The 61,024-nt window shown below is 31.8% G+C and overlaps 3 protein-coding genes across 8 annotated transcripts; 1 reads left to right on the forward strand and 2 right to left on the reverse strand.

The window, feature by feature from the left end:
* The first annotated feature begins 6,406 nt into the window (after positions 1 to 6,406).
* LOC114169488 (protein argonaute 16) lies at positions 6,407 to 22,424 on the forward strand. Of its 5 annotated transcripts, none has more exons than XM_028054657.1 (23): positions 6,407 to 6,596; positions 7,218 to 7,464; positions 7,539 to 7,744; positions 7,826 to 8,038; positions 8,165 to 8,301; positions 8,385 to 8,482; positions 8,561 to 8,658; positions 8,780 to 8,948; positions 9,072 to 9,188; positions 9,257 to 9,364; positions 9,767 to 9,829; positions 9,924 to 10,037; positions 10,135 to 10,300; positions 10,383 to 10,495; positions 10,601 to 10,732; positions 10,858 to 10,988; positions 18,715 to 18,780; positions 21,143 to 21,206; positions 21,501 to 21,612; positions 21,686 to 21,759; positions 21,866 to 21,960; positions 22,036 to 22,067; positions 22,152 to 22,424. In XM_028054657.1, the coding sequence occupies exons 2-23, from the start codon at positions 7,240 to 7,242 to the stop codon at positions 22,295 to 22,297; spliced, it is 2,679 nt and encodes an 892-aa protein (XP_027910458.1). In that variant the 5' UTR covers positions 6,407 to 6,596; positions 7,218 to 7,239; the 3' UTR covers positions 22,298 to 22,424. The 5 variants fall into 5 exon arrangements, with proteins under 5 accessions (XP_027910458.1, XP_027910457.1, XP_027910460.1 ...); XM_028054656.1 differs by having other exon boundaries at positions 6,407 to 6,592; XM_028054659.1 differs by having other exon boundaries at positions 6,407 to 6,592; positions 7,832 to 8,038.
* Positions 22,425 to 22,880: 456 nt separating this feature from the next.
* Positions 22,881 to 26,046, reverse strand: LOC114169490 (cyclin-dependent kinase A-2-like). Its single transcript, XM_028054664.1, has 8 exons — positions 25,918 to 26,046; positions 25,404 to 25,779; positions 24,867 to 25,037; positions 23,593 to 23,756; positions 23,434 to 23,521; positions 23,305 to 23,358; positions 23,153 to 23,233; positions 22,881 to 23,064 (listed from the first exon to the last, which is right to left on the reverse strand). Exons 1-8 carry the CDS (start codon positions 25,989 to 25,991, stop codon positions 23,011 to 23,013), a joined length of 1,062 nt encoding a protein of 353 aa, XP_027910465.1. The 5' UTR covers positions 25,992 to 26,046; the 3' UTR covers positions 22,881 to 23,010.
* A 1,506-nt stretch (positions 26,047 to 27,552) lies between these two features.
* LOC114169489 (cold-responsive protein kinase 1-like) lies at positions 27,553 to 32,248 on the reverse strand. 2 transcript variants are annotated; one of them, XM_028054662.1, is made up of 7 exons: positions 32,110 to 32,248; positions 31,066 to 31,220; positions 30,829 to 30,944; positions 30,503 to 30,713; positions 30,113 to 30,353; positions 29,206 to 29,356; positions 27,553 to 28,189 (listed from the first exon to the last, which is right to left on the reverse strand). In XM_028054662.1, the coding sequence occupies exons 2-7, from the start codon at positions 31,136 to 31,138 to the stop codon at positions 27,797 to 27,799; spliced, it is 1,185 nt and encodes a 394-aa protein (XP_027910463.1). In that variant the 5' UTR covers positions 31,139 to 31,220; positions 32,110 to 32,248; the 3' UTR covers positions 27,553 to 27,796. The 2 variants fall into 2 exon arrangements, with proteins under 2 accessions (XP_027910463.1, XP_027910464.1); XM_028054663.1 differs by lacking the exon at positions 32,110 to 32,248 and having other exon boundaries at positions 30,503 to 30,746; positions 31,066 to 31,221.
* Positions 32,249 to 61,024: the final 28,776 nt, after the last annotated feature.

Here is a 61,024-nt window from a genome sequence, read left to right on the forward strand (position 1 = left end):
TATGCGTGAGACTAGACATTAATGGGTAGTCTGATAATGGGTAGAATGATATGTCCAACAAATAGAAATCTTGCTAGGGTAGGCTCTAACCCATGACTCTAATATCATATTAAGAAGTTATAAGGTGAGGTTTGCATCCACTTATATACTTTAAACTGACTCTAGTCGATGTGGAACTTCTAATACACACCCCTCATGTGGAGGTATATACTTCTTGTGCGTTAGACTAGACATTAATGGGTGGTCTGATAGCAGGTGGAACAATAAACCCAACAAACATCAAATTTCGCTAGGACATACTATAACTCATGGCTATGATATCATGTTAAGAAGTGGACTTTAAACCTAACTTAACCTTGTAAAATCAGCTTGTAAGGTGAGGTTTGCACACATTTATATACTCTAAATTGGTCTTATCTCTAGTTGATGTGGGACTTCCAACAATTTTCACCTTTTAATACCATTTATCTTATTTCTCATCCCAAGGAGAAAATAAGTGGTTGAAGCATAAAAGTTCATCAATGTGAGAATAATATTATTGGATTATGAAATGAATGTCTTATCTAATGTTGAAATATAGGTTGATATAGCTAGGCACCGAGTTAAGCACTAACAATAAAGTCCTCCAAGCGAGGCACCGAGTTACCAAGAGCAATAACAATAAAGTCCTCCTATCGAGGCATTGAGTTACTGAGAGGAGTAACACTAAATCTCTCCTTGCGAGACACCGAGTTACTAAGAGCAGTAACAATAAAGCCCTATCCCAAAGAGGCACCAAATTACTGAGAGTAGTAACAATATATCCCTCATAGTGAGACACCAAGTTATTGAGAGTAGTAACAATAAAGCCCTCCTAGCAAGACACTGAGTTATTAAGAGCAATAACAATAAAACCCTCATAGCGAGACATCAAATTACTAAGAGTAGTAACATCAAAGTCCTTTTAGCGAGGCATTGAGTTACTTGGAGAAATAACAATAAAGCCCTCCTAGCAAGGCACCAAATTACTAAGAGTGGTAACATCAAAGCCCTCCCAATGAGGCACTAAGTTACCAAGAGTAGTAACATTAAAGTTCTCCACATGACACCTAGTTACTTAGACACGTAACATTAATGAAAAACCTTCCAAGCAAGGCACCAAGTTAATTTAAAGCCCTCTAGACAAGGCACCGAGTTACTTAGACAGTAACATAAGCAAAGCCCTTAGAAGAGGCACTGAGTTATCTAAACGATAACATAAATGAAAGCCCTCAAATGAGGCACCAAATTACTTAGATAGTAACCTAAACAAAACCCTCAAACGCAACACCCATGTTACCTAGATGGTAACATAAATTAAGCCTCACTTCATAACACGTACTAAAGTCTGCCTAAGTTGGAAACATACACTAAAACCTCACCCAACATTCCAACCACACATGTGATCTTATCCACACAACAATTCAAAACACAAGTGATCTTAATGCAAGATATCGGGTCACACAAAGTCATATAATAAACTACTTTCACAATTATTACACTCTCTCATAGAGTGTCCAGTCTTTGACTCTCCATGAACAAAACAAGTATCATGTTTACAACTCCAATTCACACATGTAACTTACTAGTAATTCACTCACCACTAAAGCTAAAAATCCTCATTATTCTCAAAGTCTTATGGATGAAATCCACTCTCTACTGCTCTCCCATATAGACTTACGAGTGAAATTCACTAATTGTACTATTATTTATTTAATTTATTTTATATATTTTATATATTTATAAATATAGATTTTTCTGTCATTATAAAGCAAAATCAATCAGCAGATACCAAAATGCTAATAAAAATACATTCGCATTACCCAAATAAAACCTAGCAAGTGACACACTTAGTTGTAATAGGCTTAATAAAGTAAAAAAAAAGCCCTCCTAGCGAGGCATTGAGTTACTTAGAGAAATAACAATAAAGTCCTCCTAGCGAGGCACCAAATTACTAAGAGTATTAACATCAAAGCTCTCCCAATGAGTCATTAAGTTACCAAGAGTTGTAACATTAAAGTTCTCCACATGACACCTAGTTACTTAGACACGTAACATTAATGAAAAACCTTCCAAGCAAGGCACCAAGTTAATTTAAAGCTCTCTAGACAAGGCACCAAGTTACTTAGACAGTAACATAAGTAAAGCCCTTAGAGGAGGTACTGAGTTATCTAAACGATAACATAAATGAAAGCCCTCAAATGAGGCACCGAATTACTTAAATAGTAACCTAAGAAAAACCCTCAAACGTGACACCCAAGTTCCCTAGACGGTAACATAAATTAAGCCTATCTTCACAACACGTACTAAAGCCCGCCTAAGTTGGCAACACACACTAAAACCTGCTCGGATCCACAATATAAAGCAACATCAGACTTTGTCCAAATCAATGGCCCAAAGCAGCCAATCCACCTACAAGGTCAAAGACGACCACATATAGTCTGGCTAAATGACCTATCCCTCTACAAAATCGTAAAAGCCGACTACAACTAAGCCAAGAGGCCAATTAGTGCCACAACAAGCACACCTTACACACCATTCAAACTCTTAAGACTATGGAGGCTTATGTACCTACCCAACCCAATAGATGATGCTAAGTAATGCAATCCAATAAAGTCCCATTAGCATCATCACCAAAAAGACTACAAAATATTTTAAGATACATCGATATGGACATACATTCACATATTAACAGTAATTATGACAAATCTCGGTAGTTTGATTACATCTTGATATTTCTTGATACTAAATATTTACAAGATATTTGATATATCTGTTAAGGTGTCACATTATTATTATTATTTCTTATTTGAGGTAAGTCGTTATTTTATTGATATTGATTTAGATTACATTACCTGTTTAATTACATGGATCTAAGGTTCAAAAGGTCCTATAAATACATCACTCTCATATATATTCATTCATTCTTATACAAATTATAAAAAGATCCTTACTCTCTTACTGACTTAAGTATCAGAGAGTCTTTTGCAGGTGGATCTTCCCTTTGTTTCAACTCTTAGGAGCATATATTAGGATTCTCCAATCCACTCAGATCTTGCCACATGTTCGAAGGGTCACCTCAAGATCCCAGTAAGAGTAGGTTGCATGAAAAGAAATAAATGTTGACATCTTTGACCTCTAATGCTTCTCTAGTCTATAACTTTCTCCATAAAGATCCCATCGAATGGATTCTTTTTGCAATGGATTCCTAATTCAATTACCTTTGATTTGAATGCAAGAATGTAACTTTTGAATTTTATAAAACATCAAGCCTTACAATCACAATTCACCACAAAATAATAAGAAACTCACATCAATTGCCTCACCCAACATTCCAACCACACATGTGGTCTTATCCTACCATTCATATCACATGTTGTCCCGCACAACAATTCAAAACACAAGTGATCTTAATGCAACATATCAAGTCACACAAAGTCATCTAATAAACTACTTTCACAATTATTACACTCTCTCATAGAGTGTCCAATCTTTGACTCTCCAAAAACGAAACAAGTATCATGTTTACAACTCCAATTCACACATGTAACTTACTAGTAATTCACTCACCACTAAAGCTAAAAATCCTCATTATTCTCAAAGTCTTATGGACGAAATTCACTCTCTACTACTTTCCATGTAGACTTACGAGTGAAATTCACTAATTGTCCTATCATTTATTTAATTTATTTTATATATTTATAAATATAGATTTTTCTATCATTATAAAGCAAAATCAATCACCAGACCAAAATGCTAATAAAAATACATTCGCATTACTCAAATAAAACCTAGCAAGATTGCATTACCCAAATAAAACCTAGCAAGTGGCATACTCAGTTGTAATAAGCTTAATAAAGTAAAAAAAAAAAAAACTGCACACCTTAAATGCAAATCCACAATTTTTCTAGAAAATGAAAACCGCAATTGCCCAATTACACCAAACTTTAGCTTTTATATTATTTATACAAAAACCCAAATTACGTTTGAAATAAAAAAATACAAGTCGCCCACTAATTTGTAAAACACTAACTATATTACCTAAAATGTTTCTAAATTCTTATAGACAATATATTATTCTATTGTCTTTAACCAAACACACAATAATACCTACCATTTGGTCATTTTACTTATTTTAAAATTATAATTCAAACTTATCTAATCATTTTCATTATTCTACGAAATTAAAATTGTTTAGAGTCTTACAAAAAAAAACTGAATTAATTCTATTCACCATAAAAAAACCATTCTAAAAACACATATAAGCCTTCATAATCATATTCAATCTTCAATTTCTTCAATAAAATCATTAGATTTATCAAATACACCATAACTTCAACAAACTCCCCCGATTTGATGAAGCAACCATCCAATGCAAGGAAGAGAATTGTGTGATATAATAATCGTGTGATTGTGTGTTGATTGGAGTCAAATCCCTACACAAACAAATGACCCTAACCAAAAGCAATATATACCAATATGCAAACACAAATATAGTATTTTTTTTTCTTCCCTTTTGACTTCATCAAATTGGGCTTATACATGAAATGAACAAGTTCAGCATAACAATCACATGAAACAACGAAAGCAACAAACAACCAAACAAGTTTAATAAACAAACAAACAACAAAGTGAAAGATAATACTAATGAATGCAAGAAAATATGCCTAATTATCAAACTGAAGTTCATTAAGCTCATTCTGAATCCCTTCAATCTGGTTGTCCAAATGTCGAAACCTTGCACCATACAACTCATGATGATTTCTTGAATCACCAACTGTTATGAATTTTATTCATAAAAACAAAATTCTCTTTGCTCAATGTAAGTTATAATTACTCCTCCTTAGCTATGACTGCCATGTTATGATAAAAAAAATTGTTAAATATATTCTTGATCCTTCAAGTTTTAGTAAAAATTAAAATTAGTATATTTTGGAAACTTTGAATCAATTTAGTCCCTCATATTTAGAAATGCGTGAATTTAGTCTTTTAAACCATATTTTTTAAAGTTTATTTGACGTTTTAAACACGTTTCTCCATTAACATTGAAGTGAACATGTATCAAACGGGATAAACAAACTAAAATACTATAATGAAATGTGTTTGAAATGTCAAGTAAATTAAAAAAAAATGGTTTAAATGATTAAATCCACACATTTATAAAAATGAGAAGATTAAATTGGTTCAAAGTTTCTAAAAGGGTCTAATTCCAATTTTTAATAAAAATTAAAGGACAAAATCATATTTAACCCAAAAGAAAAGAGTTAATCTTATCTTTCAACGAAAAATCTAAATTTAAGCGAGAAATAACATAAATACGTCCAATTGTATGATTTATAAAAATAAAAATTGGCAAAATTAAGTGACGCATAACTAAAATTTCAAAATAAAATTGTAAAAAATTAATTATTATAAACTTACATAAACTATTATTGTACATAAGCATACAAAAATAAAATAATCTATATTTTTATTTTCAATTATTAATCATACATGAATATTTTTTTTACTTCCATTAAATTTTATCGGTAAAAAAAAAATAGCTTCTTCTTACCTATTTTAAAATAAAAGAATATTTACCCATACTTCTGGATACATTATGTCATTTCTACGTGTTAATTACAGTGGAACGCGTTCAGACCAATAAGTATTGTTTTGCGGTATTTTAAATCATTATTAAAAGCAAATGAACAAAATTAATCCTAACTAATGTAGGTAAAAGTATAAATAATTAATATTTAAAACATTAAAAACAAAATTAAACTTTTATAAAAATAAGAAGCTAGAATGAATCTAGAAAGTAGTATAAAAAATCAAAATTGCATTTCAACCTTTAAAATCTTGAAAAGAAATAGAATCTCCATTTTTGTTTAAAATACAGGAATGAGAAGCAAAAAGTTGCCTAATTACACTATAAAAACGTAAATAAGCCCACATTTGTTTTGCTAGTAATTTCTAAAGTGTATTTTATAAAAAATAGTGAATTGTAATATAAGGTTTATTAGTTTTTTTCTTTAATGTTATTCCACAAATTTATAATTTGGTTATATTTTTTACATTGATGATGGGTTATTAGTTAGTCATATGTCATATCTTATTATTGTAATGCTCTTATTATTAATTTGATATTTGACAAAGTAAATACATTAGTTTATTTTAAAAAAGTGAGATTAAATAAAAAAACGTTTAAAATAATGAGAAAAAATTAAATATATATATATTTTAAAGAAACACTATCAAACCTAATACAAAACTATTGTAAAAATAAATAGATTTATGCTCTGATTACATTTTTAGTGTTAAATTCTTCTGAAAATTAAAAACTTAAAAAATAAAACAAGGGTTTTTCGGAAATTAATTAATTTATCAATAGTTAATGGTATGTTCTGTCAAGAATGGAGGAGTAGAAAGTGTCTCTGTGGTTTCCCTCCTCTCTCACTTCGAGCTCTTTAAACTCAAGGAACACTCATTGGTGCAATTTTCAAATACTCCCCTTCTCCCAAAACCCTACCCTACAACTGTGAACGGTTTGTCTCCTCTGTATTTGGTTGATCGCACCAACTTGATTGAACTTGTAGGTTTGTAATGCATGCATTATCTTTGTTTGTGTGTATCACAACTTAATTTTGCAAAATGCTGGTAACATACAAGATGTTATTGTTCTTCTATAGTGCGTTTTGGAACATATTCTTAATAGTTTTTTTCTCCAAGTTCAGTAATGGGTTATTCACTGTAAATGGTTTGTTTCTCGTTTACAGAATTGGTTCATATTGATATGGATTATGATGCCCTAATTTGGATTTTTTAATGGAAATTTATTAGGAAATTTGGTAGTAAAATTACCGTAAGGATGATTGTAAAAAGCACAGGATGTCCATCAATCAATACTAAATTTGAGCAATATGTTCTTCTCTTTGATTACTTACCCATATTCTAGTGAAATAGTTCTGTTTATGCTACCAGTCAGAGACCAAATAAAGACGTGTTTGGATTAGTTTTCAAGAATGGGTTGCCTTAGAGAACTATCATGTGGTGTTTGTCTCAGATAGCAATTGACTTACTATTAGTCAGAAAAGTTGAAAGCATATTTCTGATAATTGTACAGCTGGAGCACCTCATTGTAATCTCTGGAAATCCTTAAATTGTAACAGAGTATATTGGTACTTCAAATTTTAACATGGTCTATTCGTTTTCTTCAGTGTCATTTTAGCCAAAGAAAGAATGACAGAGGTTGTTCCTGGAACTGAAGAGGCTGCTGAACCTCCAGCATCACCTCAACCATCTCCTGATGTGCCACATAATATGGAAACAGAACAATTTACTCCTACAGAGTACTCTATTATGAGTAGGAATGGAGTTGGGACCGTAGGAGAACAGATATCTTTACTTGTGAATCTCTTTAAAGTTTCTGTTAATGCTCCGGACACACTGTTTTTCCAGTATAGTGTATGTTCTGTATTTCTGCCTCAGCTATTTTGTTGTATCTTATCTTAGACTTTAGCTTATTGAAGCATTTTTAGGTTGCTATTACTTTAGAAGATAAGCGAGCAGTTGAAAGCAAGGTCATTGGGAGAAAAGTGGTTAACAGGCTTTACCAAATATACTCTTCTGAACTTGGTGGCAAAAGGTTTGCCTATGATGGGGGAAAAACTTTGTACACAGCAGGTCCTCTGCCGCTAAATAAGTATGAGTTCAAAGTGCTTTTGGAGGAATCATTTAGAAAACGGTATGCCTTTTGTATAACGATTTTATTTATTTGTGCTGTGTTTTTCTAATTTCCTTTAAGCTTATACTGTTCTAACTCTAGCCGTAGTGCTGGTGCTGATGGAAGCCTTTGCGAGGAAAGTAAAAGGTCAAAACATTCTTCTCAGCTAAAGGCATTCATGGTGGAGATAAGTTTTTCTGCAAAAATACCCATGCAGTCCATTGCTGTTGCTCTCAAAGGGGTTGACTCAGATGCCAATTCTGAAGATGCGTTGAGGGTGCTTGATACTGTACTGAGGCAGCGTGCAGCTGACCGGTACCTATACATCTTCTAAAGATATAATTCAAAGAAATATCTTCATGTCTTTTTTACAGGAATTTAAATTTTAATCATAACCTCTTTGGTCTAACTTATTTGAACCATTTTCTTTTGAATGTGAAGTGGGTGTCTTTTGGTAAGGCAGTCCTTTTTTCATGATGACCCAAGAAATTTCACTGATGTTGGGGCTGGTGTAACAGCAGTCTTGGGTTTTCATTCGAGTTTTCGTTCCACACAGCGAGGATTGACTCTAAATATGGGTAGAACTGTTTTCATACATTTCTTGGAATCTTATTGTTATAAAAATGTATTTTTTTTGATCTTAACACTTTATTTTTTCTAGACGTGTCAACAACTATGATCATAAAACCTGGTCCTGTAATTGATTTTCTGTTATCAAATCAGCAAGTGAGGGAACCCCGTTATATTGACTGGGAAAAGGTGACAAACTTGTCCATATGGTTCAAGAATCAAAATTAGTAGTTACCTAATATTTTTTTAATTCTTGATAATACGTAGGCCAAAAAGGTGCTTAAAAATTTGAGGGTACAAGCAACTCATCGAAACCTGGAATTTAAAATTTCTGGCTTGAGTGAGAAACCATGCAATCAACAACTGTAAGTTCTTGCCTTTTGAAAGTCAAGTGTCTAGTATATTTACATGAAATAAGAAAAAATGGAAACAAAATCTTGGGTTCTCTTGACCACAACAAAGCTTTGAGTCTGTTATCTTCTGCAGTTTTAGTATGAAGGTTAAAAATGACAAAGGCAATAATGAAGGACAGACTGTGGAGATTACTGTATATGAATATTTTGTCAAACATTGTGGCATTGATCTGCCTTCATCTATATATTTTCCATGTCTTGATGTTGGAAAACCAAATCGGCCCAACTATCTTCCTTTGGAGGTTGGTTGATTTTTTTATAGCGGCTAAACCTTGTTTTTGTTTTTTCTTCAACAGTTTATCCCTTTGAACCAATCATATCTGACTAATTTTTTCTTTTCTTTTTCTTTACTTTTGGTGGAGTAGCTATGTTCACTTGTGTCCCTCCAACGGTATACAAAGGCACTCTCTCCAGTGCAAAGAGCATCTTTAGTTGAGAAATCACGCCAAAAGCCTCAAGATAGAATCAAAATTCTGAAAAATGTAAGTTTATAATTATTGATATGTTGTTCCATTTTATCATTAATATGTAAACTCATTAAAATATATAGTCTGTAGGAAAATATTGCTACGATGATGATCCTGTTCTTGCTGCATGTGGCATTTCTGTTGATAAACAATTGGCTCTTGTTGAAGGTCGTGTTCTTGAGGCACCAAAGGTACACAGTTATTCAATATATATTTCACATTTTTTGTGCAGGATATATAAAGTTGAGGAGAGATATGAAAGCGAAATTGGCATAAAAAAGTTGTTTTCTTACAGATCCATTTGTAGTTAATTTGGTGTCTGTTAGTGAGGTAGTAAGTTAGTTTAAGAAATAAGGCATGTTGCCTTTAAATAAATAAGAGGGGTTGAGGGGGGGTATCTAGCGTTTATGTGAAATATAATTGAACTTGGGACAGACCTGGGTATCTTGAATATTCAGGGATTCTTTGTACAGATACACTCAATCAATAAAGAAATTCTATTTTCTTTCATTTTTTTTCTCCATTTTCTGTCATTTCCTTCAATTATTTGAGAACTAAATGCACACATTGATACAATTCTATTTGAGACACAGTTGAAGGTTGGCCAGAATGATGTTTGCATCCCATGTAATGGAAGGTGGAATTTTAATAAGAAGGTATCCTGTTATTCTTTCACAATCCGTTTTTCAGAGTTGTCTAAAATATGGCTGACTAATTCAGAAAAGATGATACAATATTTCCTTTTCATAGACACTTCTACAACCATCGCATATTGATTATTGGGCTGTTGTCAACTTTTCTGCAAGATGTGATACTAGTTACATATCAAGGGAGCTGATCAGATGTGGAATGAGCAAGGGCATTGTATGTCTCTGGGCATTCTAATATCTATGCTATATTTATCTGTTCTCCTGTTTTTAGTTTGATTAGTAATTTCAAATGTACTTAAATATTTGTGCAGAACATTGAACGGCCATATTCTTTGATAGAGGAGGAACCACAGTTGAGAAAATCTAACCCTGTTGCAAGGGTTGAAAGAATGTTTGACCTGCTGAAATCAAAACTAAATAGAGAACCAAAGTTGATTCTTTGCGTCTTACCAGAGAGGAAAAATTGTGATATATATGGTATATCTTTAGGCAAATGTTTCTAGAGTTTCCTTTACATAAAATATTTTGTATTCATGTTTTGATCATTTATCAACTTTAGGGCCTTGGAAAAAGAAGTGTCTGAGTGAAATCGGTGTTGTTACACAGTGCATTTCCCCTGTCAAGATCACTGATCAATACCTTAATAACATACTTCTTAAAATCAATTCTAAGGTAACTGAGTACTTTATTACTCATATCTGTACAAACATAACTCAACTTATTTTAACTCCGTAACTTCATGTACAGTTTAACTGATTTTTTATGACTTCAATACAGCTTGGAGGAATAAATTCTCTGTTGGCAATGGAGCATTCTGGCCATCTTCCCTTAATTAAAGATACCCCAACAATGATTTTGGGGATGGATGTCTCTCACAGAGGTCAATTAGATATTCCATCAGTTGCAGCTGTAAGTCCAGTTTGGTTTTGTGTTTTCCCGTGTCTTCGTTGTTTCAAAAAGCTTCTTGTACCTTTCTATCTGCATTTTTGTTATCTCTGCAGCATATTATTCTGGTGCATATTGTTGAATTGTAGGTTGTTGGATCTCGATGTTGGCCACTGATTTCAAGGTATAGAGCGTCTGTGAGAATGCAGGCATCTAAGGTAGAGATGATTGATGCTCTATACAAGCCACTAGAAAATGGGGGTGACGATGGTATTATCAGGTTAGAGTAAAATTGTATATTGAGCTACTGTTTTTGTATTTTATAAGGAAAACGTACAAAATACCCTCAATTCCATCTCATTTTGAAGTAACCTGATAGGATCCTAAGTATTAATTTTGTAAAAGAAAATGGCCATGGGGTAGTTTAAGGCAAAAAGATTAGTGATAAATTAGTTTAGTGATTATCTTTTAGAGATTTTGAAAGAAGTTGAAGTTAGTTAGTTCCGTTTTTTTTTACAATTAGAATTCCTTTTGGAAAAGAAGCAATTGATTTTATGAGAAGCTGTTTTAAATAGCTTCTGATTATGGACAGTTTGTTTAAGATTAAAAAAGAATTGGTAAAACAATAATTTATGATTATTTTTTAGAGATCTTAGAAAAAACAAAATAACTCGTGTTTGTTTTTACAATAAGAAAAACATAAATTTTTAAGTAATTAATCTTATGAGAAATTGTTTTTAATAGCTTCCTTCTGATTATACTCAGGTTTCTGATTGTTTTCAGATTCTAATTATTATTAAAATCTGTAATAGACATTATTTTTTTTAAATCATGTGATTCTTATTACAATATGATTCAAAGAAATTTGAAGGAGAAAGAAAGGTTTTATTTTAGTACATATTTAGATACTATGACAAAGTGCTTTGCAAGCTAAGGCTACTGTGTTAACTTAGCACTGATGTGACAATTAACAAAACAGTTGTAACTAAGTGAGATACAGCTACTGATATTAGGATCACCTACTAAGAGGCTATTGTACTGGTGTGGACTACACTAAATGACATATACTAACATTCCTTCCACCTCACAAACATAGGATCATTGAAAATAGCCAATGACCTTGAGTTTGTCTCTTACATACAACAACCAAGCCTTGGTAAGAATATCAAGAAGTTTGGTCGCAAGTAGGCACATGAGTGACTAGTAAGGAAGGATTTAGAAACTTCTTTCGAACAAAAAAGAATGTACAAAACAGCATGTTTACTAAAATTCTCATAGTAAATGATTGGGTAGGCACAATTGACATTTAGTTCTCGAAGCAAGGATTGGATCTAGAGAATTTTAGAGGCTAAGATGGCAATACTTTGATATTCTTCCTCACAGTTGACCTCACATATTGGGTCCAAAGAAAATACAAGCATCAGAAGTAGATCTTTGGTATTTGACACTCTAGTTTTGTCAAGAAGATCACAAATATTTTTATATTGTGAGAAAAAGGAGGTGTTTTACTGAGCCTTTCATACCTAAGGAGAGCCTTTTCCAATCCATAAAGAGACTCCAATGTTTTTAAACAAAAGAGGAATATTCTGACTATGACCTAGATAAATGATCCATGTAAACATCCTCTAGAAGCAATCCATTTAATAATGCATTGTAAACATCAACATGTTGAATAGATCAATAATTGGCAAATCCCAAGGTTAGATTCAGTGTAACAGTTTCATTATTTACCATTGGGGAGAAAGCCTTTGATTAGTCACAATCAAATTTCTTACAAAAATCCTTTGGCATTTCTATACTTGTTAATGGTATCATCCAAATCTTCTTTGATCTAAAACACCCATTTACATCCAATGGTAGTTGTCAGGTGGAAGAGAGGTGAGATGCCATGTATTGTTAGTTCATAGGGCATCATACCCAACTTGCATAACTTGCCTTTGAGGTGGACTGGACAAATCCTGCTTGACAGTGGATGCTTATATGATAGTAAGAATTAATATGTGATCAAGATGAGACTAGACAATACTAGATTTAGAACGTGTTTACCTAGGAGGCAGTGGGGAAGGAGAGGAAGGCGTAGAAAAGGAAGAAGAGACTAGGTCAATAGTGTTGGAAGGGAGAGACCAAGAGGAATAGGGTGAATAAGTTGATTTAGGGGTAGCATGGATGGGAGAGTAGGGGAAAGTAGTTCTATGATCAGTAATGGCTAGAGGACTATAAGGATGTTGTTTTGCTTGCATAAGAGGGCATGTCTACGAAGAATTAAAGTTCACTTATTAGTAGTAGGGCATCATGAGTTGGAGTAGATTGAGACAGATAGTTTCATTAGATTACTCTTCGAGGTCCCACATCGACCAGGGATATGACCAAATTATGGTACATAAGTTGATGCAAAGCTCATTTTAGAAGCCATTTTTGTGGGTTGAGTCAGAGTATTAGAGTATATCCTAGCAAGGTTTGTTAGGTCTATCACTTTACCTGCTATTGAACCACTATTAGACTACACACAAATATCTAGTTTCACACTGTGTATATCCAGTTCTCAACATAAAGGAGTGTGTTGGAGATCTTACATCGGCTAGATATATGACCATATTATAGTATATGTAGTGAGTGCAAATCGCATCTTACAAGATAGTTTTGTAAGGTTGAGTTAGGCTTAAAGTCTACCTTCTACGAATTACTTACATTTCTCAATGAGTTTTTTGAGCTACTAATAGATTCAATCTCACCAAATGGGAATTATTTAAGCTTGGTATTGATGAGAGAAACCAAAGATTCATCCTCAAGAGGAATTCCTTTAATGATCACTTCGAGTTGCTCTTATTCATAAACTAGATATCTAATGCAATTAAGAGAATCGAAAATCCTTGATCCTTAAATGAAATTGGTTAGTTATTTGATCTTAGTTCTTTGCATGTTGAAACTCAATTCACATCTAGCACAATCTAGGTTTATTTTGTAAATGGAAGTGTGTTGACTTTATGACTAGTTGAAAGGAATGCTTGCAACCAATTCCTCTGGCTAAAAGTGAAGTAGAGAGAAACGATTGCAACCATGGAAGTACCAATTCATCTTCAATTTCCTAGGCATGAAACTTGGATTCTCAATCCATAAATCATGATTGAAAAGGGTAGAGAAATGGCAATGGAATTGTAGTACATACTACAAACTTTTGGAGGTGGTGTGCTTTTAGCACTGTTCCTACTTGTTACTTCCAAGCTAAGAAAGTCTTATCTATGATTTTTACAATACTGAATAGGAGAGATGATTGGTAATGTGACATGAGTCCGTAAAGTGTGGGGCATTAATGACGGGTCATGAATCATTTGCAAAAGGGGTGGATAGATTGAGACATGTTCTGCATGAAGAGGATCACTTGATAAATTTTTTGTTTTCTTGAAATTGAATTGTGTTGCTTAGTATCAAAAGCCATAAAAGGAGATTTAAAGCCTATTGATATCATATTACTGTTTAATATTCAAAGACATCAAATAGAAAGAAAGATTTTTAATGAGATATCAAATGAAATACATGTTTATAGACATGATATGACATAAAAGTTAATGAAACACTTGTAACAAACCTAGATACAATTACAAAAATTAGGATCACCTGCTTTAGAGACTATTGTAGTAATGTGGACTACACTAACAATTCTTGAGTGGAAAAAGCTAAACAAATGAGATTTATAATCAAATTTCCTATTCTTTATAGCTTTTCCACTAAGGAAACTTCAACAAATGGGCCTTATATTTTGTAAATGGGCCAGTGGAGGAACAATCATAGTTATTGGACTTAGTGTTATTAAAACTCAGTTATGGCGGCGTCATGGTGGAAACTGGTCGCGGTTTTTTAGCCTGCCGCCATAAGAAGGCAGTGGTGATGTGGGTTTCTCATGGTGGCCGCGTTTTGCATAATGGGTGGCAGGTGTGGAATGGCTATTACGAAAAAGTCGGGGTGGGGTGGGGAAGAAGTAGGGGTAGCGACATGCTGAGAATTGTAGAAATAGTTAGTATATCTAGGCAATCATTATGTGTAAGTTAGGAGGTTGAGTGTGGATAACTTCTGCACCTAACACCTAGTTCTAGCCTTTAATGTTTCAACTTCCCTTGTATCTCCTTTATCATCTATATAAATATCAGGAACAGTAAAGGGGTCTGATTATGCCCTTAGGAATATCTTTTTCTATTTTAATCTCAAGTTGGTATCAGAGCGGGTCGATCCCGCTCTGGTTTCCGTCTGGTCCTATCCACTGACATTTGTTGCTGCCGTTCATGCCTGTCCGCCGCCATCTGCCACTGTTCGTTACTGTCTGTAGCTGCCCACTGCTGTTAAAAACTATCCAAAGCTACCAGCTGCCACTATTCACCAAATCGTCGTCGTCTGCCACTGTTCCGTTGCCGTCTGCCACTGTTCGTCGCTGACTGCCGTCTTTGGCCACCTCAGTTTTTGCCGGCAACTATTGGATTTGGAGCGCCTCTCCAAGTGACAACCCCCCCACCGGTGCTGGAACCAGACACCCGTCCACCTGTCGCCACGTGCTACGTCTTTTCTGTTGTGAACAGGCACGTGTAGTCCACGTGCCGCCTTCTGTTGCTCGGAATGTCATGGTGCCACACCTCCGTAGCTCTCGCCGAAGCCTCCTGTACTTGTTCTGACCCTCAAAACTCCATTTTTGTGAGGTCTAGAAGTCACCCTTGCGGAAATCTCCCTAGGGCGTTTAAAAATCTCCATTATTTTTTTGTGTTTCTGCTCTTTGTTTTTGTTCCCTTAATCAGAAATGGCCTCTGGAAGTGCTGGAAGTGCTATTTCATTCTCTGGAAGTCCTTCCATTACTTTCGAGAAGCTAGACGGACAAAATTACCTCTCCTGGTCCGTTGCCGTCGAGATGTGGTTCCTTGGTCAGGGACATCATGACCATCTTGAGAAAGACGAAAGCCATCTGCTTGAAGAAAAAGCCGAACAGTGGAAGCAAGTAGATTTTAGTTGTGTGCCCTGTTGTGGCAATCCGTGGAGCCAAGACTTTTAATGTCTCTTAGGGCCTTCAAGACATGTCACTTGTTTCGGAAGAGGACTCAGAATATATATATGCCAACAATATCCAACACCTATATGATTCGGCGGACAAGTTAGCATCTCTGAAAATGACCAACCATGATATGATCTCCTTCATGAATGAAGCACAATCAGCAGTGGAAGACCTGCGGATGTTTCTAGAAGTCGATGCTTCTGATGCAATGAAGAAGAAGCTGGACGAATACTATATGGTGATGATTTTTCGCGCCATTCGTCCAGATTTCAATCACATCAGAGATCAACTTCTGACCTCTCATGAGGTCCCTTCCATGGACACCTTGATCCAACACATGATTTGTGTCCCAAAAGTCCCACCACATGAAACTCTAGAATCTCCTGCTCGAGTAGAACCATCTGTTATGGCTGCAACTCGAGGAAGAGGAGGACGTGGACCTAGAGGAGGTGGATGTGGAGGCCGCGGGAGTCATCAATGCGCGTATTGCAAAAGGATGGGTCACACTCAGGAAAATTGTTACTCCTTACATGGTTTTCCTTCCAAAACTGCCAATGTCTCTCCGACTGAAACTACTGAGTCCAAGTTCACTGAGGACGAGTATCAAGAGTACCTACGCCTCAAGTCCAACAACTGGACACAGTCATCTCAAGTTCCAAGTACATCAACAACTTGCATCTCTCAATCCATGGAAAGTCACAATTCATGGGTAATTGATTCCGGTGCTTTTGACTACATCTCTGGTAACACCTCCTTGTTCTCAACCATTTCATTTCAAGACAAACCTCATTTTATAACCCTTGCAAATGGCTCTAAAACTTCCTCAAAGGGAGTCAGTCGAGTCATCCTGTCTCCCTCCTTAAATCTAAAATCTGTCATTTTTGTCCCTAATTGCCCTTTCAATTTAATTTCCTTAAGTCAGTTAACCAAAATGTTAAACTGTTCAGTAACCTTCGATAACAAATCTTTTGTTATACAGGAGCGTGGTTCGGGGAGACAAATTGGAGAAGGATATGAAGCAGGAGGATTATATCACTTTGGATCTCGTCCTCAAGTGTCATGTGTTGCAGTCCCTAGTCCTAAAGTGTTACATGATCGGCTTGGTTACCTTCATCTGTCCAAGTTTAAAAAAATGTGTCCTGAACTTAGTGGTCTCTTCTAGACCTTAGAATGTGAGTTATGTCAACTAGGCAAACATGTTAGATCTGCCTTTCCTAAAAGGTCTCAATCACAATGCAAATCTAGTTTTTCTATCATCCATTCCGATATTTGGGGACCTAGTCGTGTTTCGTCTTTTGGTTTTAGGTATTTTGTTACTTTCATTGATGAATTTTCAAGATGTACTTGGGTTTATCTTATGAAATATCGTTCTGAATTGTTATCCATGTTCACATATGCTTTGTCTGCTGTTTTAAGTTCACATGGTATCTTGCATCAGTCCACTTGTCCACATACGCCACAACAAAACGGTATAACAGAAAGAAAAAATTGACACTTGGTTGAAACTGCTCGTACACTTTTGCTTGGTGCCCACATTCCTGTCCATCATTGGGGAGATGCCATCTTAATGGCATGTTTTCTTATTAACTGGATGCCATCCTCCTCTCTCAATCATAAAGTCCCTTTCTCCATCTTGTTTCCAGATACCCCTCTCTTTCACATTTCTCCTTGTGTTTTTTGTTGTGTATGTTTTGTTCACGACATGTCTCCAGGTCTAGATAAGCTTTCTGCTCGTGCTCTCAAATGTGTCTTCTTGGGCTATTCCCGACTCCAAAAAGGGTATCGGTGTTACTCTCCTGAAACCAAAAAATACTACATGTCTGCCAATGTTACATTCTTTGAACTGACCCCTTATTTCTCTTTCTCTGTTCAAGATGCTCATGTCATACAGCAGGTAATCCCTACTTAGGAGGGGGAGCGACATGCTGGGAATAAACCCTACTTGGGAGGGGTAGCGACATGCAGAGAAGAAAGATGCAACTGAGCGTAGTGTAACCCTAATTGTAGGGCTGAATATGTTATCTTTTCTGTTTATTATGTGGGTTATAAGCCCAATTAATTTTTTGTTAAAAATTGGGCCAAGCCCAATATAAACTTCTTTTAACCAAATACCCCACTAACCCTTCCCAAGTTGCCGCCTCCCACTGTCGGTCATTGTCGTCCACTGTTGGTCACCACCTCTCACATTCTTCTAGACATAATATCATTTTTTTTAATTATCTATATCCATATATTATATTTTTTTTAATTCCAATATTTCCACCATAATCCATTATGGTTTCCGCCATAACTTTATAAACGATTTTTAGGGTCTCTGATATTTTCCTTAACCGATATCAATAACACTGATTGGACTGTTCAACAGTAGTCATGTATTTGAGGATATATTCTAGAATGTAGAAAAATGACTTAGAGGGTAGAGATGCTATTGAGCTGGTTGAAGTTTGTTAACGTAGTGGAATAATTCTTGGGGAGGTTAGGGGAACTTAGCTAATTGTGTGAGAAAAAGCGCAGTCATCTATGTACCCAATGCTAAATAGACATGTGCTTCTAGCATCTCCATAATTTTTTCTGGCACCTCCTATTACAGGGAATAACAAAAACGAAAATTTAAAATTCTTACATTTTCAAAAAACACAATTTGGAATTTATTAGAGAAACATATGAATTGCACATTCTAGAATCATTTTGAAAAAAAAAAGTTTATTTCGAAATAAAGATTCTGGAATGTGTAACCAAAATTTAGAAATAAGAACTTTCGGGATGATGCTTTCTGGAAGATAAGAGGTGCGGAAAGAAATTATGGAGGTGGAAGAAGAAATTGTCCTAATGTACCAATTATAATTTATAACTTATATATGGTGTTTATGCTTCGTGATTTTTTGTACAAGATGTAGTGTGGTCACATTGGTATATCTATTTATCATGGCTCGCACCTCAAACTCTTTGTAATGATTAAAATATTTTCTTACAGGGAATTGCTGCTAGATTTCTATGATTCAAGTAACAGCCGCAAGCCAACTCAATTTATTGTCTTCAGGTGTCATTCTATCGCTATTGTATTTGATAGATAATCCAGTCATATATGTTCTTTTGGATAATTTGATTGTAGGTCAAATGTTATTATAAATTAGAAGATACTTATGTTACATATTATAGCACATAAAAATTTGAGTCCATCAGCATTGTTGAGTTGATTATGAGATGGATATTTTTGGATAGTTATTCTTATTTTAGTATCTTGTCACTCTACTGTTTAGTTATGTATCCATTATTATTGGTTGTATGGGATTGGATTGTTCAGATATGTCATTTGATTTTTTTTTTCATCTTTTCTGTAAAGTTATTCCTTGTGTATAAATGCAATGTAGAGATTGCAAGATTCACCATGCCTTGACGATGATGTTTATATGTTCTTTTAGGGTTTTATGTATGCTTGTTAGCTTGTGTGATCAAAAGTATTTTATAGGTTTCATATTTACCATGTAGTTCAATCTTGTCTCAATTTCATGTTCAGTTTTATTTGCACAACGAGTTTAGGCCTAGTGTTAGTGTTACCAAGAGGACATGTGGATCAAGAAGGTGGAGCTATCAGATGTTGTGGCTATTGTTTTGTTTTAAATTTTTATGTCCATTTTCTTTGGGTACTTGTATGTTGTTTATGTCAAGGTCACATCAAAAGTTGTTCATGTGGACTTTGGAGGAAATGAGACCAGTTCCTAAATTGTTTTGAAGACTACTCATTTCATCAACCATTGCTTGTCTCCACTTGGGATGGGATAATGTGTCATCTAAAGAGTTGGGAAATGGTCAAAGAAGAAAGGTAGGTATAGTACATAGAGAATGACAATGATAACCTAGTGTAACATAATGACGAGAAGGGTTAATACTAGGTCAAATACTTTTTATGGAGCAATGGACTATTGAAGGTCGAGGGGTATGTTTGAAGTGATAAATTGTCTAAAACCATGGAAGAATCTAGCATAGATCTACTGTATCTTCATTGGTTGAATCAATGATTAGTGTAGTTCGCGGTTGATGCTGATGTGTCTAAAGAGGTTGCTCTGCCTGTGCTCCTACTTGTGGAACATCTTGGTGTATCAAAGAGTCAGCTTGAGACAGAGGGAAGGGGAATAAGAGAATGTGTACTTATTTAATGAATGTTACAAAGTGCTTAAAACTATAACAAAACACAATACGAGAAGGACCCATGAATTAAGTCGAATGGGGAGGCCACACTTTTATTGACTCTATCAGGAAAGAAATGTCAAGTAAGTTGTCCTAACTAACGCATCTCCCAATGTAAACTAGACAACCTAGACTCAGTAGGATGACTGATTTCTGAGTCTCTTCATTGAGTATAAAATACTTAAGATAGAGAGGGAAACTTCTCCTTTCATAGGACTTGTACCAATGTGATTTTTATCAAGTTCATACTATGTAGAATTTGAAGATTCTTCCTTTCTCCACAACTTCGGCATGTTCTGGGGCATGGACTTTATGCATCTTCAAACTCTAAACACGGGTCCAATTTGGTTTAGTATTCCATGATATGATACCCTCATATAAAGGAAACCTTGTTTTGTATTAAATTTCTTGCTCTCAAGATAGGATGGTTTATTTTTCGAACAGAAACAAACCAATTTACAATCAGGGTATTGGGTTTTCCTTCCAAGATTTAGCCTAAACTATTAGCTCGTTATTCTGGGCCATATTTAGTATTACAGCTGGTAGGTGCAGTAATTTTAGGATCCATTCAGTTTTCCACGTTTCTTTTTGGAAGGGAATTGGGATATAATAATGTTGAACTGGAGTTGCAAAGAGGCTGCAGGGTTCAATGGTTCAATATCATTCTAAACAAATTTTAGGTAGACGCATACTCATAAGAGTTGGCACGAGTCAGTCATAGGTTTAAGTTCAGTAGCAGGATAAGTCACTAGAGGAAGCTACACGGCAAGACATGTCTATTGTTAGTAATCAATTTCCTGATTTCAACCTTGATGACAAGATTGCTTCAACTATTTTTGTTTGGTAGCAGAAAAGAAAAACTGAGTTCTATAGGATTAGGAACTCTGATACCAAGTTGAAAGGGGTACAATGATTTTATTAATTTCTGTCAAATTATTGATCGTCCCTAAAACCGGAAATAAAAAATATGTGAGGAATAAGGAAATACCGTACAACAACAATTTGAATCTTAAACCTAAGATATTTTATTATTTACAAGGCTAGTCAGTCAGCTGACTGAAATCAACAACAAATTTATTTAGTGTCTAATTTTAGGAAACTAATATTCAACAAATTATATATCTAAAATTAGTACAAATTGTACCAATATTTGTTGAGTGGTCTCAATTTCCTTTATCACTTGTTAAAAATCTGAACTGTGTTTTCATGTGCAGGGATGGAGTCAGTGAATCACAATTTCAACAAGTTTTGACTGTGGAGCTTAACCAGATAATAAAGGTTACAGCTTAACTCTTTCCTTGTTCAGTTTGATAATCTGTTTGATTTCTGGAAGAATCTTAGGTAGACATTGTTCTGAGTTCGTGCTTAGATTACACATTTCTCTCTTTAAAGAAAATGGGGAAAAGTTAATATTTTCTGAGCACCTCTTGCTTTTTTGTTCACAACTTTAGTAAATACTGGAAAAAAAAAAATAATTAGGAAAAGCTACTTGAAACATGAAACCAATTAAACGATGCATCTTTGTTGATGCTTTCCTAATTCTAGGATTACGAGAAAGTCTTGTAATTTCAGGCCTATCAACGTCTGGGTGAGGATGATGTTCCCAAATTCACCGTGATAGTGGCGCAGAAAAATCATCATACTAGGCTGTTTCAGTCTAATAGTCCGGAAAATGTTCCTCCAGGTGTGCTACTTGTTTTGTTTACTTGCATACAGGTAACTCACAGGATCATTGTAATAGAAATTTTCCTCTTTAGGGACTGTTGTGGACACAACAATCACGCATCCAAGAAATTATGATTTTTACATGTGTGCTCATGCGGGGATGATGGTAAGTTTACATTATCAGGCTTCCACCATTTTACAAGCATTATAGTAGCACGTGGTTTTAGACAATATTTGATTGCTATTTGTTTTCTGCCTCACCATATAAGCAGGGAACATCTAGGCCTGTACATTATCATGTGCTGCTTGATGAGATTGGTTTCTCGGCAGATGAGTTACAAAATTTGATCCATTCGCTGTCCTATGTGTATGCACACTCTACCTTTTCTTTGTATCTTACCTCTTAATTATCCTACTTAGTTGTTTTGTATACTTATTTCAGGAACCAAAGAAGCACGACTGCAACCTCAGTTGGTAATTTCATCATAATAGTCTTTTTCATCAGAAAAATTGAATAATTTGTTAATAATAATTTTATCCTCATTTTTTACTCTTCAGTGGCACCCATATGCTATGCTCACCATGCTGCGGCTCAGATTGGACGATTTTTGGATGTTAATGATTTATCAGAAACTGGGTTAAGTTCTACTCCAGAGTTTCCAAGATTGCATAAGAATATCAGGAGTTCTATGTTCTTCTGTTGATATGTAGTGTAAATGTACATTTGGTATACGAAGCCCAAATTTTGTTTCATGGGGAAATGGATTCATGGACATCTCTCTAGACATTCGTTGAATGCTAGCAATGGAATAGTTATTTCTGCTTCCTTTTTTTTAAAATGTGATTTTAATTCATGCGCAAGTTAACTAGTGAAAAAATTTAAATTATTTTTATGAATTAATATAATTTGGAGAAAAATCTTGTCTAGAGGTGTTAATCTGGTGCCAACTTAAACGATGACAAAAGAATTTTGGAATACACTTCTATGGTATTCAAAGAAAATATATATATATATATATATATATATATATATATATATATATATATATATATTACAATTAAATGTTAACTATCTAAGATTGTTTATTTCGAAACATTGTATGATAAGATTTATTGTTATGAAATTAATATTTTTGAATAATTTAAGAATTAATATAAAAAGTAAAGATTGTAAATTTTTGAAAAAGTAAGGATTCTAAAATGTCATTAAAATATGAGAGAGCAACGATTGACATGTTCTTCATAAGCATCGCTAATACATAAATAATAAACACAATATTTAAGAGAATACTTTTTTCATTCATTTTGGTATTGTGAAGTGAAAGAGGTGTTTACAGGATGAAAAGAATTGATACAATGATAAGAACGTATTTGATTGAAATGGAGGAGAGTAGTAGTAAGTTCATCACAAAACTAGTCATCGAAAAGGAATGCATCTCGCCGACTCCTCCCATGGCTTTCCATCCCAAAGCTAAACAAAAATAAAACAACCTAATCAATTCAAATAGGAATTTAAAACCATCAGAGCGCTAAAAAAAAGAAGCAGAAAGAAAATATACCCATTCTTCTTCCGTAAAGTAAGGATGATTTAGAGCAGCTGACGCAGAAATCCTTTCATTTGGGTTCAAGCAAAGCATTCTCTGCAAAACCCACCACAATTTTATTTTTTGTTCGTAATTACTTGTCACCACACAATCAAAACAAAACTTACTGATAGAAGATCCTGGCCACTTCGTTCCAGTTCAGGAAACAATGTCCGTATGCCCTGCATAGCAATAGAGAGGCACATAAGTGCGTTGTTGTAACTTTCAAAGATTCTATGAAAAAGAGAATTTAGTACCACTGGCTCATGTCCCTGGTACTTATGGATGTCAGGCATTAATTCAGTGATTCCTGGCCATGTTTCTTCTGTGGGGGTACCTGTCAGTCTTCACAGAAAATGTTTATCGTTTGTTTTAGAAACAAGAATTGAAGGAAAAAGTGAAATGGATATATATACCTGAAAATTGCCTCCAACTCATCCCGCAACTTCCTATTTTGGAATAAAGGTAGTCCAGTTATCATCTCAGCAAATACACAGCCAGCAGCCCACACATCAATTGGAGATGAATATTGATAGTTATCGCACAACATTTCAGGTGCTCTATACGCGGCAGTTCCTAACTGAATACTGTAACAGTCACTTCTCCACTCTATAAATAACACTTTTATCTCTATACCTAATCATTTATGGAACACCATTATTTGCTAATAAAGCTTTTATACCAATCATAGTTTCTGACACAAAGAACAAGTTGAACAACACATGCATGCAAGTTACAACCCTCATCAAACTTTTTCTTTCACTTTTCTCTATTGATAAATCACCTCACAAAAACTAATTTCTACCATATATTTTCTTCATTCCTTTTTCATGTGTACTTTAATAATTTTACCTAAAAAATATAATTAATTATTTTTATGTAAACAAAATAGTTGAAGGTTTCTTTCAGTATTTTTCATTATTAAAATAAATACGCATGCCTAAATTAATTCAAAATTATATAAAATGTAAGATTTCATTCATATTATCTTGAATTCTAAAATGGCTTTCAAGAATTTTATGTAAAATAAAAAATTAATTTAAATAAAATAGTTTTAAGGTTTTTTATTTCATTTTTCATTTCTGCATTACAATAAATAGTAAGGAAAATTACATAAAATTAAAATTTTGTTAATAAAAGACTAATGAATATTATCTCGAGTTCTTAAGATCACATATCAATCAAACATATTTTAAAAATCTCATGATTAAAAATAAATGAAAGAATTAGCATATTTCTTATTTTACATATGGAAGAGGGATAAAGCCAGAAATATTTTCTTACCAGAAAATATTTACATATATTCTGTCTCTATGTGTGTATGCAAATAAAAGGATAAAGCCGGCAAAATTTACAATTCAGAGGAATAAAGAAATACTGGAAGATATGATATATACAATCACGGGAAAAACTTGAAAAAATAACACTCCTCAAAATTTAAAAACTTGAAAAAACATATAATTAACCCAAATATGCCAGAGAGAATCACCCATTTATAAGTTCTAAATTTGCACCTGAAATGAATGTTTTGTCGTTTTTGTATAATATCCAAATTTGGTCGAAACAAAGCATCACAAGAGGAAAAAATGTGCCTAAGAGAAAGCAATGCAACAAATTGTTTCTGTGAAACTTAATGAATGTGAATACTAAATAAATAAATAAAAAAGAATGCTTCTTTTAAGTCATGTACCTGGTCAGTATATAATATGTCATTTCTAAACTCTCTAGCCAAACCAAAATCCGCCAGTTTGACCAGCATGCTAGCTTGATCAATCAGCACATTGCTGGGTTTCAAATCTCTGTGCAGAACCTGACGCGCATGGCAGAATTCCAGAGCAGAGAGTATCTGGTACATGAAACTCTGCAACCAAAAAGAAATTTAACAACAGCTACAAGATTTCAAGAATTTCAGATTCATCTACCTCAATCTTAAAAGTATTTATCATTCTTAATTAACAGTAGTAAATGTGAGGTTACTACTAAGTAAAATTGATGATGAAAAGTTTACCCTAAATTCTATAACAAAATTCCTTTCATTGAAATATCAAAACATAAATCACTTTCTTTAACTAAAATCAATTTAAACCTAGCTCTGCTTTCAGAACTCACATTTAACAAAAATTTTCTTTAAATTCAAAAGATCCTTTGGGAACCCACATGCAACATCGCCTAATGCATCTCTGAACAAATTAAAAATCAATTTCATAAAACAACATAATGCAAGTACCTTTATAGCCAACATATTGCGATGAGTCCTGCGCCTAATATAGTCATGAAGGTCGCACGGAAGACGCTCGAAAACAAGATTGACATATCTGTGTCTTCTGACATAGACTCTAAGCAACCTCACAATGTTGTCATGGCGGAGTTCTTTGAGGAACGCCACTTCGCGAATGATCGCAGACGGAACACCCTGTCTCGAGCCGATTATTACTATCTGTTTCATGGCGACGATTTCACCGGTGGAAGGCTCGAAGCCCTGGTAGACTCGGCCGTAGCCACCGTCCGCCACCACCTCCAGTATCTCCAAGTCCGGTATCCCCGCGTCACTGCCGTCGCTTTTGTCATGTGAGCAGATGCTGCACAGCGCCAACCTCGCCATCCTACTCCACCACAAAATAGCAACCATTGATCACTCAGATGTAAAAATTGCAAGAGAAAAAACACAGAACAACGATAATCATGAATTAGGTTATTGAATCCAAAAATCATGGAGTGACGATGAGTGATAATAATATTACAGAGAATCGCAGTAGCCGATCCAATCGCTTCGTTCACCCTGCAATCTGAGAGAGGGTCTGATACAGAGAGCCATAGGAACTGTAACACAATTTGGACCAAACTAAGAAAGAAAGAAAGTACTCATCAATCACTGAACCCACTCCATTTTTATATGCTTCTTTGGGTTAGAATTCCCCGCGCAAAAATAATAACCAAATTTTCCGTAACCAATAGAGGTCTGCCACGTGTTTTTTTAACCGTTAGTTCGTTGCCGCTAACTAACTGTTACTTAACCGAGCAAAATATTACAATTAACATGTAATTACCTTTTTAGTTAGTTAGCTAATTGATGTTTTATCTATAATAATATAAAAAGAAGATTCTCTGGATTCATATTTCACAATATCAATTATATCTTTTATAATATAATTATTTATTAATTTTTTTAAAATTAATGATTACTTTTATCTATTTTTTATAAAAAAACGATTAATTCTCTCTCCTCATCTCATTTTATTTTTAATAAATATATATTCATTTTATATATTAATTTAATAACATTATATTACACTATTATTACTTATTAATATAATATCATTCATATTTCAAAAATATGTATATACATGTGCGATAATGCATATATGTGTACGCTAGTTTGTTTAATACAAATAATTTAACCAATGTTTGAAATTTATAATTAATTATGTATTATGGTAAAACAAATACTAACTTGAACGGTTATAGGTCGTTATGATTTTTTCATTATTTTCATGTCTTGATTCTTGCACTTTTTTTCTTTATTTTAATCTTTAACAGAGAAATGAAATTATTCTTGAATTTAAAAAAAAAAAATATTTTTTTAATGAGATGAACTTGTGTAAAAAGAATTACAATTTTGTTGGGACGGTAATATTAATATTAAGATTATATTGAAACAAAGTATGTTTTGGGATCAAACCATGAAATAAAGTGTTTTCTAATTTTCACTCACAAAGTTAGGACATTGTTCTTTATTTAGTCACTTTTTACTTAATCTCTCTTTATTTGTTTATAGTCCTTTTATTAAGAGAAAGAAACCATCTTTTAGATTGGAAAAGAAATAAATTTACTGAACAATAAATTATAGAAAACAAGTCAAAGTTCCTTCGAGAAAAAAAAAAAAAACTATCATTTTAATACCTTTTGAAAACAAAAGAAGTTTAGACAAACTATTTTATCAACAACATAAAAAAGCAAAATTTATATAGATATAGGATACCTAAATTTTTTCACCCAATTCAGTAAAGAAAATTATATAGTTGAAATGCAAAATTCTTTAGTTTACATTATTCATTTTCTTTTTATTTCACTAGATATTACCTTTTAATATTTAAATAAAAAACATTTTTTTATTCTTATATTAGATGTACTATTATCAATTGTTTTATAGTTCACAAAGGTTTAGTACATGTAAATGCAAGATATACAATTTTTAAATATAGAGAAAAAAAAAACTAATGATTCTACAATGGTAAAAACTAAATAGATAACTAATCTAATTTTGAAAGTATCTACTTTTTTTTTTGTATTTAAACATCTTTCAAAAACTTATATACATAACCTTGTTTCATAGAAAATCCAAATTATATACTCAATATAAGAATGATGGTAACAAATACACACAAATGCATGATTCATGATTTATAAAGAACAAAGATATTCAGATTCATCGTTTGATTATAACCATGGTCCATATTTACAAGAGAGTGTACATTGGCCAAAACTTCCTAATGTTCAGTAGAATAAAATATTAACACACAAATCTATGGACCCGTAGCAAATTTACAAGTGAAAGGGAGATCTCAGAAAAAATGAAATCAAATAATTTGGAATCACAGTGTCAACCATTGACAAACAATGTTACAAGCTTTGATCATATTTAAGAGTGAAGGTTGCAGTTGTACTTGTACTTGCAGCAAAAGACATGGTGTTACCCTGGCTATCTGAAGCAGAAGATGCATTGTAGGAAGATGAACCCTTGGTTTCAATATCACCATCTTTTTTATCTCCTCTGATTTTAAGGTCCATAAAATCTGAAATCAGGCCTGGCTTTGTTATCTTGCTTTCATCAATATCCATTTCTCCGGCGAGCATCTTGACAACAGAAGACATCGGTGGCCGGAGTTTCGACGTGTCCTGAGTGCAGAAAAGTCCAACTTTCAGAAATGTACAAGCCTCCTCGGCGTCGAAATGCCCGTCTAGGGATGCATCTACAAGCGCTACCAATTCCCTTCGCTGATAAAGCTCCCATGTCTGATAATTGTACGTTAGAGTCTCACATTGTATAAAAATCGATAAAAAAGCAACATATAAGAAGAAAAACATAGAGAGCACAATGAGAAAAGCATCTTAAAGTCATAGAATATGAGTGTGTACTGTTATGTAAATGAAGTGGTCAAGTATGTCAGGCTGAAAAAATTGTGTGATGTTTCAGATTTCAAACAACAAAGATTCTTTAAGATATGATAGTCTTCTGATATTAGTATCAGAACTGTTTGATGGGTTAAGCAAATGTAATGTTAGACTAGAAATAGACTCTCACAACTTATGATTTTTAATTTAAAGCATGACTTCAAAATTTCAATGTCTTTCATGCTAAAGGATCAAAAGAAATTTGAATGTTGAGGTTTCCAATCAGGTATACCTTATAGTGGGGATTATAGCTTTCATAATCAATCACAATTGAATGGAACTTGGATGGAAAACTACATAGAAAGAAGAGAAAGTGGATATAATATAACAAAAAACATTAGTGGAGACTAAAACTTGGACCTGTTTGGACAAGTTTCTTCGTAAGCACTTCTAGGGGAGAAAAATAAGAAAAACTAAACCCAGTTTCTTCAAAAGTTAATTTGTAGAAGCTTTCCATCTAGCTTCTCTAAATTTTTATTTGCACAACCAAATTTTGCTTGTGAAAAATCCAAACAAACCATTTGTCAAAGTGAAAAGAAAACATAACTCAGAAGAGGCTCCATATTTATAGATCAAGGCTTGCAATCATTCTGATGTATAAAAAGTCACCATCTTCTGCAAAGTTTCTATACATACAGGAAACCATGAATAATATTTTAACTTCACAGGTGAAAAGTAGTTAAAATCCACAAAAATTGGGTTTGTTAGAGACACAATAGACTGAAGTATGAACTACCCATCACTGATTAATAGGGAGATGAGCACAATAAACCAAACCAATATATTTTTTCCCTCTGACTATGTATTTGTAAACAGTAAAAGTACAGCAGTAGAACTAAGAAAATAGAATGACATACCGTTTCTAAAAGAAACTGCTCTCCTATCGGTAAGCGTGTATTAGTGTGACATCTTCCACTCACTATCTCCACAAGAAGTACACCAAAGCTGTAAATATCTGCTTTACGTGTCAGGTGCCCTCTTAATGCATACTCTGGTGCCAAATAACCTCTGAAATAAAAGATGCAGCATTAAGTTCCTGACATAAATAATTGGAGTAAAGGAAATCAATAACCAAGAGGACAAGGAAAGCTTTCCCCTTTATCATGTGAGAATTGAAAGGTTATGAACTAATCTCTATTTTGTTGTGATAGATTCTGATAAACTCTAATACTATCTTAGAAGGTGAACTTTAATATATAATAGTTTCACCAAATCTCTAGCTAAAGTGGGATTTCCAACATAGAAGGAAGAGAATTATTCAAACAATTCTATCAATCAGTTTATGTATATTTGAATAATAGAATCCCTGATCTCTATCAAGCACTTCAATGATCTGAGTTGTGTGGTGGTTGATGATGGATTTACAACAAGCAAGATTTCGTGTGTGCTGAATTTAGTGGACTACAAATCTTGCAGAGCAATGGCTCAACCAAGGGAATCCTTGTCAGGAGCAAAATAATAATAGATAATCTGAAGTAAAATGAATACACATTTCATAGTCACCAATTTACAACAAAATGAGTTTATATAAAATATTGAATAGAATCAATGAAGTCAATTGCATTCTAATATTCTCAAATTTTTCAGCATTATGGTATATAACTCTGACCATTAAACACATTATAATAGCGTTGTGTGCCATGTAAAACATGAAGATTATTAGTATAAAGCTAGGATATTGAAGAGATAAAGTCCTACTTTTGGGAAAGAAAAGAAAAACAAAAGTTTCCAATTTATGCAAAGGATGCTTAATAGAATACTTACATTGTTCCGGCCACACGCGTGCTGACATGAGTCATGTATGATGGAATAAGCTTTGCAAGACCAAAATCTGAAATCTTAGGTGTAAGGTTTTCGTCAAGGAGAATATTGCTTGCTTTTATATCCCTATGAACAATATGTGGTCTTACTTCTTCATGCAGATAGGAGAGCCCACGTGCAATCCCAATGCAAATCCTAGATCGTGTTTTCCAATCAAAAAAGATGTTACTACTGTGACCTAAACCTGCAAGTGAGTAGAAAATAAGTCATTCAGAAAGAATTTGGTAGGGAAATTAAAGTAACAAAAACTCCATGATATTCTAAATGATACAATAGAAGTCCTGTTCTCAGACTTTCTCAGAAAACTTTACCACAAAATTACAAAGCATTTACCTAAAAGGGTTTGCGAAAGGCTATTTTTCTCAAGATAATTGTAGACTAGTATTCGGTGATTCCCTTCCACACAACAACCATATAGCTTAACCAAATTTTCATGCTCTATTTCTGAGATCACATTAATCTCTGTCATAAATTCTCTCACCCCTTGAGTTGATTCTGCTGAAAGAACTTTTATAGCAGCTAGTTTCCCATCTTTTAGTAATCCCTGATCATCCACCATAATATTGTTAAGTTTTCACTGATAAGGAAAGGAACAGAAAAATAATGATCAATCAAATGGATATGATGATGCAAACAACATTCAAAAGTTACTTAATTACCTTATAAACAGAACCAAAGCCACCCTGCCCAATTTTATTGGCCTGGCTGAAATTGTCAGATGCAACTCTTAGTTCTTTGTAGGTAAACATTTTTACATTTTGAATGCCTGAGAGTTCTGTTCACAAACATATTCAATCAAAATCAAGCACTGCAAGCAGATTTTTTATCCATTTTATCAAATTTTGCTTAACTCTACAACAATATTCTTGAAGATTAATCTAACATTGTTAAATTACCTTCATCAATATCTGGATCGTGTCTTGCCACAGAGGGCACTTTCCTACCAAATGAGAATGGGAAGCAAGTCATGACTGGAGGATGAAGAATTCGAACACGGCCTATAATGTCAAATGGAATAAGTTTCTTTGAATTAAACCAGTTCCAAGGTTACCTGGAAGAACCACATAGAAAGGCCTATCTTAGAATCATAAAGTAAAAGTACGATGTACAGAAAATGATAACCATAATGCTAAAAATTCAGGTCTTAAAACATGAAAATATACAAACTAGATTCATAGTATGTCAATTACTACATCGGATGAAACATACAAAAAAATTAAGAACCAGTATCATGGTCAAGGCTCCAACATTTTTTTTTTCAATATTCCAAAGATATCAGTTCTATTAAACTGAATTCAGTGCACAAATATCATATTGCAGTTCAAGTAGTCAGATTTCACTGATTCTTACAAATACTTTCCTTCTAAGCAAAACATGTTTGAAAAGTTTACCAAAGACCCAGTTGACAAAAACCTAAGTATATTTGATAGTTCCCAAAGCCATACAACTCAAACAAACAAATGATGCATCTTTAGTTCCCAAAATCATTATTTTTTCACTGCCTTCCAAGAGGGTTTCTGAAAAGATGAGTATTTCTCCAAAATTAACCGAAAACGTCCATTCCTAACACCCAATGAACAACTATTTATCAGTATCTCAACCACTGAATTCATAATTTCCACATGCCTCGTTTCTGGAAAAAGCATAATCTCAAATGAAAACCATTTTTTTAACCTACACCCTATTTTTCATACATTTTGTGAGTATAGGTGTTAAATGCTTCATTTTGAGCTGGTTTTCACAGCTCAAAGAGCATTGAGAATAAAAATGTGAACTGGGTTTCATCAGGTACTAGAATAAACTACAAGAGAGACAAATCAGGAGTCTAATAATAAATTTTAGAGAACAAGTAAAAGAAAGAAAAAAGAACCAAAAGATTATCCATAGTAACAGCAATAACCGAAGAATAATAGCCAGAAACTAAAAGTGCTGAAACGAACCTTAGAAAATGAAGAAAACAAGACAAAAAAATTGAGGCAAAAAGAGAAGCCTTTTGTGATTGATGAGAAGAAAGGGTAAGAGATAGTAGGGTGGGTTTGGTCAACAAGGAGAACAGTGTCAGAAATAATGACGATGATGTTGTGTTGTGGGTTTCTATTCTGTGTGCTGATTATTTATTAATCTTACCACGTGGTGTGAAGAGGAGGCGTAGCAGTGTGAATCTGTTCTCTCTCTATGCATTGACTTGACTTAGACTATTTGAAAATAAATACGCAAACTAATTTTTGATAATTCTGTAAAATAAGTCAAATCATAATTAGCGTCTTCTAATCAATATTAGTTAAACATTTTGCATGTTTTTTATTACACGTATGTGTTCATATATATATTTTACTGTACGGTCTAGTCTCAACAACGGTCAAGTTTGAAATTTTGACTTATCATGCTTAGAAATGTCGACAGTTTATTAAAAGAAATATAAAATATACTAATTTTTATTTAAATAATATTTTTTATTACTTTATAAAAAATTCTAAAATCAAATAAAAACTATGAGAAAAATACTTCAAGCTTAAACAATTAGTAAAAATTTTCTTATTAGAAAAATGGATCAAGAGATTTATCTGTCTTCTTTACCATTAAGTTATCAAGTTGACATGGTAGACATTTAAAAACTAAAACTCAATCACACCCAACACACTGTATTAAAGAGTAAACAAAAAAAAATTGATTTTTTTTTTATAGTGCAACTGTAATGTAGATTAGTTAATTGCTTGATAATGATTTCATGCAAAATAGGTGATATTAAAGTTGAGATTTTTTTTTATATAATAAAATATATTTAAGATAATTTTATATTTAAAACTTGAAGTGAAAATTACTAATTATTATTCACATTATCAATAATAAAGTGGTGAATACGAAAGCTAGAAAATATCATTTAAAGTGTACACGCATGCAATTAGTTGGTTGATATAGGTTGACAATGTTGATATATTATATATACATTATACGATTATTTATACTATATTTTATTTAAAAAGAATATTTATATTTATTACTGTTATGATTATTATTTTAATATAATATTTTATTATCGAAACAGCTGTGAAGTGATTGTTTAAAATAAAGATGAGTGTGAAATGATTATTTTCCTTCTTTTCAACAACTTTAATACTACAACAACTTGCTGAATATTTTAAGCAACTACTCCTAAAAAAGACTCATTATACGAGTTCTTATCACATGAAAAAGAAACTCTTATTCGTGCATGAATTAAAATTATTAAAACCATAATATATTCTCTAATTGCAAATATTAAGACATTATTAGGCAAGTAATACATTAATTTAATCGCATACAAATCCCTTTTAAGAAATCATTATCCATCGTCATTTATAATAATTAAGAAAAAAAAAGTCCACAGCATTTGCTATTTTACTTTGAAAAAGAATATTTTGGGTATACTTCTTTTTGATATATACATTTAGGAGAAAAATTATAATATATATATATATATATATATATATATATTTATAAAGTAAATGGTAAAGATAGGTTAATTACACGTTAAAACTAATTTTTTGAATAAATATCGATCATCATTAAAGATCAAATATATTCATTGAAATTCAAACAAAATTAAAGCTTTCATATTAATCCTATAACCTTATTTTATTATGCAAAATATATCGATAATAATTGTGATAATAATAAACCAACTATTTACCTATTACCATTGACCAAATGTGTATTTTACTTCGATTTGAACTTTTCTATTTGTACTTTTTCACAAAGTCACCTTCGAATCCATCGTTATTGTGTATAATTTAACTATTAATAATTCTATAAGTACAGTAACACTGATTTAATATATTTTTTTGAAGTGCGTGAATATTTTGTCAACAATTATTTAAATATTTTCCAACTTGCTTGTGCTGTAGACTTTAGTTAGGTGAAATAATCGTTGCAGGCTTCATAAGCCAGGTCGTCAATATTGAACACCAACAAGTTTTTTTTTTTAATAAAAATATCAACAAGTTTTTTTTTTAATAAAAATATCAACAAGTTGAAGAAGATATTATAAATAAAAGGCTTAAACATGGATTTAAATGTAATAAAAAAATTTTAAATTTTTTTTTAATTTTTTAATTTTATTATTTTATTATTTTGGTCCAGGAAGTATTTCAAATAACGTTTTGAACTGTAAAATAAAATGACATATCAATGGTACTTTCGAAACTAAAAATAATTAAAAAACGTAAATATTCAAAACGATTAATGAAATTTGTTCATTTGTTCGTCATTTAAAACATTTGTTCGTCATTTAAAACATGTTTAATTTCTTTTGGTTTATCTTGATTTAAAATTTTGGTTTCTTTGCAGCTTCCGATCTTAAGATCCTCGTTCAAGGTTCATGGTTTAAATAAAAAATCTTCTAGTTGTTTATGTAAGAAATGAATAGTTGTATTCTTTAAACGTGTAATTGTGTTAATTGTTCAATTATTAATGTGTCTTATTTTATGAATATTTGAGATACTTGCTTATAATTTTATTCAAATAAAAGCCATCTTGGTTGTAAATTTTGGTACATATGTAGTCTTCAAATTGATTGAGATAACATCAGATCAATTATTATATCTGAGATATTATTTATTTTAAAGCTTATTTTTTCATTTTTTATCAAAAAAATATTTTAGAATATTAAAAGAATATATATTTAAATTGTTCTTGACATCTAGTCTTCAATTTGTGAAAGTCTTATCACAATTACAATTTTATCCTTAAAAGGTTTGTCAAAGGATCAAATGAGAAAAATATATACAAATCATTCTTAATTTTGACTCCTATTTAAGACTATTATTAGATATAGTACCTAAATAATATAGAAGTTTGGTTTATGGTCATTTATACATTTCAAAACTTATCGAGTGTAGTATTAGAAAAAAATATTCTATGAAATGTGAATGTTATAATTAAATAGAGTCCATTATAAACACTACAAGAAAATCTTCAACTAAAAATCAATTTTAAAAATCAAAAATAGTTAGTCACTATGGTGATCAATTTAAAAAATAAAAAAATTATTGGTTACTAAAATAGTCATTATTATAAATAAAAAATTATAATTTGTCCATAAATTTGTCACTAATTAACTAGAGACCAATTTAAAAAACTAAGTCATTTTGGTAGCTAAAACCTAGGTAGCTAATTTTTAGTGACCAATTTTCTTTGGTAGCCAAAATCATGGTAGCTAATTTTAAAGATCAATTTAGTGACTAATTATAATTTTTTATTCATAATAATAACTATTGTAGTGATGAATAATTTTTAGTTTTGTAAATTAGTATCTAAAATGGTTAGTATAGTTACTAATCATTATTGATCAATAAAATCGGTTACTATTTATAGGTTTTCTTGTAGTGTAAATAATTTAATTATATGGTATTTTTGAAATAAATTTAAATTATATATCTATTAATTAAAACTATATTACTTTTTAACTTGATATGTTATTATACTTTTTTTTTATCTTATTTTTAAAATTTATTTTAGCATTTTGTCTTTAAAAATATTTATTTTGATACTTTATCTTTTAAATTTGAGTCAATTTTGGTTATTTAAATATTAACTATTTTCAATTTTGGAACGAAATAGAAATAAAAGTTTAGCTTAATTAGTAATTTGGTTTGTATATTTAGATCTATAATTTACTTTTTGTGTTTATATTTTTTAATCAGTTGAGTCCCTATATTTTTAAATAATATCACAAGCATTAAATAAGCATTAATAGTGTTATAAGGTGATCACAATGCATTATTTTAGTCTTTTTTTTCTAATTGTTTTTGTGTTTTGTGTTTTGTTTTATTATTTTTTAGTATCTTTTTGTTCAATCACAATTTAACAATGCACGAGAGGTTTCAAGACCAATCTTAAGAGACATGTTCTTTGCCCCTAGAACACATATGCAATAGCAAGATAACAGGAAGAACACAAGTGGGTAGAACCATTACAATATTAAACTTAATTATACAGTAATATACATGTTTCCAAGTGCATATTTGACCATATAAGGGGTTGTATTGCAACTCCAACACTAGAATGAAGCTTGAAAGAGGTTCATTGACTTCAAATGAGTGTGATGGATTGTTGACTTAAATTTGGAGATCAAATACTTAAGGTCTTTTTATCTTTGTATCGTTGTTTGATATTTTTCATAGTTATTGCTAAGTGTGAAAACAAGTCAAGTATATATATGAAGAGATGATTTAATTGTGTTTTAAAAATTTTCATAATAATTTTCAAGGGTATCATCTTATTAAAGACAAAGTTTTTGTTTGACATATTTAGGACCAACGATATGCTTTTACAAATGCCATTTAAAAACAATTCCTTTTTTAATGTTAGGTGATAGTTCAATGATATGCAATTAAGAGAGTTTAGAGTGAAGAAAGATTTACACTCACTATTTTTATACTAGTTACTAACAAGATTGCAGCCAATTCTTAATCATTTTATTGTGTTTGAAAGTTGTATTGGTTAAATTGGTTTTGGGTAAAACTTTAAAAATAAATTTGACTATATTGCATGAGATTGGTTTTATGATATTTTCACTCAAATGAAATTATTTTTCCAAAGTGAAAATAGAAAGGAGATATAAGTCTTACTATTGGTCCTTTTTTCGCTTAAGTGAATGATTTTTCACTCAACTGAAAATGGAACTACTAATTAACATTTACTCTGCCAAATTTTTGGTTCAAGTGAGACAATTTTTGTTTAAGCTAAATATTTTTATTCTTTTTTTCTCTCTTTTTTCTTAATGAATTGTATGTGAATATTATTATAAATTTAAAATGAATATTAATATGCATATTTGATTGATTTGTGATTTTATTTAAATGATGTATGTTGTATGAAAATGGTTTTTGATGGGGGATGAGAATTTTATGAATTTGTAGCCATAAATCTATGCTATATGTGAATCATTGCTTAATTTGCGTATAAGGTATTAACACTTGTGTTGTAACATAGGTTTCATTGTTCTGCTGATGGTTTAAATCACTTGTAGATTATGGCAATGTGTGTATGATTCAGGTTTTATTGAACTTACTTGATCTATTAATTTGGATTTCACTTGTTAATTTAAGTCCTGTATTGAATTAAATATTAGTCTCTACTATGACATTTAATGAGTTTTATGTCAAACCTAAGATAATATTCTATTTGTTGAATATCTCTTGTATATAGATCCATTTGTGGTCCTTTTGGTCGTTGTATGGTGATATTTGAATGAAATTATATTGTTGTGTTTTGTTAATTAAAGTATACCCTTTTATATATAATTTCTTATATTGAAAATTTATTTCAATAACTTATTAGAAACTTTTATAGTATGCTTGGATGTTTTTGTACTAAAGAAGGTTGAATTTTATAATGTTTGAATTTATAGTAGTTTTAACTTAGATAAAAAGAACATTGTATGTGCATTATTTGTTATGCAATAATCATTTAAATTGTATGAGAAATTCAACGTACCCAAAATAAAAATCACAAGAAAAACCAAAGTCAAAACTGCAAAAAGAGGTAAGTAATTACTTACGAATATATCAACGTGTAATTACTTACAAAATGTTAGTAAATAAACTATCTATGAATATATCAGTAAGTAATTACCTATGGATATGTTTATGGAATTAAAATTTATTTATATGTAATTATTTATGAATTATAAAATTTGTAAATAAGTGTTAACTATGACTATATTACCTATGAATTTGTGTAGCAGGTAATACTACTTTTGTTTATAATGTTGTATGTGTTATTTATGATATGATTTATGATGATTGTATTGTGTATATATACAGACAATATCTAAAATAAATTAGTCTTATTTATAACTTTTTTTTTAAATGTGTTTATATATTTATATTTTGTGTGCAACTTTACAAGTTGCGAATTTAACTTTCTTGTCCTATTTTAAAACTTATGAGAATTAATAAAGGTGGAGAAAACTATCCGTGTAAGAAATTTTTAAAACAATTCAAAATTTGGAAAATAGAAATATCCAACAATTCAAAACATCCGTGGGTAAGTAATATAGTTGTCCTCAAAAATAAAAGTAAAAAATATGTAAGTAATGGGAGATATGTTGCGTTAAATAAAAGGAATAATATTTTTAATATAATATTGATTTTAATAATTTAATTTTAATCAAATTGCGTGAACAATGTTAGAAAAGTGTAGAATGGATTCATAATTAGAAGATATTCAAATCAAAACGAAGAATATTAAATCAAGTGTGAACATACTATATATCTTTCCAACTTATATATATATATATATATATATATATATATATATATATATATATATATATTGAATATTTTATTCTATTACATTATATTACTTTTCATCTATGATGCACAGATAGGATACGTGTATTGGATACAATACGTATCCGATACGTCAATACATTTATTTTTAAAATAATAGGATACGATACGTGATAGATACATGATATTTAAATATTGAAAAGTTAACAATAATTCTTAAAAGCATAATAAATATATGATCGTTGTGTGGATCCAAAATAAAATTATATATATTAAACTTGTCAACATAAAAAATATAAATTATTGTCATCATAAAAATACCATTACAAGAAAATTCTTAAATAATAACCAATATTAATAAAAAAAATGTTAGAGACCAGTTTTCTAATTGAAGACCAATTTAGAAACCAATTATTTTGATTATTTTGGTAGCCAAAACCTGATAGCTAATGTTAGTGAACAATTTAGAAACTACTTAGTTTGGTAATCAAAACCTTAGTAGCTAATGTTAGTGACCAATTTAGAAACTAATTCATAATATAAATTATTTTAATTATCAATTTAGAGACCAATTATAATTTTTTGAAACTAATTTTAAATTGATACCTAAATTGGTCATTATATAGTAACTAATTATTTTTTGTTATTAAAATTAGTCATTATTTAAAAATTTTCTTGTAGTGTTCTATAATTTTATAAATTAAATACTTCATTGATAAATATTGATAAAATATCATAAAATATCAGACACGAATTCATAATCCAGATTGAAGTGTCGGTGGATCGTAACTTTTTCATGCTCTATACTTTGGTCTTTACCAATTAAACATAAAGATGAGAGAGATACTCACTACTGCTATATTCTTTTTGTGCAATTCAATATAGATTTTTTTTCATTGCATTTGAGTATATTTTGTTTGTTAAGGGTTAATTTGGTTATTTTTTATTGATTGAGTATTATTTGTAAAATATTTTTTAGTTTACTAAAATTTGCTTGCGTTTCGTACTTTATATTTTATTATTTGTTCTTTTATTACTTTTCGTTGTTTGGATTAGTTAACCAATGACATGGTCAATAAACAACTATTTCAACTCAATAGTGTTATGTAGATTATCATGCCATTATTTTTACACATTATTTTATTATTTTTAATTAAAATTTAAAACTGTGTTTTGGGATATTAATGTTTGTTGTTTTTATACGTAAACAACCATGTTACGACATTCTTAGATGAAAATCGTGAAGAAAATTGTGTTGATAAAATTAGTGAAAAATTAGTGAAAACCCTTATCGGTTCTCCTTGAAACAATTATTTTGACGCAATTGTTAAATAAAGACGGTAAGGAAAATTAAAGTGAGGAGACAGGCTCGTGTTTTTAAAGACGGATTGTGATGACATTACTTTTTTTTATTAAAAGCATACATATTATTTTCTATAATTTATTTTAAAACATTTTTGACACATAATTCTACAAATATATATTTTACAGTACTATATACATTTTATATTTATGTCATTTGATACATGTTATATTTTCTACATTAGAAGAGGAATGAGTATTATTTATTTAAAGTTTCCCTTTCATATACTGGCCTTCAAAAATATTTGGAGGAAAGAGAGTTATGAATATGATTCACTTGGACTATTGGAGGTAAATAAAAAGTGGCCTAATTTGCCTTTCGGTGATTATAGGTGCATTTGGAGCAAAGAGGAAAGTGATAATAGAATTTCCTGTTCATTCCCTAAATTGTCACAGAATTATTCATTGCATTTATTTATCAAACATTTCCCGGGAACACCGCTACAATGTTGGCAAAGAAGAAGTTGTAGTGACTAGTCAAGATAAACGAGTCATGACCAACAACGTAACCCAAGAACATATCATCTTGAGTAATATCCACTCGTTTAAATCCCTAAGGTCATACCTCCAACTACAATAATCAAATCTTTATTTATCATAAATTTTATTTTGATATTAAACCATGTAATTGTATAAATAAATAAATATGATCAGTGCATAATATTGAAACAAATATAAATAAATAACGAGGACCAGTACGTGACTGGAGATAAATATAAATAGTTAAAGAGGACTCATACGTGACTAGAGATAAATATAAATAGTTAAAGAGGACCAATACGTGACTGTAGATAAATATAAATGAATAAATGAGAGTAAATATAAATTGAATAAATAGGACCCAAACACGATTAGAGATGAGCATAAAAAAATAAATAAAAACGGAAACTAAATATAAATTAGAATGGGACACCTTGCCTAAGGTAAATGTAAAAATAAACAAATTTGTGAAAAGATAAAAGATAATAATAAAAAAAATCATAAATGTTTTATCCCTTGCCTCAGAAATTGGAATGAGATCTGAATAAATGCATGTTTCACTCTTATTTCCCTTTGCCATCTGCTTCTTACGGTTAGGTTTCCTTTATTTTATGGTTAGTGATCCTTCTCCTTTGATCTAATCTTCTTCCCCCCCTTTTTTTTGTTGGTTTCACTACACCATCAACTCTCTATATAGAAGGCATCATGCAGTAAGTGATAAAGATTCTTTTCATTAATTACAACTAAATGAATTCTTATATGCTAACTTCATAGTTTACTATCTCTTCTTACGAGAGATCAAATTTATCTATATGTATATTACTTTTTTTAAATGTATACATAATATTTTTATATAATGTTTATAATATATATATATATATATATATATATATATATATATTATTTTTTAAACGTATACATAATATATTTCTATATAATGTTTATAATATTAATCGGATATGTATTTGTTAATATACTTATAATTATATTATTTTATAATATTATTGTCATTCTGATGGTATACATTTTATTTTTACAATACTAATATTTTTTATCTAACTACTTATTTTATTTTATTTTAATTTTTAAAATTTATTTATTAACTATATATATATTATTATGTAGTTATAATTATAACTTTAATACATTGTATATGAAAAGTAATGTATCATAAAATTTTAGGTATTACCATACCGAAATCATTGTAGTATAAATTTGGGATGTTACATTTTCTCTCCCAGATATAGAAATTTCGTCCTCGAAATTTTTTATTGACTAAAATAAATGAGGATAAATGTCTCTTATTTTCTCTTCTAATTCTCTTGTAATATCCCCATTTGCTTCATTCCAAATGACTTTTACTAGAGGGATTTGTCTGTCTCTCAGTTCCTTGACCTTCTTATCCACAATCTGTACAAACATTGCGTTAAATGTAAGGTTATTCTTTAATTGTACTATATCACGTCTTATCACATGAGATTGATTAGAAATATATTTTCTTAATTGAGACACATGAAAGACATTATAAAGGTTGGAAAGGAAAGGGGGCAAACAAATTTGATAAGCAACATGACCTATCTTTCTCAAAATTTGGTAAGTTTCAATGAACCGAGAGGTGAGTTTCTTTGATTTCATCACTCTACCAACATCCTCATCAATTTCCACCAAACTCGTCTCACCATATGAGGAGCTCCCTTCGCTACTGGCCATCAACAATATTCGTGCTTGTTCTTTAACCTCTTCTGTAAGAAGATTGGTTGATTCATTTCTCCTATTTTGAGACCGACAATCCTTTGAAAAATGACTGACCTTACCATAGTTATAATAATTACCGATCTACACTCATTTGCGTAGTGACCACGCTTGCCACACTTGTAGCACTCACCACTATTGCCTAACCAAACTCCTTGGCCTCCACCTCGACCTCGGCCTCACCAATTATGCAGGTCGGTAGCGTCGTCTTTGTAATCATCTCGACCTTGACCACCACGTCCTCGATCTCTACTTCCAAGATCTCGGCTTTGACTCTCGTGATCTCTTCCTCCTCTGCCATGAGTGTTTTTAGTTCCAAACGCCTTTCTCTCCTTGAAATTTGTCCTTTCTTGGAGTGTTTTGCCAAAGTAGTCCGCCTTCGTCTTTCTTCTCCTTTGTTCATAGGCTTCTAAGACCCAACAAGCTCCTCCATCGTGAGTTTTGAGAGGTATTTGGATTCCTTGATGGCACGTACAATGTAGTCGAAGTCAATTGTCAATGACCTCAAAAAATTTTCCACAACTTGGTTTGCAAGCAACGGCTCCCCATTCTTACCGAGTTGGTTTGCAACAGTCTCCACCCGATATATGAACTCAACCACCCCTTCATTGTCCTTCATCATCAACCTTTCAAACTCTCCTCTGAGAGCTTGAAGTCAAACTTGTTTCACAGGGTCATGTCCCTTATATGTTTTCTCCAAGATCTCCCACGTCTCTTTTGAAGTCGTAGCGTTTGCTAACTTCTCAAGGCATGTATCGTCCGCAACTCGGTACAATGCATACATAGCTTTCCTATCTTTGACTCATATTTTTTTCAATGCAACAATCTTGGCGACCGTCTATTCATTAGAATTCGTTGGCTCTTCGAAGCCACCTTCAACTACATCCTATATGTCTTGGGATCCGAGGTAGGCCTTCATTTGCATACTCCACTTATCGTAGTTGGCTTTTTGTGTCAACTGAGGTAAGGATATATTGTTGGCCATCACTCTCTCTTACTATTTATTTCACTCAGACACTCGGGCAACTACCTCTCTCTAACACTCAAAATAACCTAGCTTTCTCTAGCTCCCTGACTGTCAACTTAGCTCTTGATACCACTTTGTTAGGAGAAAAAGGCTCTTGGATGAAAAAACGTATTCACTTTTTGTTGTTTTTCTATTCATGCCATCAACAATAAAATTCATAGGCTTACAATTTTCGTCTGTTGTACTCTCAATGGCTATAAACGACTAGTACATTAACTACCCAACGACTATAAACAACTAATACATTAACTACCCAACAACTAGTATATTAACTACCCAACGACTATAAACGACTATTATACTAACTACCAACAATGACTATAACATAAACTTTATTCTATTTAAGTTTACCTAACAAAACTTACCACCACAGACATAATGTCTCCATATTTATGTGAAAAAAAGTGGCAACTAGTTCCAAATCATGGGTTGGGTAATTTTTCTCATGTGTTCTTAGTTGCCTAGAACCATATGCCACCACTCTTCTATCTTGCATAAGAACACATCTTAATCCCATTTTAGAAGCATCACAAAATATAACAAAGTGTCTAGTAGGATCAGGTAATGCTAAAATAAGAGAAATGGTTAATCTTTTCTTGAGTTTTTGAAAACTATTCTCATAATTTTCTGTCCACACAAAAGCTTGGCCCTTTTTGTTGAGTTGGGTTAAAGGCGTAGCTATTTTAGAAAATCCACCAATGAATCTTCTATAATAATATCCCGCGAAACTGAGAAAACTACGAATCTTAGTCACTATTTTTTGTGGTTCGCATTGTAAAACTACTTCTACTTTGGTTGGATCCACTAACACTCTCTCTTTGGAAATCAAATGACCTAAGAATTTTACTTCCTCTAACCAGAATTCACACTTAGATAATTTGACATACAATTTCTTTTCTTTCAAGATTTGCAAGATAGTCTGAAGGTGCTCCTCATGCTCGTCAAGAGTCTTAGATTAAATAAGAATGTCATCTATAAAAACAACTACAAAGTGATCTAAAAAGGAATGGAAAATTTTATTCATATAATCCATAAATATTGTAGGAGCATTGGTTACACCAAAAGGCATCACTTGATACTCATAATGACCATATCTAGTTCTGAAAGCAATTTTCTGTATGTTTTATGTTTTCACTCTAATTTGATGATATCTTAACCTCAAAATCTATTTTAGAAAACACAAAGGCTCCTCTCAATATGTCCATCAAGTCATCTATTCTAGGAAAAAGGTATTTATTCTTTATGGTAATTTTATTTAGTTGACGGTAATCTACACACAACCTAAAACTTTCATCTTTCTTCTTAACTAGCAAAACTAGGGCTCCCCAAGGTGACACACTAGGACGAATGAAGTATTTTTCAAGTAACTATTCTAATGGTTTCTTTAGTTATGCTAATTCAGAGGGTGACATCCTATATGGTGCTATAGAGATTGGTCCAATTCCAGGCATCAAATCTATGGAAAATTCAATTTCTTTGTTGGGAGATAAACTAGGAATATCATTGGGAAAGACTTCAGGAAAATTTTGAACAACTGCTATATTTTTCAAATCAACTTCCTCTTTTATTTCATAGAAGATAATAACAAGTACTCTTGAATTTCATTCATTAAAGAATCACTTTTTGAGTTAGTAGGTGATTTCAAAAGATTCTAAGAGTTTGAAAATATTATTGATTTCTCAGCACAATTCAAAAGGACTTGATTGGAAGATAATCAATCCATACCTAAGATTACATCTAATTGAGATAAAGGTAGACATTCTAAATTTAAAAGGAATTTTCTATTATGAACAAATAGTGGACAATCTAAACAAACTCTATTGGTAACTACTGAGTCATTTGTGGGAGTTGAAACATCCAAACTAGTTTTAAGAAAAGAGATCGATAAATTAAGGTGTTGAACACAATAATTGGAAATGAATGAATGAGTTGCACCTAAGTCGTACAGTACATTTAAAGTCTTATCTTTAATAAAACACATACCTTGAATCAGATCATGGTTTTCAGTGGCTTTAGCTCCAGTCATGGTGTACACTCTTCTTGTTGTGGTAGGTCTTGCCTTAGTTGCAACAGGATTGGAATGTGGTTTTTGTTGTCCACACTCAAAGAATTGGTGACCATGTTTCCCACACTTGAAATAGATTGGTCCCTTAAGATGACAATCTTTAGCATGATGACCTTGTCTGCATTTGAAGTATTTGATATGATTATATACAGGTCTACTAGAATTTCCTTATGAAGATTGGTTGGATTGAGATCTCGATTAAGGGCGATTGTAAGGTTTTTCCTCATTACATTTATTTTTATTTGTATAGGGTCCAAAATATTTTGGTTTGTTGTTTTGGTTGTTTTCAAAATCTTCCAAAAATCTACACTTGTGAATAAGTCTAGGAAAATAAAAAATTTCCAGTATTCCTACTGCTTTCCTTAATTCATGTAATGAGCATACTCATGTAATGTCTATTGTTAGACTGATCTAAAGTTTTTACTATATTTATCAAATTAGTGTATGAAAAGACTCATCTAATGTATATTAATAGACTCATATAATCAGTACATCGAGAAACTCGTCTAATATGTATTGTTAGACTTCTCTAATCAGTATATGGACATGTCTATATAACGTGTATTGCAAGACTCGTCAAATAAGTGTATATTCAGACACGTCTAATAAGTGTATATTTAGACTCGTGTTAAGCTCCACATTTTCAAGTTAAAAATAGTAAAAGATTGAATTGAAAGATTATAAAAAAATTATAATATTAGGAAGTATGACTTTTTTTTTTATTACAAACATATAATTTAAACCTTTGAAATGAACTATTAAGTACAATTTTTATTTTATTCCATTACAAATATAATTATTTAAAATCTTGTACAAATTTCTATATACATATGATTAATGTTAGTTTTTTATTAAATGATATCAGTTTACTAAAAATATTTGAGTTATTCAACAATAAGAATATTATATTATAATCTAATACAAAAAAGATAAATGTATTTTTTGTTGACAAAATTATTACATGACAATTTTTTTTATGTGATAGTATAAACAATTTGTATTATCAATAAATTTATATTATTTTTAAAATAATATTATTTTAAGAAATAAAAGTAAAATATATTTTTCTAAATTTTATTTTGTTAAATGACCAAGTAATTAATTAGAAATCATAAAAATGATAGAATTAAAAATGAAAAAAGTAGTATAGAAAAAAGAATTAATACTTTAAATACAAGTTATTTTTGTTTAAGTTTTTTGTTATACTCGTTTAGTGTCTATTATTATACTTGTTCGATTAATATGTTTGAAAAAAGTCAAAAATTAATTCTAATAATTTGATGTTAGAAATATTAAAATATGAATTCAATGACTATAAAATAAAAATTATAATATTAGGAAGAATAATTTTTTTATTATAAATATAATTTTAAACCTTTCAAATCAACACACAAAAACACCGATATTAAAAAAGTTTAATGTTTTTTTAAAATGATAAAAAAATAAAATAGAAGAGGATATTTAAACCAAAACATTGCTTTACATACCGTATATGGTATCTAAGAAGAAATTCAGACCAAAACATTACCCTCAGATGATACGATATTTTTATTTATTTTGTAAGAAATATAATTATTTAAACTCTTGTATTAAGTTCTATATATCTATGATTTATGCTAATTCTTTATTAAATAATATTAGTTTAATTTTTACTTAATAGATATATGAATAATATTCAATAATAAAAATATTTAAATAATAATTTAATATAAAAATGATAAATATATTTTTTTATAGACAATTGTTTATAAGATAAAGTTATTACATGATAATTTTTTTATACAACGTCTTAAACAATTTGTATCATTAATAAATATATATTATACATAAAAAAACTTATAATGATATATTTAAGGAAACACATTAAAAGAAATAATTATTTATTTATGTAAAAAATTAACTTACTTTTAAAATAATTTTTAGAGATGTCTGTTATGGATAAAATTGATTAACAAAATAATTCTAATTTTAGATATAATTCACGTTTTAAAGATTGATATGAAGATTTTAAACTTGATAAACTAATAGTGTTATTTAAAATCTAAAATAATAATTTATTAGATATTAAATGATAGAGCTGAAATATATTTCCGTTTTTAAGGTAAATTAGTTTAAAGACAAATTAAATGAATAAAAGAGTAAAATAACTCGTTAGAGAGCTTTTAGACACAATTTTTTATATGGTAGTGTAAATAATTTGTATTATTAATAATATATCTTATTTTTTAAATAATCTTCTTTTAGAAAAAAAAGTAAAATATATTTTTTAAATTTAATTTTTATAAAATGATCAAGTAATTAAAAATCATAAAATGGTAAAATTAAAAATGAAAAAAAAGGATAAAAAAATACTTTAAATGTAAATTATTCTTTAATAACTTTTCAAATGGCCAAATAATTAGATATTATAAAAAGTAAAATTCAAAAAAGAAAAAAGTAAATAAATGAGAGAAAATCAATTTAAAAGTAAAATAAAATGATAATAGAATAAAATAACTTCTATATGATAACAAAATAGATATAAATAAAAAAATAAATTAACAATATTAAATGATTGAAAAATTAACTTTCAAAACTGTCAAAAAAAATAAATAAAATAAATATGATAATGAAATAAATATTTAATACTTTCTTATAATAGATAGATCGTATCAATAAACATAATAATTTGGACACGAAAATAAAAGAGCATTTGCGTATGTATAGTATTCTGATTTTTTTTTCAGGTGCTAATCTATTGATATTGCAGTTTAATATTAAAATAAATTTTAAGAATAAAATATAATATTATTGATAAAATATTACAATTAAAATAACACCTAAAATAATTGATGGCTTAAATAATAATTAGTGAATGATTTCGCAAATAGTTTTCTTCAAGGTTTAATAGTTTTTTTGTCTTAATATTTTTTATTAAATGTGACTTTCAATTTTTTTTCTTAATTTAATTTTTATTTTACTTAAAAGGAATCATTATGATTTTTTTTGTTCGGTTATGTTGATTGAGATTGTTTAAAGATTAAAATTATTAATAGGTAGTCACCTATTAATAATTTTGGACTTTTATAATCTTCATCCTCTCATTTATTTTTACTTTTCCGGAAACAAAATGAGTGAGTAGTAATATATGTGTTCATCTTTTAATCAACATCGGTTTAACAAAACGAATGACGTTAATTTCTTATGAATAAAATAGAAAACTAAATTGAAGAAAACAAAATAATGTTAAGTAAACCCTCAACAACAAAAAAAAAAAAACTATTAAGCATTTTTTTAATTCTCATAATAGTTTGAGTTGAAGAAAAATGAATGAGCCAATAATAGTTAATAATAATTGTGAAGAAATAATTTTTGCAACCTAACTTGTGGAAGCCATCACAAGTCCAATCATTGACCTTTCTCAAATATTATGTCATCAGATGATGTAACACTCAATATTGATTTCTTTTCGTCTTTAACTTGCTTGGTTAGTTAGTTCCACGTAATATTAGTGGATCTTTTTTATATATATTAAGATATATTTGTGGACATATTTTATTTTTAATTTTTTTAAAATTATAAATATGATTATTTAAAAAAAGTAACTTAGACAGAAATTTAGTTTTAAATTATAATTCTAATTTTTTTAATTATCTATTTTTTCCCACCAATGACTTTATTTTGGTTACTTATGTTTTCAAATATTCAAATAAAAGTTGCCTAAAAATGGATATGGATAACTATTGCAGAACTTAGATGTCATGATATTTATACTCATCTTATTAATAAGGGAATAATTAAAACCTTTACCTATGTCATTACATTTGTCTTAAATTAGTACGTAGAAGGATCTCAAAGGTTTTTGTTGCACTTTCTACAAGTTAGAAACAAATTAAAAAGATAATGTTAGTATTAACCTAGCTAGTCTATATCTACTTAATGTTATATTTGGAGTATTTTTCTTATATACCCTTTTAAAAGAAACGAAATCTTTTTTTCATAAATTAAGATTAGTTTATGCATAAACTAACAATTTATAAATTAAATTCATATAATTTTTATATATTTACTTTTAAGTTACATACCTAAATTAGTATAGTTTAACACACTTTGTCCAAATGCTACAATACTATTAAAAAAGATTTCGACCATCAACAAAATCGATTACTAAATTAGTAAAATTGGTCGTAAATACTCTAGCGATTGAATTAGTCACCATTAATAAATGGTAGTGAAAATCCTAATCGTAAAATAATAAGTCACCGATTTTCAAATTGGTCGCAAAACAACCACCAAAATTTTGGTCATTAATTAGTCGCTAAACAGCTATCGAAATTTTTGGTCGTTAATCGGTCATTGAAAATTTGATCACCTTCAAGTATTGGAGAGCAATTTAACAACCAAAACGTTGGTCGCTAATAGGAATGCATTTTTCGGTCACAAATATACAATTTTAATTTTAATTAAAATAGTTATCGATGGCTAATTCAACATGTTTATATTCAATTTTCTAACTTGCTTATAAATGTTGCATATTTATACTAAATAACAATAAACTCTAATATATAATGTATTAAAAAAATAGTGTAATACATTATCCAAATTAAAATAAAAATGAAATTAGGCTTAAATACACATTCGAGTTTTAACATCATCATACAATTAAACATAACTAATGTTGATATGGCCTAGTATCACTAGAATGTTCTACTACATCATCTTCATTGCTAGAAAGATCAGAAGGGTCTAAGATAAGATTATTCAACTGGATGTGTTGTTGATAATTGATATTATCATGTTTTTATTATGTTTATTTGTTATCTTTTATTGGTAATTTTATTATTATCTTTTTAAATAATTAAGAGTTTATTAAATAATTTTATAAAAGATACGTATTTTATTTTTATTAGATAATTAAGATTTTATTTAATAAATTGAGAAAGATAAGTATTTGGTTTATATTTTGCACATGTAACGTGACACTCCTCCACTAAGCGTCCCTAACATACCATACATGTCTCTAAGAAAAATCCAATAGATTTTGACTCTTTCTCGTCCGAGCTCTACTTGACCCAATCACATTATGTTCCCTTTCCCTAGATGATATCATGTGCATGTACCACCAACATAAACAAGTATTCAACCAAGCATTTTAGCCATAGATGTAAACATAAATATTAATATGAACATCAAAACACCCCAAGAAGCATTATCACATGAACAAGAACATTCAAACATGGTTGCCTTCCTTCACTTGAAAAACACTTTTTATAGATACTAGATTTCCTAAAGGTTGGATGGTATGCTTTCTCCTAAAAGGCTTTTCCGAGTCATCACACCACACTAGGATCTCATGAATGAGAGAAAAGAGAGAACAAAGAAAGCTTAAGAAAAGAATTTAGTGATATGACTCTATATAACTTGACCTAATATGACTCGGTCTCAACCCCTTGAATGAGACAAAGTTTCATTTCCAACTACTCTGCTCCTTTTTCCTAAATAGAAAGCAACATCATACCATAGTGCAGTGTCTACTCTTGTCCCTTTGAAAAGGGTGGTAGTGTATTAAAGTTCAAGTCTTATGTCTCCAACTAAATTTTTTTCTCTCTCTCTTCCACGTGTCTCTCCTAGGTCAACCACACACACCTTCAACATATCGGGGAGTACTTAAGAATTTTAAGTCTACTCAACCCCTCAAGGTATAAGGCCTTGTCTAGCAAGTACGACCTTGCAACGTCTAACACACACTAGCATTTAATACTCTTTCCGTCTACTACTCATTTAGGGGTTGGTCATCTAACGACTGGAAAGGTCGTCTGATGAGTGCATTGTTTAATAGTCTTCTTACTAGACGATTAGTTGACTAACAACTTGAGAGTTCATTTGGTGAGCACCTTGTTCAGCATGTACCTTACTACATCGTTTGGTGAGTTAGCCCACTCTCAACACTCCCCTTTTATCTAAGGGTTGTCTAAGGTTTATCCCTTCAGTATACGCATTCCCATCCAGTGTCTTCTACGCTCATAACACACAGTCTATAGTCTAAGACACATTTTCTAGGTCTCACAATTCCATTACTAATTAGAGCGTTACAGTTTATCTTATTAAGCATAAACATTCATTTAATTATATATTGTATTTATAGTTCTCCAAGTTTTTCAAAGTATAAATAAAACTTCAAAAATTAAAACATTTTATAGTAAGGGGAATGCGCCGAAATACAACTATATAAAAAGTTTAAAATTTAGTAGTCTAGCTGTTGAATACCACTCTTACTTGCACCGTCTTGTACTCATGTATAATGTACTATCATATAGTAGGTGGATAAACCATAAACCAAACCAAAATAGGGTAAGCTAGTACAACTATAATAATTCATACAAGTTATTCACCATCACCATCTCATAATAGAGGCAATTCTTATCAATTCAACCATTCAACCAATTTAATTAGAATCAAATGTCTACACAAATTATGCCTCACTCGCACACACCTACAAAACTTAGACATTTGACTCTATTTCCAGCATACATATGTATTGAGTAGATGTAAATATTCTCACCTATCATACTATCTCACACTCCTACAAAGCTCGCTCCAAAAATTTAATATCCTAGGACTAATGTCCCCCTGAGGTATGACAAGGTAAGTTCCTTATACCTATGTTCTTTGATCATTATTCATATCAAAGCATTAGATTGTAGAAACTTTCATCGACTCTCACAATTAGATACCTTTCTTTTTGTGAGTTAGAAACTAATAGAGTTAGAATAATCTCTTCATATTAAAATTCAATCAACCTTAGACAATACTATTTGGATAAATATTTTAAATTTTATGTCATGTCGAAAAATGTTATTAAAAATCATACTACTTCAGAAAAGTAAACAATTCACGAAATTTTAATTAAGAACAGTAAAAAGTACTTTTTGGATAGACATCATGAATATTTTGCTATCTCGAAACATTTATTGTAAAACATGCTACTTTTAAAGAAAATTCACCAAGTTCTAATTACCAATAGTAGACAGTATTATTTAGATAAATATTGTAAATAATATGTCAAGTAAAAATATTTTATCGAGAACTCTACTTCTTTGAAATTTTTTTCTCTAAAATCATGTTATGCATTACATAATTTAAATAGAATTATGTAATTTTAGATTAAATAATTAAAAACAAAATTACGTAATTCAAATTATAATTCCAGATACTATAATCTAAAATATGATTACTTAACTTATAGAGAAATGTCCGACATTACGTATTCTAAAATATAGTTTCAAATCAATAACAAGGTATCATGAAGCAATGGTCTTCTATAATCAAAAATTGTTGTTGTGTAGGTGGAGGAAGAAACGCTCAATGGGCTGCACACCGAAGGAAGAACAAGAAATGCAACAGGTTAAAATATCTTTTTTATCCCAATTTTTATCAATTGTCAAATAAATTTTAGATTTTATATAATATATTTTTTTTAGATAAGTCTCAATTTTCGTCAATTTCTTTCAATTGGGTCATTTTTGCTAACACCGTTTAAATCATTAACGGCCATGAACAATGATTGTCACGTGTCACTTCGTGGTTTTTTTGAATTTTTTGAATTTTTTTGAATTTTTTTTTTTGTTTTTTAAATTTTTTTAAATGTCTACATATCAACCAGCAGCGTGTTAATCCAGCAGCGTGTCACGTGTCAAAATCAATGTTCTATATTCAATTTGTTCTCTACATTTGTTACTTTTATCCAATTTAGTCCCAATTTTTGTTAACATAAACCAATTTGGTCCCTCTCCAAATTGAAATCAAATTTAATTTTTAAATTAAAATTCACATTTTTATTAAATATTTTTATATAATATATTAAAATTCACATCATTATACCTTTGATATAAAAATTAAATTTGGTCACATATTCGATAGGGACAAAATTGTGACTAAATTGAACAAAAATAACAAATATAGAGACCAAATTGAATATAGAACATTAACTTTGACACGTGGCAAGGTATTAGGTTGACACGTACATATTTTAAAATATTAAAAAATATTAAAAAAAGTAAAAAAAGTAAAAAAATTTAAAAAACAACGAAGTGACACGTAACAGTTTGTTCATGGCCGTTAATGATTTAAACGGTATTAGAAAAAAATGACCTAATTAAACAAAATTGAAATTAAGACTTATTTACCAAAACCCGATGAAAATTGAAACAAAAACGTATTTTAACCAAATGCAAAATCGCTTGATAGAGTGCACAGTGAAGGAAGAACCGCGCTCTAAGGTTAACTTAAATTGGGTAAAGGTCATTTTTAATAATTCACGATTTTGATGGGTGCAGGAAAGAATGTGACAGGGTGCAGGATAAAAAAAGTAGAATAGCTTCACGACCCAAAAAGAAATAGAAAACTAGCGGTAATGCAAATACTTTTTGCAACCCCATGGTTTCTTCCTACAGTTTTATGGGTGTTGCAAAGGTCTAATATACCCATGTTTGGATTTGTAGATCGTGAAATTCATGAACATGTTATAAAGAATATGTAATAGTATTTCAAATTAAGTAATCTATAATCTAAAAATATATTTCAAAATCCAAAAATATATTACGAAGTGCTCAATTTTAGAATATATTGTAATATATTTTCAGATTAAGTGATTAAGAAGCATGCTATAAATCATATAATTTTAGATTATACAATCTAAAATATATTTTCAAATCCAAAATATCTGAAAAAAATTCTAAATTATACGATCTATATTATCTTTTTCAATTTAAAAATATATTTTGAATTGTACTATCAATAATACGTTTCTAAATTGTATAATCTATGATACATTCGTGAATTATATAATTCAAAAACCGTTTCTAAGTTCCATAACACAAAATCCAGAATAAGATTTCAGATTTTACAATTCAAAACATTTGAAGCATACAAATAATTAGAACTTCTCTTAAACCCATCGATATGTTAAAAGAAGGTTAAAATATCTTTTTGTCCCAATTTTTGTCAAGTTTTTTTAAATAAGTCCTAATTTTAGTTTTGTGTTTAAATATGTCTCAATTTTTGTTAATTTTGTTCAATTGAGTCTTTTTTTGCTAACACCATTTAAATCTTTAATGGTCATGAACAGTGACTGTCACATGTCATTTTGTGATTTTTTTTGAATATTTTTTTTTATTTTTTTAAATTTATAAATTTTTTAAATTTTTTTTAAAATGTACACGTGTCAACCCAATAGTGTGCCATGTGTCACTTCGTGATTTTTTTTATTTTTTGATTTATTTTTTTTTAATTTTTTTAGAAAATTTTTTAAATGTCCACGTATTATCCCAGTAGCGTGTCACGTGTCAACCCAGTAGTGTACCACGTGTCAAAGTCAATGTTCTATATTCAATTTGGTCCCTATATTTGTTATTTTTGTTCAATTTAATTCCAATTTTTGTTAACATTAACCCATTTGGTCTCTATCAAAGATGTGACCAAATTTAATTTTTATATCAAAATTATAATGATGTGAATTTTAATACATTATATAAAAATATTTAATAAAAAATGTGAATTTTAATATAAAAATTAAATTTGGTTTCAGTTTTGAGAGGAACCAAATTGGTTAATGTTAGCAAAAATTGAGACTAAATTGAACAAAAATAACAAATATAGGGACCAAATTGAATATAGAACATTTTAAAAAAAATTAAAAAAATTCAAAATAAAAAATTCAAAAAAATCACGAAATGACACGTGGCACACTACTGAATTGACACATAGACATTTTTAAAAAAATTAAAAATAAAAAATAAAAAATTCTAAAAAATCACGAAGTGACACGTGGCATCACTGTTCATGACCGTTAATGATTTAAACGGTATTAGCAAAAAAAGATCCAATTGAACAAAATTGACGAAAATTGAAACCTATTTGAATACAACACAAATTAAGACTTATTTGAAAAATCTTGACGAAAATTAGGAAAAAAAGGTATTTTAACCTTAAAAGAAATAGCCAACAAAAATGGGAAGTAATAGTAAATTTCTAGTAGAAAGTAGAAACCATGTTTAATGAGTTGAAATATAATAAATTCCTATTTTCTTAATATTTTTTAATTCTGTTATTTCAAAAACTACTTATAAACATTATCTTTGATAAAGATAATTTATAAAATACACTTTATTTTATGAAATTAATTAGCATTCTTTATCAGAATAAAATCTAATTATATAACTCAACTAAAAATAAAAATATAGATTTCATCACCTGGGATTCAAAATTAGTTCTTCAAAATCCTTAATGTTTCACTGTTATCCTTTTTTTGCATGTCTCATTCCATCAATTTCCTTAACAGTTACCAATGGATCAAGATGGATGAACCAATGAAGACCTAACTACTTACAAATAAACATAGTAACAAAATAAAATCTTTATATGATAATCAATTTGATTCACACAAAAATTTATAAATTAGTCTATCAAGGAATGACTTTCTAAAATTTTAATTTAGTATTATATTTTCATGTTTAAATTTAATGTTATTGTTACTAATTTTATCTTTGTAAGAGTTCAAGATTTAAAAAATTTTGACCATTATTTTTTAAATTTAAAACAACCATTACTACACTAAGTAAAATTAATTTACATAAGAAGATATAGTTTAGTTACAAATATGAATTTGTTTGAATCAATTAGAGGGAATCGGAAGTTAACCCTGAAATTTAAATTTAATATTGTATTTTTCATTTTCAAATTTTGCTGTTTTTTTTACTCATTTTATCTTTGTAACAATTCAAAATTTGGAAAATTTTGAATGTTATTTTTTAAATTTAAAACAATTACACTAAATAAATAACAAAAAATTCGTGGAATGAATGAAAAAGAAAAAAAGAAAAAACGTTCCTTTAGTTATAAATTATAAATACAAAATATCAAAAAATTATATTATTTCTATTAAATTAACGAAAATATATTTATGTGTTTCCATAAATGTGAAACGTGACTAAAGTCACGACTTCCTAATATTTTTAAATTTAATTTGATTTCCTGTTTTCGAAAGTAGTTGCTGTCTTTGTTATTTCAAGGATGGCCAGTTTTTGAAACTCATTATTGTTTTTCAATCCTTTAATCAATTCCACCACTTTGCGCATAACGGATGTTCCTATTTACTTTTATGTAAATTCGCAGTTTTGTTTCATTTTATTTATTACTTACGTTAAATCTTTTATAAATAATTATAATTTTTTTATAATTTAAAATTGATTTATACATTACATAATTTGAAAAATTAACTGCTGCATACTAATTTACAGCCATCAATTTACATTTTTTTCTTCATATGTTTTTGTTAGAACACTATTTCATATATGTAAAACTAAATCTTACGTAAAATCATATACTCTACTTCTAATATATCACATAAAATCTGATTAGGTAGTTATGGTTTCTTTACAAGTTAAATTTGATTTATACATAGTTTTGAAAAATTAGAAGGAAAATTTTTTATTTTAGGCTTAACTATTTGGATGGTTCCACTCTCGTCGTTGTCAATTTGGTCACTACTGTAAGGTCCCATTATAGTTAGTGGGCTGCCCTTGTAAGTGGGCCTAAGGCCGGCCCAACGTATAAAGTCCTTAGGTCTGCCCTAATTCCACACTCGCTCTCACTCTCGCAGAAACGCAGCAGCCGTCACCTTTCCCTTCCGCACTAGAGCTCTGCTAGGGTTCCAACGTTCTTCAGATTCACGTTTAGCTTGGCCATTGTTCTGCTCACGTAAGTACCCTTAACCCTTACCGCCACCGTTTTGTATAGCTTTCGCAGTAACAATGGAGACTCTTTTATAACTCGTTTTACCCACTGTTCCAGTTGCGAATCGGGTTCTAGAGCTGCTGTGCTCCTTAGTTCTATGCCGAAAGACCTGTGCGGACCCATTTCCAGGTACGGGAAGTTAGGGTTTGAGCTAGGTTGTTTGTTTCTTGTCGTTCCTTGAGTTTGCGAACTGTTTGCATGGATTAAATCGTTGTTCTGGATGTGTGGCCTGTTTTGTGTGTTTGGTTGGGCGAGATGATGAATCTGTTGCAGGTGAATCTAGGGCGAAAACTGATAATCTCGCCCAGGCGAGTCGGATTCGCCTAAGCGAGCTTGACGAAGGCTCGCCTAAACCCCTTTGCGCGAAAGGTCGCCCAAGCGACCTGCTCGAACTTTTGAGCGAGTGAACATCTCGCCCAAGCGAGAGGGATCTCGCCTAAGCAAGATCCCGTGATGTTCCCTGAATGCTCCATCGAACCCTCGCCTAGGCGAAGGGGGGGCTCACCTGAGCGAGCACGTCTCGCCTGAGCGAAACCCTTCAGCCTGAGCGAGGGGTTGGGCAAGGCAGTACGCTGTTTGGGTGCTTGTTTATTCTTGGATGATTGATATTGGCTTCAGTGTGAATTGTATGATGAGAAACCTGTATATAATGGAATATTATGTGTACTTGGCATGAATTATGAATTGTGTATGACGGGTTGGATATGAAATTGGCACGTGAAATGAATGAGTGGTGTGGAACTAAAGGAACATGTTATCGATATGAGGTGAGGCTCTATACTCATGGGGAAGTGGTGATAAAAGGTATGGATTCAACATGCGATACGAATGAGGTGCTATTTTGTGAGATTGACGTGGGATTGTGAGCATGATTGCTATTCTCTTATTGTGGATATATGCTTGTTGGGTTTGTGTCAGTGCGTAAGTCCTTGGGGATCTCTAGGTGAGATTCCCAGGGCTGCGCTTCAGTGGTCGGGACGTAATTCCATGACCCTTGTTAGTGGGTGTTCATGGTGGTGCCCCATCTGTATAACTAGGTAAGGATTCAAGGTTAGGACTGTATCCTGACACTCTAAGGGGCCAGTTAGTCTCACTTAGAGCGGACTTACTCCTGTGGTGAGAGTAGCAGGAGGCCTGAAATTCATTAAGGGCTAACCTTGTGGTGAGGGAGATTTGATTCATCATAAAACTTGTATTTCATAGCTCAGGATCGAGCAGCTCAGGGTCGAACAGAGGTATCCACCACAAGTGCAAGCATCCGCTGAATCCGACCAAGTTATACGTATCCGGATGAGTCGAGTCGAGTTGTAGTGTATTGAATGAAGAGTCATAACATGTTTGGTTGTTATATGGTTATGAGATGATGAAAATATATTTGACTGTATGATGAATATGTGTTGGCTCTAGCTTACCCGTTTTGTTGTATGGTTGTGTTGTATGTGGCTGTTCTTCCTTGCGATGATCAGTTAAAATTCTTGCCTTTATCAAGTCTAACCAAGTGATTTTCTGTGTGCCAGTGGACTATGGCACCTCCTCGTCGAGCTTCTCAATCATCCCAAGGGGACGCACCCGATATCGCCAGGGCCATAGAGGCGATGGTAGCAACTATGGCGCAGCAGAGTGCTGCGATGATGCAGCAGCATGAGGCATCCATGCAGCGACAGGCGGCGTCGCTGGAGCAGCAGCAGGCTGTGATGCAGCAGATGGAGGCTGCGAGAGTAGCTGCTGAGGATGCTCATCGGCAGCACATGGAGGCCCTCCGCCAGTTGGAGGAGAACAGGGCGGCTGCCCCTGTGTTTGGTCCTGAACCACGATCTGCAGTCAGGGAGTGGAGCCTGGAGGACTTTCTGAAACACCACCCGGCGAAGTTTGACGGGAAGACTAGTCCTGACGCCGCAGACCAATGGCTGAAGGACCTGGAGCGCATCTATGATGCGAAGATGTGCCCTGCAGAGAACAGGTTGGCGTTCTTTGTGTACATGCTCACGGGGGAGGCGGAGCATTGGTGGAGCAGCACCCGATCTATCCTGGAGGAGAGGGATGAGCCAGTGTCATGGGAGACTTTCAGGGAGAGATTTCTATCAGAGTACTTTCCTGACAGCATCTGGTACGCCAAGGAGGTGGAATTCCTCCAGTTGACCCAGGGAGGGAAGACAGTAGCAGAGTATGCTGAGAGGTTCAAACACCTCAGCCGTTTCTACACCCTACCACTTGATGAGGAGTGGCGATGCAGGAAGTTAGAGAATGGGCTTTGCGGTGACATCCGCTTGATGGTGGCTCCCTTGTCCATCAAGGACTTTGCCGCTCTGGTAGAGAAGACCAGAGTAATGGAGAAGATGAAGCGTGAGGTGGAAGGTCAGCGCCCACAGCAGCCACAACCACCCCAGAGGATCGGTGGACCATCTGGGTCCAGGCCCAAACATGAGGAGCGGAGGAGACCGTATGATAAACCACACCATCAGTCTCAGGGGTCTAGGGGTCTTCCTCCTCAGTAGGGTCGAGTGCAATGTTACACATGTGGAGGACCCCACCCGAGGTATGCTTGTCCGCGTAGGGAGGGTTACCGTAGGTGCAACAACTGTGGCAAGGAATGTCACTTTGGGAGGGACTGTCCCAACCTTGCCAGGGCAGCGACACGCCCTCCAGTTCAGGCACCCCATCAGCATCAGGGGAGAGACAAAGGCAACAGGCCTCAGGCGACGGGCAGAGTCTGTGCCATTACCGGAGCTGAGGCTGTAGGTTCACGTAACCTTGTTATGGGTTATTGTGTGATTTATGGGATGAGATGTTGTGTGTTATATGATTCTGGAGCGACACACTCTTTTGTGTCAAATGCATGTGTGGAACGGTTGGGTCTGCCGGTGCGTGAGCTGTAGTGTGAGCTTGCGGTGTCTACTCCGGCGTCGGGTTTGGTCAGGACGTCGTCCTTGTGTGCTAGGCTTCCAGTGGAGGTAGAGGGACGCAGGTACAGGGTGAACTTAATCTGCCTACCTCTACAGGAGTTGGAGGTGATCTTAGGAATGGATTGGCTTTCTGCCAATCGCATTCTGATAGATTGCCGGGAGAAGAAGTTGTTGTTTCCCGACTCAGAGGAGCCTGAGTTGATGTCTTCCCAAGGTGTTATGAGGGAACTACAGGACGGTGCGCAGTGTTACATGGTCTTCACGCATATGGAGGTGAAGAGAGGGGAGATGACGTCTGTGATACCAGTCGTCCAGGATTTTGTGGATGTGTTTCTGGAGGAGGTACCAGGGTTGCCTCCTAGTAGAGAGGTGGAGTTCTCTATTGATTTAGTCTCGGGAACAGGCCCGGTCTCGATGGCCCCGTATCGCATGGCTCCGGCAGAGTTGGTAGAGCTCAAGAAACAGATAGAAGATCTGATGGAGAAACAGTTCATCTGACCCAGTACTTCGCCTTGGGGAGCACTAGTGTTGTTGGTGAAGAAGAAGGACGGGAGTTCACGTCTGTGTGTGGACTACAGGCAACTGAACAAGATGACGATCAAGAATAAGTATCTGCTCCTGTAGATTGATGACTTGATGGATCAGTTGCATGGGTCATCGGTGTTCTCGAAGATAGATCTACGATCGGGTTATCATCAGATCTTGGTAAAGGCTGATGATGTACAGAAGATAGCCTTCAGGTCGAGGTATGGCCACTATAAGTACGTGGTTATGCCGTTTGGTGTGACCAACGCTCCGGCAGTGTTCATGGACTACATGAACAGGATCTTTCGGCCTTTCCTAGATAAGTTTGTCGTAGTCTTCATAGACGACATCCTTATCTATTCCAGGACTCCAGAGGAGCATGCAGAACACCTAAGGTTGGTGCTTGGTATTTTGAGAGAGAAGCAGTTGTATGCCAAGTTGTCCAAGTGTGAGTTCTGGATGGACGAAGTTCAGTTTTTGGGGCATGTGATATCCGCCCGGGGGATTGCAGTGGACCCGGCAAAGGTCGAGGCAGTGGTAAAGTGGGAAAGTCCTAAATCAGACACAGAGATCAGGAGCTTTGTGGGGTTAGCGGGCTACTATAGGAGATTCATAGAGGGATTCTCCAAGATAGTGGCGCCTCTGACCTTGCTTACTCGAAAGGACCAACCTTTCACTTGGACGGACAAGTGGGAG

This window comes from Vigna unguiculata, chromosome 11 (assembly GCF_004118075.2).
Source record: "Vigna unguiculata cultivar IT97K-499-35 chromosome 11, ASM411807v1, whole genome shotgun sequence".
Taxonomy (NCBI): domain Eukaryota; kingdom Viridiplantae; phylum Streptophyta; class Magnoliopsida; order Fabales; family Fabaceae; genus Vigna; species Vigna unguiculata.

Excerpts from the sequence above, each read along its gene's own strand:
- LOC114169488 (XM_028054657.1), top strand. The coding sequence starts at position 7,240 with ATGACAGAGGTTGTTCCTGGAACTGAAGAGGCTGCTGAACCTCCAGCA. Across the intron at positions 8,949-9,071 it reads CCAACTATCTTCCTTTGGAG|CTATGTTCACTTGTGTCCCT; the intron begins GTTGGTTGATTT and ends TTGGTGGAGTAG. Across the intron at positions 22,068-22,151 it reads CACGACTGCAACCTCAGTTG|TGGCACCCATATGCTATGCT; the intron begins GTAATTTCATCA and ends TTTACTCTTCAG.
- LOC114169490 (XM_028054664.1), bottom strand. The coding sequence starts at position 25,991 with ATGGCTCTCTGTATCAGACCCTCTCTCAGATTGCAGGGTGAACGAAGC. Across the intron at positions 23,359-23,433 it reads ACCAGGGACATGAGCCAGTG|GGCATACGGACATTGTTTCC; the intron begins GTACTAAATTCT and ends ATTGCTATGCAG. Across the intron at positions 23,234-23,304 it reads GTGGCCAGGATCTTCTATCA|AGAATGCTTTGCTTGAACCC; the intron begins GTAAGTTTTGTT and ends TGGGTTTTGCAG.
- LOC114169489 (XM_028054662.1), bottom strand. The coding sequence starts at position 31,138 with ATGACTTGCTTCCCATTCTCATTTGGTAGGAAAGTGCCCTCTGTGGCA. Across the intron at positions 30,945-31,065 it reads CGATCCAGATATTGATGAAG|AACTCTCAGGCATTCAAAAT; the intron begins GTAATTTAACAA and ends GTTTGTGAACAG. Across the intron at positions 29,357-30,112 it reads ACGCGTGTGGCCGGAACAAT|AGGTTATTTGGCACCAGAGT; the intron begins GTAAGTATTCTA and ends CTTTTATTTCAG.